The sequence below is a fragment of the Helianthus annuus genome, chromosome 2 (genome assembly GCF_002127325.2).
Source record: "Helianthus annuus cultivar XRQ/B chromosome 2, HanXRQr2.0-SUNRISE, whole genome shotgun sequence".
In the NCBI taxonomy this organism is placed as follows: domain Eukaryota; kingdom Viridiplantae; phylum Streptophyta; class Magnoliopsida; order Asterales; family Asteraceae; genus Helianthus; species Helianthus annuus.
Window position 1 is genome coordinate 48,769,253 of NC_035434.2, and position 66,969 is coordinate 48,836,221.

Sequence of the window (66,969 nt, forward strand, 5' to 3'; positions counted from 1 at the left end):
AGGCGAGTTGGATCCAAGTGATTCATCTTGTCTATCTGTTTTTATTTATTTTATTTTTATTTTCAGCATTTTAGTTTTTATTTTCTAGTTTAAAACATTTTTCCTAAATTTTTGATTTGATTAGACGTTGAGGATAAACCGGTATTAAAAGCTCTTGTGTCCTTGGATGACCTCGATATCTTTCCAACACTATACTACGCTCACGATCGGTGCACTTGCCCATATGTGTGTTTGGTGTTAGTAAATACCGTATTTTATAAATTTAAAACTTGACTAAAGTGGTTAAAAAAGGCTAAAAATATACATGAAAATATATCATTGCTGACTCAAACTACTGGGTTGAGGGTAAAGTCACCTTCAAAAGAGGGGCCTACTACAATAACTAAGATAATCTCTTAAAAAGTGCAAAAGTGCGGAAATAATCAAAGGTTACACTAAACACGAGTCGGATCCAAGTGATTCAACTTGTCTATCTGTTTTTCTTTTTATTTTATTTTTCAGCATTTTAGTTAGTTTTATTTTTCTAGTTTAAAAACCTTTTTCTAAACTTTTGATTTGATTAGACGTTGAGGATAAACCGGTATTAAAAGCTCTTGTGTCCTTGGACGACCTTGGTATCTTACCAACACGATGCGTGCACTTGCCCATATGTGTGTTTAGTGTTAGTAAATATCGTGTTTTATAAATTTAAAACTTGGCTAAATAGTGTTAAAGGGCTTAAAATATACATTAAAAACTATACGACACTTCACACGCATCAGATACTTACAACGAGGCAGGGCTTCGCTATTTAAGGGGGTATAATGCCCGAGTATAGCTTATACTATATAGAAATTCGAGAGAGAAAGAAAAGTTTGAGCGACTTGTCGACTGAACCTCTTGTTGCTATTTATAGGGCTGCTCAGGGGGTTTGTCGCGCTCCGCGAAGACCATACCAAGATCTTACGCAGCCCGTGACATAGGGTTGTAGGGCCTAGCTATGACCAGTCAGCACTTATAGACTCGACACACCGCCCGACACGTGGCAGAACCGGGTGCAGCCTGATCACCTATTTGTCGCGCCCTATGTAGGCCGAAGGCAAGGCCTTCGCGGCCCGCGAGCGACCCCAAAATCTTGATTTTTATTTTATTTTTAATTATATATGGTATTTAGGGTTAAATCTCATATATGGGGTGTATTTTAGGACGTACAGGGACATTTTAAATAATTTAGGGGTGTCAGAAATATTTTGGAGGGTTGTTATATGAGCAATCCCAGACACCACTGAACATCAGGTATCATTCTAACTAGCAATATTATGATGGAATTAGTGGGTGAATAATATTCCATGTTTTTTAGTTCAGTCAAGTGAGAATAGATCATAAACTTTTCTAAAGGTTGTAAGACTTTTATAAAATTGTAAGTAATGTTTTATAAAAAAAAAATACAAAAACCCTACCCAAAGCCCCCTAATTTCGGCCAGGGGGCCCCACCCCCACCAAAATATCCTACAAATCTTTAAAAATCTAATCATAATCTCTTACACAACCATTTACCATTTAAACCAAAATCATACATCTTTCTTTCATCATTACTTCCACATTTCCAAGAACCACTCTCTCTCGCCTCTCTCTCTCTCTCTCTCCTCCCCTTTAAAACCCTCAAACCCCCTTCACCCTCACCATTTTTCATTTCATTTTACATCTTTTCACACAACACTCTCTACACACCTCCATTCTTACACACATAAGAGTTCTCGGAGATTTCTTGAAGATCCAAGCATCCATTGAAGCATTCTTAGGAGTATTCATCTTCAAGAATCCCTCATTATCTTAAAGAAACCCCACTTGTTCATCCAAGGTAAATCCATCTCTTAAATCTTCAAGTTATGAGATTTTTGGTTTGTTTAAAGTGAAGTTGTTCACCAAACAAAGAGATTTTCTTTACGACCAAATGAAATCAGTAAATATAGGTTTTAAAAAAAGAGTTTTGGAAGGTTAGTTGTGTGTGTCCGCCATGATTGATGGGCGTGGATGTGGGTGTGTTTGTTGTTGAAAATAGTTCTTAAAAGATGTTAGATGTAACATGCAACTTGATATATTTTGGGGTTATGTTTAATCTGAGTTTATGGTGGTATTTATGGTATAAAAATGTTTGATGATGATTGTGGGTGAAAAACCCTAAGTTAGGAGGGTGTATTGATTATCTGAATATATGGTGATATTATATTAGTATTTTAGTCATAATAATCAGTTCTTTCACAAACTTGATGACATTCATAATTTGGAAGCTTATAATTATGTAAAATGTGCCTAAAATGGGGTAAAAAGAGATAATTACCATGGTAAATGAATAATTTACGTGGAAATGAAATTATGGTGATAAAAACATATTATTTTGTTTATAAAAGTCAGATGATAAGTGTTAGTTATGATCAAGATGATTTGGATTGTTTATGTGGTTATTCTAGACTTAAAAAAGCGTAAAAACGGTAATTTTCGGTATGAACAAGGCATGCATGATAAATCTGATTTCGAACAGAAAATTTAAATGTATAATATGATTTTAAAACATGTCTTAAAGTATGTGAGGTGATACTTGCATGTTTGATATGTTCTATGTTAAGTTGGGAATCAAAAACGTTAATTCTACGCTTATAAATGACCATAACTATGAATTGTTGGACTGAGTAACGTGAACTTGCTTTGAATGATAAAATGTGTAATAACATGGATCATATGATGATATGAGATGCATTTTGGCCTTGCATGATGAAAATGGGACGGTCGACACAAGAAAAGTAGCTAACAAAAATGTATGATGCATGTTGTGTTTACTATGGAGAAAATATGGAATTTCTTTGAATTATGACTATGTTATAAAGATACCTTATCTACGCTAAGTAGGGATTTTGCCAAAAGTTATGATAATTTAATGTACGTAAAAAAAAGTTAGTCCTAAAATATTCTATGTAATATGTATATATATACACATAAATATAAATGAATGATTATTGGATGAAATTGTATGACTTATATGATTTGATGAAGTATGGGATGATATATGACATGAAAATGCTTATGTGTGTTGTGATTTGTGAGTAATCGTAATTAGGGCTGTAAACGAACCGAACGAACACGAACGAGGCCTTGTTCGTGTTCGTTCGTTAAGGAAATAAATGTGTTCACGAACGGTTCATGAACACTTACCGAACGAGATTTTATGTTCGTGTTCGTTCATTAAGGAAATGAGTGTGTTCACGAACGGTTCACGAACACAAGCGAACACAAATAAATTTGGCGAACGCGATGAAGGATAAAGGTGGATGGCCCAGAGAGTAGCACTAGAACTTGAATCCTTTATTGTGGAACGGGGGTAGATCATATTCATCGATGTAAATAATGAGAAAAGAAAGGGAAATGGTGCATAAAACAAGATGAAAGAGGGTTTCCTAATTTAATTGTTAGGGTAATGATATAAATAAAAGTTTAATAGTATAAAAAGTATAGATAAAATATATGAAAGTATAAAAATCTTTAACTAAAACACGAACATAAACGAACACAAATGAACGAATGTTCATGAACACCTTACCGAACATTCACGAACACAATTGAACGAACGAGACCTTTCTTCATGTTCGTTCATTTAACTAATCGAACATAATTTCTTGTTCATGTTTGTTTGTTTATTAAACGAACGAACATAAACGAACTTCCTGCCGAACGGTTCACGAACTGTTCGCTGAACGTTCGGTTCGTTTACAGCCCTAATCGTAATGATAGAGTTTAGTGTATGTAACTATGTATTGGTGTGTGTCTCTTTAAGCTGAATTGTAACTATATTGGTCTTGAGTAATGACATTTATTTACCCTGTTAAGGGCTTATGCCGTGTTGAGGGCTTATCCATGGACTTTTCTAGCTGTCATAATCATTAACCTCCTGGAATGGATGTCACAAGATATATTGGTAGATCTATCGTGTTGTGACAAATCCCAAGCTTGTCGATCGGTCGCTCCGGTCCTTGACGAGGTATATATGTTGAAAGGAATTATATGGAAAATAGTGAATTTTTCGTTTTGATTATGGGCTCTTGGTTGCGAACATTATTTCGTATTCCTAGCTAGCTTACGAGGTTACATGTCGGTCTAGGGTTGTCATGTTTTCAAAATGGGAAATAATTTTTTGATGATTACAAGTAAAGAAAACATGTGAACTCACCAACTTTATGTTGACACTTTAAGCGTGTTTTTCAAGTACTTAGGCGGCTTCAGATTTTGAAGTGGGGTTTTAGGGCAACTTCTAAAATTGAACAATAATAACGCTAGTGTCATGGTCCACGTGGTGGAACCTTTAAAGATGAACACTTTTAAACATTACATTTTGGGTTGATTGTATTAACTTTTTAAACTATTTTCTCTATTTTATAATTATCTATGTTTGACCTATAACTATTGGTTGAAAACCTCCATCACCATCACCATCACGCATGCCTTCCGTTGAGGTTTTTGAGGTATGACACAAGGATTATATATTGGACATACAATGGAATTGTAAACCTTGATCAGATCCATAATACATCATTTTGTTCACGTGGTTAAATCTTTCTGTTAGTTGTCTCTCTTTTTTAATCCTCCAGGTTTACAATTTGTATCTAAAAGAATCAAAAATTCTAACAAATACATAAAGTAGAAGTGAATAACTACCACTATTTCTGGCAGGCGGTTTCGGACGACTCCCCCTCTTTTTTCGTTTTTTTAACCGGGCAATGTTTGTCCGTATGTTTTTTGAGAGTCGAGGTTGCCACGGCTTCCATGAACTTTCATAGTAATGCACCGAGCGATCTCGGTGTTGTCCGACATAAGACAGGGGTCGAAGTGCTTCCAAACCTCTAGGTTTCGTTTGGTTTCAAGAACTAAAACAACATTTTTGTTACTTGCCTTCGTTAGAATGTCAGAGATATAAAAAATTAAGCAGTTTTGTGTTTTTTAAAGTGTTTGAGAGTTAGAAGTGGTGTATTTAAAACTAAACATTTCTAGGCCTCTTTATACTAAGTTAAATGTTTAAAATGGTCAAAAACTGGTTCCAAACGGCTATATTACCGTTAGGAACCTATTCCCAATGATAAAATTAATAAAAACAAATTGGGTATACCCGACTTGTACCCGGTTCCGGGTAACCCGGACCCTATCCTACCCAAATCAATTCCATTGGGTTTGATTGTTTATACCTATACCCGGTTCCTGCTAAAACCCGAGTCCAAAAAAACCGATTGGGTCGTACCCGGTTCCTATCCGGTTGCGGTTCCGGCCCAAAACCCCTTTATACACCTCTAGCAACATGTATAAATGGGTATTTTTGTTTAACATGTGTACTATATTATAAGCCAAAAGCACATCCAAACAACAAAAACTCACAAATGAAATATTCTTTTTCTTTCGTAACATCAACCATACACCTCTTACGAAAGAAAAAAAAAATATTTCCTTTGCGTGGTCAAGGATATGACAATGGGACAAATATGAAAGGGTCACACCAAGGAGTCCAAACGGGATCTTTAAAAGAAAATTCAAGAGCATTTTACACTCCTTATGGTAGCCATTCACTTAACCTTACTTTATGTGATATGGCTTATAGTTATGTTAAAGGAAAGAGTTTTTTTGGGCACATCCAATGTATTTATATTATTTTTGCAAATTCTATTAATCGTTGGCAAATTTTTAAAGATAATGTGAAAACTTGGAGTGTAAAGTCATTGTCTCAAACTCGTTGGGAAAGTCGTTTTGAGAGTGTTAAGGCAATCAAATTGCAACTTGCTGATATGCGGGAAGCTTTGCTTCAAGTTGGAGAGACAGATACTGATGATGCAATTGAAGAGGAAGCATTAGCTTTAGCATAAAATCAACTTAGTGGATTTGAATTTTTGGTATCAATTGTCATCTGATATGAAGTGTTAAACAAGGTGAATATTGTGAGCAAAAAATTACAAGCAAAGGATATGCATCTTGAAATTGCTATTTAAGAAATAAACAATTTGATTGAGTACTTCAAGGATTATAGAGAAACAAGTTTTTCTAAAGCGATTGATAAAGCTACAGAGATTGCTAGTGAAATGGATGTTGATCCAATATTTATACAAAAACATAAGATTAAAAGGAAAAAAAGAAAAGATGAGACTTCTAATAGCGAAGAAGTTGCATTTACAATTGAAGAGAATTTCAGAATAAACTTTTTCTTATATATTGTGGATCAAGCTATTGCTTCTTTAGAGAAAAGATTTCACCAATTCATATGGTATGAGGGTTTATCTGGGTTTTTTTTTGTTTCCACGTACGTTGAGGATTATTAAAGAAGATGAAGATCTTAAGTCGTCTTGTCATCGTCTTGAAAATGCACTCAGGTTTAAAGAAAAATCAGATACCGATGCCAAGTCACTTTATACAAAGCTTAATTTATTTCGTGAATTACTAACCAATAAATTTCGCAACCCTGTAGATGTTTTGGAGTATATGAAAGAAGACGGTTATTCCCCAGAAGCATGCATTGCATATAGAATATTGTTGACTATTCCAGTCACTGTGGGATCTACAGAAAGAAGTTTTTCGAATTTGATGTTATTGAAATCTTAGATAAGATCTACAATGTCTTAAGAAAGAGTTAATGGGTTGGCGATGATAGCTATCGAAAACAAAGTCAGATGATATAAACTATGAAGAGTTAATTCACCAATTTGCTATCAAGAATGCAATCATTAGTTAGCTATTAGCTTATTAGTTTTTACGGTATGTTACTCATTCGAATACTATATTTTTTGTTTTGTTAATTGCATTGTTTATCGAATGCTATATTTTTGTCAACGGTTGTATGAAAAACTAGCTTAAATTATTTATTATTTATTTCGTTAAGGTCTAAGGGCACGTTTTTTTAAGCTTGAACATGTTACAAGAATTCTTAAGGCCGGCCCTTGATGCATTTTCAGAACGTGGATCTTCAGCAAGATGTCTAATGGGATAAAATACAAAATAATGCATTAGCATCAAAGTTGAAGGACAGTAAAACACATGCAGATTTGAAAGATCCATTACGAAAAAACTATGGTTGATAGAAATCAGTGTAGAAACTTTGTTTGTTGAACCTCAACTTTTCATATCAATATATATCAACAAGTTCGACAAAGCATAAGGAGATTGCTCGATTGACAGAATTACATATAGTTAAATAAGTTTTTCTAAACATTAAGTTCTTATAATACTTTCAATTCTTTTATAAATCCAATCTAATATTCATTAAACTATCAAATCTTTTATGCAAGGTGCAAGTAAACTTTTCGGTTGGTAGAACTTTCCCTATGAGAAAGTCTTAGACCATGTGTAGTGGTGAGTGAAACAAATGCCTCACTCTTGTGTATGAAGTGGCATGTGGCCGCCTAGTCAGTAAAGAGGCATTATAGGTGTCACACCCTGGCTTTGCGGTAGCGTTGGTAGCGTGGGTTTATTTGGTGTGACTTCTTAATACCATAGCTTCATCTCAACAAAGCTATATGATAGTAAAACCATGACGATCATCCATAACTTCACGTTTTAAAATAAAAATACGACAACATTGTTTTAAGAGTTGACACATGCAACGAGTTTACAACACAACAAAATAAAAACATTGTTCATAAGACGCAACCACAAACATGAAATAAACACAGTTTAAGACTTGTGACTCGTCCAGGTAAAAGCCACAACCCCTAAACTTGGATGACATCACTCCTCTTACGCAGCATGAAGACATAGCATACCACGCCAGATCCCTAATTCCCTGAAATACATGTAAGTTGAAAAATCAACAAAAGTTGAGCGAGTTCATGTAAAAGTGAGTATGTAAAACCTTTGTAATACATTTGTAAGTATGAAAAATCCCTGGTATGTAGCAAATAAGGAAAAATGAGATCACCATTGGTTTGCAAGGCCAATAATATGTGTGAAGTGTAGTAGGAAGACTCAAACCTAGCAGATTTTTGCGTCGGGCTCAAAGTCACCCCGAGGTCCGTACAGTTGGGCCTGGAGTTGGGCTCGCTACACCCAGATAGATCTACCGCTAATGACCCTCGGTCCTACAATGAGGATTAATGGCCTCCAGTTTCCGCCTACCCACTCACATGATCTAAGTAGTAACCCTCCTTACGCTAACCATACCATGTGAAAAGTATTCGTAATCATAGTAACATGTATTTCACCGCCGAAGTATAAAAACTGAAAACAGTTAAAAGAAAAGGGGGACATGAACTCACAGAAGTGCGTCTCGAAATAGTAAATCCCAATCAACCTGCTGCGTGACGACCTACACGTACTAACTTTTATTAGACGGACGGCCGTGCCTTGGCTTAAGGTTTAATGTTTTTGGGAAATAGTTAGATAATTATTTCGTATTTACACTTCTTAATTATTTTGTAAACATATTCCTTCCCAAGGATGGGTGTATTAATACATGTGCATTTTTATAATTTCCAAAAATAAATTTTTAAGTCTCACTTAAAGAATATATTTTAATTCATTTGTCTAGATTATTCTATCTCCAAAATATACATATTTTTCCAAAAATATTATATTTTATTTCATACAATTTCCAAAATAATACCTTTATCAAAATACGCATTTAAGAGTATTTTTCCGAAAATACATAAGTTACATTCTAAAGTTCGTGTGGTAATAACAATACCGGTGTAACTTAAATATTTATTTGTGAAGGCGTTGGTATTATTTTGGAGTCGTATTTTCATGATATTTCAAGTAATATTATTTTTATCCTAAAAATAATATATCTAGTTCACAAAATAATCATATAATCACACAAGCGCTTTATTATGAAATATATATTCTAAATATATATTTAACAAGTTTTCTTTACGAAAATCCACCTCCGACACTTGGTTATTTTGTAACAAAAATCATGGCGAATTTTATTTGGAAAAACAAGTTAAAAAGATTTTTATAAACACTTGTCACAAGAATACTTCTAAGTGTTATTTTCCGGAAAAATTTCGCCAGAGTTTCCTCTGTAACTGGAGGTGGCCACGCTTACTAGCGTATCATTTTCTTTTCAAAATTCAATCAGCAATTTATCAATCATCAACATACATCATTCAAACATCAAACTTGTCAAAATAAGTATAAATCCCAAATTCAAGAACTTGTATGTTGTGTAAAAATATGTAGTAACTTCCTAACATGTTTAGCGGATTTTGTCATCTTTAAAAATAAAACCGGTTTCTTGAAAACTTTTTTTTTAAAGAATATGTAGTCTTACAACTTCTAGTCAATATTTATGAAAATATTTCTTTGTTAAATCTTCTTGTTACACAAGTGTTTACACACTTGTTTATTCACTAAAATGCTTTTAGTTTATGTAAGATCCGGGTTTTAACAAGACTTGTATATTTCACTTGGTTCTTCCGAAAAACCACTTGTAGATCTTTAGATCTGCAAGTTTAGAACTCTATTTTACAAGAAAAACCACTTTTACACAAGTTCATGTTCATGAGTGGAAGGGTCCATCATCTTACAACTTTAACACTTAACATATTACTAGTTCATGTTCCATGAACATGATCTAGTATGGTTAGATGATGATCCATCCCACTACTAGCATCAAACAACATAAAATAATCACAACCAACCAAGATTTACAAGATTTACACCACTAGTTACTCTTTATCCATCCACTTCATCATTCTTTCAAGACTTTTAGTTATGATCTTTTGTGTTTTTGATTTTTGACTGTTAAATCTCTTATTAACCACTTTAAATAAGATCAAGAGGATGTTTAGAGGCACTTACTACTAGCTCGAGGCTAGGGAAGAATCAAGGCGTAAACAAGGTGGATAAAAGAAGTATAGAGAGGTTCTTGAGTTTCCGAAAGCACCGTGCCTCTTTGTATGATCTCTTGCATACTTGTATGTAAGAAAATGTCTTGAACAAGAATTGATGGTGAGTGTATGATGGGTGGTGGTGTTCGGTCGATTACATAAGGGAGGAAGAAGGAGAGAGCAAGTTTGGTTATGTTTGAAGTGAGATAATGGTGGTCTTGTATGCATTCTTATAATCTAAGTTTACTTAATATCCATCATGCAATATGTCATTAAGATATTAGACAACACTAAATAAAATAATCAAAAATGGTGGAGTGTGTCCCCACTCCTTCAACCGATCGGACTAGGGGGGTATATGGTTGGATTTTGATGATATAGTTAAGGATTAGTTAGGTTCTAAAGATCTTCGTGAGAGTATTATGTGTGTTATGTAATATAACGGGTGTTAGGGTGTTCGGGGACCCTAACTGGCTCAGGAAAGTATAAACTATGTTATTGGGTAAAGCCTGGTTGTTCGGTTGGATATTGATCCGTTAAAGTGTCAAGTAAAGCTTTAAAGTGTCTTTTATAGTGTTTTTAGTGACACATCAATTTCCCGACACTTTGGAAAGTGTCTAGTATCATTTTCCCATGTTTTTGCACTTTACTAGTTGAGTTAAATGCTGAATTTTTGCACAAAGTGCAGAATTTTGTAATTATAGCATGTTTTAGGCACATCCGGTCACTATAACTATCACCTAGTGACGCAGTTTTACAATCCTCACCTCCCTACACTCCCTACTAGTGTAGTAATCTATTCCCGGCTCATACTGGCCTCAGAGACAGTGTCTGTCTAGTGCTGGCTATGTCAGCATGTTTACTGGGTTATCCGTTCATTGTGCTAACTGTGCTTTTGTGCATCAAGTTTGTCACTATAGTTTTGTATGTAATAAATGGAGTGACAGTAATAAAGTATGATGCATGAATACGTATGTATCAGAAATCAAGTAGCAGTTTAACCACAATTGTAAGCAAGCACAGTAATTAAGTATTAATTAAATATTAATTAATTTGTACGGATACCTGTTTTGGTGAGGGTTGTCATATTCTCCCCCCGTTAAGAAAATTTCGTCCCGAAGTTTTAGGCTCTGCTTCTAGTTGCAGGGGTCTTTGGAAATAAGTGGGGTATCTTTCTTTCATTCGATCCTCCCGTTCCCAGGTGTATTCTGGACCATGTCTTGCATTCCAACGAACTTTGACGAGTTTGACACTGCTCCTGCAGGTTTTGTTTATCTTCCAATCTGTAACTTCGACTGGTTCTTCAACTAAATGGAGCGTGTCGTCAATATGAATCTCGTCTGTGGGAATGACAACAGTTTCTTGCGTTGGACTCTTTTTCAGGTTTGATACATGAAATGTATCGTGAACACCATTCAGCTCGGCAGGTAAGTCCAACTTGTATGCTACTAAACCAATTCTTTCCAGAATCTTGAATGGACCAATATATCGCAGATTCAACTTTCCACGCTTCCCGAAGCGTGCCACACCCTTCCAGGGTGATACCTTTAACAATATCATGTCTCCTACCTCAAACTCTAGAGGTTTCCTTCTTCGGTCCACATAGCATTTTTGTCGATCGCGAGCCGCCTTGATGCGATCTCGGATCTGTGCAATCTTATCAATGGTTTCCTGGACCACATCAGGACCAACCAATTGTCTATCACCTGCATCAGACCACCAAAGCGGTGATCTGCACTTGCGTCCATATAGAGCTTCAAATGGGCGGCTCCAATACTGGTGTGGTAGTTGTTGTTGTATGAAAATTCAACCAATGGTAAATGTTTATCCCAGCTACCACCCAGATCTATGACACATGCTCTCAGCATATCCTCCAATGTCTGAATAGTTCTCTCGCTCTGACCATCAGTTTGCGGATGAAAAGCTATACTCAGATTCAACTGTGAACCAAAAGCTTCTTGGAAAGACTGTCAAATCCTTGACATAAACCTTCCGTCTCTATCAGAGATTATCGAGAGAGGCACTCCATGACGTGCAACGATCTCTCTCATGTATATTTCGGCCAACTTGCTCGTGTTATCTTTCTCTCTGATGGGTAAGAAGTGCGCAGATTTCGTTAACCGGTCTACTATTACCCAAATAGTGTCATAACCTTTAGGCGTTCTTGGTAACTTCGTTATAAAATCCATTGAAATCTATTCCCATTTCCACTTGGGAATCTCAGGTTGTTGCAGAAGTCCTGAAGGCTTCTGGTATTCAGCTTTTACCTTAGCGCACGTTAAACACTTGCTAACATCGCCTTTCATCCTAGGCCACCAATAATAATCCTTAAGATCCCGGTACATCTTATCCGCTCCTGGGTGGATAGAGTACCGTGACTTGTGAGCTTCATCAAAAATAACTTTTCTCAAACCACCAAACAGAGGAACCCAAATCCGTCTCATGAAACACAATGTTCCTTCCTCGTTTGGTTCTAACTGCTTCTCCATTCCACGGAGATATTCCTTTTCAAAGTTTCTTTCTTTTAGAGCCTCTTTCTATGCGGCACGAATGCGCAGGGAAAGATCTGTCTGGATAATCATCTCTAAAGCCCTAACCCTTATGGGCTTGATCCTTTCCTTTCGACTTAGGGTATCGGCGACCACATTCGCCTTCCCTGGATGATACTTGATCTCACAGTCGTAGTCGTTTAATAATTCGACCCAGCGTCTTTGTCTCATATTTAGCTTCTTCTGGTCGAATATGTGTTGCAGGCTCTTATGATCCGTGAAGATTGTACACTTTGTACCATATAAATAATGTCTCTAGATTTTCAACGCAAATACCACTGCGCCTAGCTCTAAATCATGCGTGGTATAATTCTTCTCATGAACTTTCAATTGGCGTGACGCGTAAGCTATAACCTTCTGGCATTGCATCAACACGCAACCAAACCTTGACGCGAGGCGTCACAGTATACCACGAAATCATCTGTTCCTTCTTGTAGCGATAAGATCGGCGCATTGCAAAGCTTGTCTTTCAGTATTTGGAATGCTTCTTCCTGTTTGATTCCCCAATCAAACTTCTTATCCTTCTGCGTGAGAAAGGTCAATGGTTGAGCGATCTTTGAAAAATCCTCAATAAACCTTCGATAGTACCCAGCCAAACCTAAGAATTATCGAATCTCGGTTGGCGTTTTTGGTGTCTCCCAATTCTTTATCGCTTCGATCTTTGTGGGGTCCACATGAATCCCATCTCCATTTACCACATGTCCAAGAAATTGGACTTCACGTAGCCAAAACTCGGACTTTGAGAATTTGGCATACAACTTTTCCTTCTTCAGCAACTCCAAAATGGACCTTAAATGTTGTTCGTGTTCATTCTTCGACTTCGAATAAATCAAGATGTCGTCAATAAACACAATCACGAACTTCCCAAGATACGGTTTATAAACTCTATTCATCAAATCCATAAAAACAGCTGGCGCGTTTGTCAACCCGAACGGCATTACCAGAAACTCGTAATGTCCATAACGAGTTCTAAAAGCGGTCTTAGGAATACTTTCCTCTTATATTCTCAGTTGGTGATAACCTGATCGCAAATCGATCTTCGAGTAGTAGCTTGAACCTTGCAGCTGATCGAATAAGTCATCAATCCTTGGCAGAGGATATCTATTCTTGATAGTCAACTTGTTCAACTCCCAGTAGTCAATACACATACGAAAACTACCATCTTTCTTCTTAACAAACAGAACTGGAGCTCCCCAAGGTGAGAAGCTTGGTCTGATAAATCCCTTGTCTAGCAACTCTTGAAGTTGTGTCGACAATTCCTGCATTTCAGACGGGGCAAGTCGATACGGTGCCTTAGCCACAGGCGCGGAGCCTGGTACCAAGTCAATGTGTAACTCCACTTGCCTTTGGGGTGGCAATCCTGGCAAGTCCTCTGGAAAGACTTCAGGATACTCCTTCACAACAGGGATGTCTTCGATTTTCGGGTCAACAGCTTCCTTATCCACGATGTGCGCCAAGAAGGCAACACATCCCTTCTGCAAAAACTTTCGAGCTTTCAAACAGCTGATGATTCTTAGAGGTGTATCGCGCTTTTCTCCATGAACTACGATTGCTTCTCCATCTTCTGTTGGGATGCGAATGATCTTTTCGTGGCAGACAATCTCAGCCTTGTTGCTCGATAACCAATCCATCCCTACTACCACATCGAAGCTACCCAACTTGACTGGTAGTAGATCCAAAGTAAACTCACGCTCTCCCAACTCGATTATACAACCTCTGACAACTTCATTAGCTTCAACCAGCTTTCCATTAGCCAGTTCAATTGAGTACAGGATATCTAATTTACTAGCGGCTAACCCAAGCATATTCTTAAATTCTAATGACACGAAGCTATAATCGGCATCAGTATCAAACAAAATGGATGCAAAGCGTTGATTTATAGGGAACGTACCAGTAACAACATTGGGATCCTAGCGTGCTTCCCTCGCCTCAATGTTAAACACTCTTCCGCGTGCTTGGTTCAATCCTGGGCATTCCTTCTTAAAGTGCCCAATGTCACCACAGTTAAAACAACCCAGTTTTTTCCCATTACTACCTCCGTTCCCAGCTTAAGTGTTGTTTTGATTTCGATTCACATTCCCAGCTTGGTTTGCATTGTTCCCTCGGTTTCCATTGCCTCCATTATTCCCATGTGAACGATTTCCATTACCACCACGGTTATTGTTCCTATTACCAAAACCTCCTTGGCCACCCTGGCCAGTACTAACCCAGCAAGTATCCTTCAAGTGGCCAACTTTCCCACAAGCTTCACATATTTTTGGCCCACACCGGCCAGAATGATGACGCTGGCAGGTGTTACACTTGGGCTGTGTACCCATATAACCTTTCCCTTTCTTCTCAGTACCGGTTGCAGCTTGGACCGGTGTGCTTGGTTCTCCTTTCTTGCCAACATGGCTCGTACCCTGCTTGAAGTTTAAGAACTTCCTTTTGTTCTCGCCAGATGACTCTACGTGAGTCTCTTTCTTCTTCTGCTCAGTATTTGAAAACTTGTTTAAGCGGATGGCTTCTTTAGTAAGAGCTACGCTCAGATCGATGGCCTCTGTGATTGTCGCGGGCTTGGAAGTAGTGACCATACTCATGATCTGAGGTGCTAAACCCCAAATAAAGCGCTCGATTCGTTTGAATTCCAGTGTAACCATATAAGGCACCACATGAGACAAGTCGTGGAATCTCTGAACATACTCCGCAATTTTGGGACCTTCCATTTTCAAGTGCCAGAATTCCGTTTCCAGCTTCTGAATCTCCGCAGTGAGCAGTACTTTCTTCGCATGAGCTCCTTCAGCTCATTCCAGGTCATCGCATAAGAAGCGGCTTCACCAAGAGTTTGCACTTGTAAGTTCCACCAAGATAGGGCTCCATCCAAAAATAGCCCAGAAATGTAAGTCACTTGTTGTTCTGGAGCGCACTTGCTCATTCGAAGAACAGACTCAGTCTTTTCAGCCCATCTTACAAAAGCAACAGCACCTCCGGTGCCGTCGAAGTTCACGGGCTTGCAGTCGAGGAACTGCTTGTAAGTGCACCCTGCACATGCGTTAGAATATACAAATGGTATTAGCGGTCGTGCTATAATTATCCAAATGTATTATGTATGTCTCAAACGACTTAATATTACCATGAGGTGGATTGTTATTGTCGTTGTTGTTCGAATTGCTTCCGCTAGTTCCTCCTTGTGAGGCTGCATACTGTGCTATGGCGGCAGCAATGGTTTGTTCGAGTTCTGCCTCGTTGGTAGGCATGCGTCGACCATGTCTCGGCGGCATCTTCTAAAAGATGTGTTCACGTGGTCAGGTCATAATAGGTAAATGAATCATACGTATCCCACATAACATCTCATGTTACAAATAAATCAAAGACATAACATCTCATGTTATAAAATATAAACAATCAATCCAACATCACGTATAATGAGAATACTGTGATTGCGCTTTCATAAATCAAGACCACAATGTAAGGTTTACAAGTTCATAACTGTATCGTACATAGTGACTAAGGGCCACATCGCCCTAGTCCAGACTATCTAATCAGTGATAACAAAACACAAATCATCAAAAGTCACAACATCAAAATGCGGTCTCCAAAAAGCTGTGTAATCTGCACAATCGCGGTCCTCTCATCAAAAGTCTACCTGCGTCGAACAAAAGGCCTATGCTGATGGCGGTGGAGGAGGGGGAAAATGAGAAAAGAGTAAACGTCGCATATGAAGCCAGTCCTCCTCCATAGCGCGATGAGAGCGCATCAAGTATGCTATCTGCTGCTCAGGAGTCCAAAAACGAGCGGCAGAATCAGGTGAAAGTGGACGGGGAGGGTGTGATACTACAGGTGGGGTCTGGCAATGGCACGGTGGTCGCTGAGCTCTCTCCAGCTCCTGTACGCGACGGGTCAGCGCCTCCTGCTGTATCATGAAAGATGTGAGAATATCCTCCGTAGAATACCCCACGTGGTATGGGTGATATGGATCAGACGGTGGCATAATGGGGGGCGTGGTCCATAGGAATGGCTCGCTAGATGGTGTGAAGAATGGTACAGTAAATGGTGCAACAGTGGGAACAAAAATAGGATGAGAAATCTAAGGTACAAACTGATCTCCTACTGACACGAAAGGTGTATGACCAAAAGGCTGACGAGATGAACCCTCCCCAGGACGTGGTGGAGGTATGTCCTGAAGAAACGTGATAGGTAAGTTTGTGCAGCGAGTATCTGTGGTGTGTGTGGGAAGCAAAGGAACATCAATGGGAGCCGAAACAGGGGCTGAAACGGGGGCTACAGGTGGTGTAACTGGTATCACGAAAGGTGGGTAATCATCGTCATCATCTATCCACCCGTTGCGGGTGTGAGCGTATCATGGATCAATATGGGTCGCAAATGGTGCACGGTCGAATAGCACCGGCGCTGGATCAGGAAGTGGTGCATAACAGGATCCTCTAACAAAAGTCGAGCATCAACATGAGCATCAGCAATGTGATCATCCATCAACGGTGGAGCAACAACAGGATGATCATCAACAGGTATATCGTCAACAAAAGGAGCAACAGCAGGTGCATCGGCATGAACAGGGTCATGCTCTAATGCGGGGTCAGGAGCAACGACTGGCTCAGGGGCCACGGCAGGCTCCGGATCAACAAACTCCATGTCAAAATTAGCTGGATCAGCAAACAGGGGATCGACAGGGGCTACAGGATCCTCCAGGGGCTGGTCTAAGTGAATGAACTCAATATCCTGGTCAGGATCAAAACCAGGTGGAAAAACAGGATCTAAATCATCATCAACATCATGATCAAACTCAAAGCTATGGGTGGGAGCAGGTGCAGCCGATGACGCCATGTCAGGGTCGGTGTCGTGTGAGTGGTGCTGCACTCCCTGTGTATGCAAAGATGCGGACGCCACATACTCAAAGGAGTCTGGAACAGGTGAATGAACGGGAGCCTCCTCTGCAGGAGCATCAGCAATGAGTAGGATATCATCAGCAGCAATAGGGATCTCACCCTCAAGGTCATCCTCAAGTGGGTCCTCCTCAAACAAACCGACGTCTTCGTCGGAAACAATATCGATGGGCATATCAACAACCGGATAAGCAGCAAGGGGCACAGGAGCAGGGGTCACCGCAAGTGGTAAATCCCCAGCGAGATGGCCATCTGCAGGCTCGGCTACGACATCAGGAAGCGTAAAGGGCTAGAAGTCGTCATCGTTTGTGCTAGTAGTATCGGAAGTGTGAACCTCGTGCTCCGATGAAACTGTCATCTGATACTATAGCCATGGGATCTGTAGTGTCTGAAACTCCAGTATCCGATGAGGAAGGCATAATGTCTGTAACACAAACACACATATGCACAAACAATCAATCATATAATCAAATAAACATGTTAGTCACCAATAAGCAATCAAATAGTTCTCCTAGTCCCACTAGTCTAACCTCCCAGCCTCTCAGACTACCATCCTAGCCTCTCAGACTGAACCTCCTAGTCTCTCAGACTAACACCCTGGTCTCCCCGACCAAAACCTCCCCAATCTTAAAGATTGGCCCCTCAATCTCCCTGACTAAATCCCTGGTCACCCCGACCAACCTCCCAGTCAATAAGACTGAATCCCTGGTCTCCCTGACTAACCTCCCAGTCGATAAGACTGAATCATAAAATTGTGAAAAATGCTCATACTTTTTGTTTGTAAAAATATTTTGCATCCGGGATCTGGACGTAATGTATGCAATGTAAAAATGTTTTCGTGAGAGCCCTAGTGATCATAGTCTAGACTCGAGAAGGAATCCTAGTTCGCTATGATCAAAGCTCTGATTCCAAGCTATCACACCCTGGCTTTGCGGAAGCGTGGGTTTATTTGGTGTGACTTCTTAATACACAAGCTTAATCTCAACAAAGCTATATGATAGTAAAACCATGATGATCATCCATAACTTCATGTTTTAAAATAAAAATACGACAACATTGTTTTAAGAGTTGACACATGCAACGAGTTTACAACACAACAAAATAAAAACATTGTTCGTAAGACGCAACCACAAACATGAAATAAACACAGTTTAAGACTTGTGACTCATCCAAGTAAAAGCCACAACCCCTAAACTTGGATGACATCACTCCTCTTACGCAGCATAAAGACATAGCATACCACGCCAGATCCCTAATTCCCTGAAATACATGTAAGTTGAAAAATCAACAAAAGTTGAGCGAGTTCATGTAAAAGTGAGTATGTAAAACCTTTGTAATACATTTGTAAGTATGAAAAATCCCAGGTATGTAGCAAATAAGGAAAAATGAGATCACCATTGGTTTGCAAGGCCAATGATATGTGTGAAGTGCAGTAGGAAGACTCAAACCTAGCAGATTTTTGCGTCGGGCTCAAAGTCACCCCGAGGTCCGTACAGTTGGGCCTGGAGTTGGGCTCACTACACCCAGATAGATTTACCGCTAATGACCCTCGGTCCTACAATGAGGATTAATGGCCTCCAGTTTCTGCCTACCCACTCACATGATCTAAGTAGTAACCCTCCTTACGCTAACCATACCATGTGAAAAGTATTCGTACTCATAGTAACATGTATTTCACCCCCGAAGTATAAAAACTAAAAACAGTTAAAAGAAAAGGGGGACATGAACTCACAGAAGTGCGTCTCGAAATAGTAAATCCCAATCAACCTGCTGAGTGACGACCTACACGTACTAACTTCTATTAGACGGACGGTCGTGCCTTGGCTTAAGGTTTAATGTTTTTGGGAAATAGTTAGATAACTATTTCGTATTTACACTTCTTAATTATTTTGTAAACATATTCCTTCCCAAGGATGGGGGTATTAATACATGTGCGTTTTTATAATTTCCAAAAATATATTTTTAAGTCTCACTTAAAGAATATATTTTAATTCATTTGTCTAGATTATTCTATCTCCAAAATATACATATTTTTCCCAAAAGTATTATATTTTATTTCATACAATTTCCAAAATAATACCTTTATCAAAATACGCATTTAAGAGTATTTTTCCGAAAATACATAAGTTACATTCTAAAGTTCGTGTGGTAATAACAATACCGGTGTAACTTAAATATTTATTTATGAAGGCGTTGGTATTATTTTGGAGTCGTATTTTCATGATATTTCAAGTAATATTATTTTTATCCTAAAAATAATATATCTAGTTCACAAAATAATCATATAATCACACAAGCGTTTTATTATTAAATATATATTCTAAATATATATTTAACAAGTTTTATTTACGAAAATCCACCTCCGACACTTGGTTATTTTGTAACAAAAATCATGGCGAATTTTATTTGGAAAAACAAGTTAAAAAGATTTTTATAAACACTTGTCACAAGAATACTTCTAAGTGTTATTTTCTGGAAAAATTTCGCCAGAGTTTCCTCTGTAACTGGAGGTGGCCACGCTTACTAGCGTATCATTTTCTTTTCAAAATTCAATCAGCAATTTATCAATCATCAACATACATCATTCAAACATCAAACTTGTCAAAATAAGTATAAATCGCAAATTCATGAACTTGTATGTTGTGTAAAAATATGTAGTAACTTCCTAACATATTTAGCGGATATTGTCATCTTTAAAAATAAAACCGGTTTCTTGAAAACTTTATTTTTAAAGAATATGTAGTCTTACAACTTCTAGTCAATATTTACGAAAATATTTCTTTGTTAAATCTTCTTGTTACACAAGTGTTTACACACTTGTTTATTCACTAAAATGCTTTTAGTTTATGTAAGATCCGGGTTTTAACAAGACTTGTATATTTCACTTGGTTCTTCCGAAAAACCACTTGTAGATCTTTAGATCTACTAGTTTAGAACTCTATTTTACAAGAAAAACCACTTTTACACAAGTTCATGTTCATGAGTGGAAGGGTTCATCATCTTACAACTTTTACACTTAACATATTACTAGTTCATGTTTCATGAACGTGATCTAGTATGGTTAGATGATGATCCATCCCACTACTAGCATCAAACAACATAAAATAATCACAACTAACCAAGATTTGCAAGATTTACACCACTAGTTACTTTTTATCCATCGAGTTCATCATTCTTTCAAGACTTTTAGTTATGATCTTTTGTGTTTTTTATTTTTGACCATTAAATCTCTTATTAACCACTTTAAACAAGATCAAGAGGATGTTTAGAGGCACTTACTAATAGCTCGAGGCTAGGGAAGAATCAAGGCGTAAACAAGGTGGATAAAAGAAGTATAGAGAGGTTCTTGAGTTTCCGAAAGCACCGTGCCTCTTTGTATGATCTCTTGCACACTTGTTTGTAAGAAAATGGCTTGAACAAGAATTGATGGTGAGTGTATGATGGGTGGTGGTGTTCGACCGATTACACAAGGGAGGAAGAAGGAGAGAGCAAGTTTGGTTATGTTTGAAGTGAGATAATGGTGGTCTTGTATGCATTCTTATAATCCAAGTTTACTTAATATCCATCATGCAATATGTCATTAAGATATTAGACAACACTAAATAAAATAATCAAAAATGGTGGAGTGTGTCCCCACTCCTTCAACCAATCGGACTAGGGGGGTATATGGTTGGATTTTGATGATGTAGTTAAGGATTTGTTAGGTTCTAAAGATCTTCGTGAGAGTATTATGTGTGTTACGTAATATAACGGGTGTTAGGGTGTTCGGGGACCCTAACTGGCTCCGAAAAGTATAAACTATGTTATTGGCAATATTTTTATGTTCCGGGTAAAGTCCGGTTGTTCGGTTGGATATTGATCCGTTAAAGTGTCAAGTAAAGCTTTAAAGTGTCTTTTATAGTGTTTTTAGTGACACATCAATTTCCCGACACTTTGGAAAGTGTCTAGTATCATTTTCCCATGTTTTTGCACTTTACCAGTTGAGTTAAATGCTGAATTTTTGCACAAAGTGCAGAATTTTGTAATTATAGCATGTTTTAGGCACATCCGGTCACTATAACTATCACCTAGTGACGCAGTTTTACAATCCTCACCTCCCTACACTCCCTACTAGTGTAGTAATCTATTCCCGGCTCATACTGGCCTTAGAGACAGTGTCTATCTAGTGCTGGCTATGTCAGCATGTTTACTGGGTTATCCGTTCATTGTGCTAACTGTGCTTTTGTGCATCAAGTTTGTCACTATAGTTTTGTATGTAATAAATGGAGTGACAGTAATAAAGTATGATGCATGAATACGTATGTATCAGAAATCAAGTAGCAGTTTAACCACAATTGTAAGCAAGCACAATAATTAAGCATTACTTAAATATTAATTAATTTGTACGGATACCTGTTTTGGTGAGGGTTGTCACAATAGGGGTTGAAGTTAAAAAGGGGTGTAGTGGTATAATGCCCTTACAATGATTATATATTGAAATTGAATTAAAATAAAAAATAAAAATAAAAACCCATAAAAAATGGGTTGAAGTTAAAAAAGAGGTGTAGTGGTATAATGTCCCTTACAATGATTATATATTGAAATTGAATTAAAATAAAAAAAAAAAAAAAAAAAAACCTTCAAAAATGTTCCATTGATCATTCTCTCTTCAATCAGGTGTGTTTAAGGAAATACCCAACCAAAAAAACCATCAAAAACACTCCCAGGGGTGGTGACGCAAACGTGATGGGGCGTTTTTAAGAGAAAAACGTCCAAAAACCCCTTCCACTACGGATGTTCTTATTAACATAGTTTAAGGTTTTGACTAAAAACCCACACAACTAAATGCAATAACCGCTTGGGAAAATGATACAAGTTTTGTGAAGAGGAGCTTTGGTTCAATAAAATTGATGAATTCTCCTTAATCAAGTGGTGAGGATTTAACCCTATGTTTAATTGAATTTTAGGTCGTGTATAATAAAGAAGTATGTGTGGGTCCTCATTCTAAAAAAATTGCAATAACCTTTTGGGACAAATGACACAAGTTTGTTTTTGTTTGTATAACAAACACAAAATGATTTATTCGACTAGTAGGTTATTAAGTCAAGCTAATTTCCCCCTATATAATTTATCACTTTTAGTTTGTGAGTCAAAACTACTATTCATTTTTTTACAAGTACATAATGTAGATTAGGTTGAGTGTACAAGTTGTTAATGCATTACGATCATCACCCATCTTTACTTTTTCACTTTATCTTAGGTTTCCCTCTTTCTATCTGTATTCAACTTTCAAACACAAAAGTATCACACAAAGTACCCTACACAACCTCGCTGGAAACAAAAAACACCTGCTACCTGAGTGTGACAACCCTCACAAAACCAGGTATCCGTACGACTTAATTAGCTATTACTGTTGCCTAATTACTGTGCTTAACTGAGAATTCTGATAAACTGCTACTTGATTGTTGGTACTTGTACATATCTGCATCATACTTTGATTCCCGTCACTACATTATTTATTTACTGAACTTTAGTGACAAACATGATGCACAAAAGCACAGTAGCATTTGAACGGATAACCTATTGAACATGCTGATATAACCAGCATCAGGCAAACACTGCCTCTAAAGGCCTGTAAGAGCCAGAATTATTTTACTACACCCGTAGTGTGTGTAGGGATACAAGGGTTGTATAATTGCGCCTCTAGGAATAAGATACAGAGATTGGATGTGCCTAAAACGTACTTTAAGCACGGAACACAGCACTTTTATTTACACACTAGCTTCTAGCTAATTAATAAAGTGCCAAAATACAAGGAATTATTCCTGACACTTTGCAGAATAAATTGTGTCGCTAAAAATATTACTTACGACGCTTAAAGGATATCTTAAGCACTTTAACGGATTCCTATCCGACCGAACAACCGGACAATACCCGAAACATGAAAATATTGCCAGAATTATTATTGGTATTTTTCTGAGCCAGTTAGGGTCCCTGATTACCCTAACACCCGCAATATAACACATTAAACAACTAACGGGGTTAGACCTTAAAGTAACCGACTTTAACTTAACTGAACTATAACTGAACGATCGAGACCCAACCGGGCGACCCCACCCCCCTTGGGCCGGTTCCATTGGGATGGAACTAGAGGGTACATCCCTTTGATTATTTAATTCATTTCGTGGATATCTAGAAGCCTCAAGATCCGATGGTCGATAACGCTTGGAAATCTCTATAAATGGAGCACTCTCTCACACACACAAACACACACAAGATCACAACTCACTCCCTCTCTCCCTTGTGCCCTCCCTCTCGGCCGAACATCACCACACCCAACCACCCATCTTCGGTTTTCGTCTTGCAAGTTCCAAGTGCATACAAGTCTTGAGGATCACGTACAACGAAGCTTGGAGCAAACGGAAGCTAAAGGACCTCGTGCATTTGCTTTTATCCACGCCGTTTTCGACTAGATTCTTCCCTAGCCTCGAGCTAGAGGTATATTGTCTAAAACTCGTTTTTAATCGTGTCAAAAGTGGTTAAAAGGATTTTTATCGGTTAAATGTCGGTAACCCACTATTCGAATCTAAAAAGTCTTCTAAAACTCGAATATCGTTGGATAAAAGGTCATAACGCGTGTAAATGTCGTAGTATTTGAATATGTTGATTGTTATGGCCCGATCTACGATGTGGTGGCTCTTATCATCGTTTAACCCGACTTTGTTAAGATCCCGTATCTTAACATAAGCTTGTTTCTAGCGGTACGAGGGTTAAAAGGTGAAACTCCACCACACGGGAAACATGAACTTGTGTGAAAGTGTTTTAACATGAAAAATAGTATTTAAAACGAGCCGATCTACGTATGTACAAGTGGTATATTCGTAGGACCAGGTGTCGAGAAAATCATGTTTTACAAAAGTTGGATAAACATGTTAACAGATATGATTTTTATAAACTACAAGTGTATAAACACTTGTGAAACAAAAGATCCGACAAAATAACCATTTTTACAAAAGTTGTCGGGAAGTTGTAAAGGAAAGAACTGTTATAAAAACTGGGTTTTTACAAGATTAAGTTATTTTATACATAGATCCATTAATTATAACGAGATCTACACCGTGGTTTTTGGAAAAACTACAAGTTCATGAAACGATGCGATTTTACATACTAGTCTACAAATTTGAAGTGTTGAAACTTGTTTATTATGTTGGAAATTGATTGATTGAAATAAAAGAAGTGATTTTGTAAAAGAAAATGATACGCTTGAAAGCGTGGCCACCTCCAGTTACAGGGGAAACTCTGGCGAAATTTTTCTAAAATCTAACACTTAGAATTATTTACAAGTGTTAGAACTATTATTGGAAATATATACAAAATATATTCGCCATGACTTTATTTATTAAATAATCGGAGGTGGGATTTTCACAAAACTAAACGTGATAAATATATATTCGGTAAATATATTTTGTCACAACACTGTTTACGATTATTTTGTGAAAATGTATAAATATTATTTTTAGAGTAAAAATGATATTTACTAACTTGTCAAACCCAAAATAATACCAACGCTTATACGACAAGCATAAAAGTTACAACGGTGATTACTATTACCATCTAATCATTAAAACGTAACTTACGCTTATTACGGAAATATTCACAAACGCGTATGTTGTCAACGTATTATTTTGGAAAGTAATATGTAAAAAGAAAATATATTATTTTTGAGAAAAATAATTATATTTTGGAAAGAGAAATAAAAATATATTAAGTGGGACTTAATGAGATAGTATAAATACACATGTATTTAAATCCCCCATCCTTGGGAAGGAAAGTAAAATACCAAGTATGTACACGAAACGGTTGTCTAACCGTCTCCTAAAAATGTAAGTCATAAAGCTAAGGCACGGCCATCCGTCTAATAGAATTAGCACCTGTAGGTCGTTGCACAGCTTCGGATATTCGGATTACTTGGTAGAGATACGCATTCACTGTGAGTTCATGTCCCCCTTTTCTCTAACTGTTTTCAGTTTACTTAACTGCGGGGGTGAAATACATGTTACTATGATTTACGAGTACTTTACAACGGTATGTTTAACGTAAGGAGGTGTTATACGATCATGTGAGTGGATAGGAACAACATGGGGCCATTAGTCCTCATGGAGGGACCGAGGGACAGGAGCGGTAGATCTATCTGGGTGTAGCGAGCCCAGCCCCCGGCCAAACTAGAAACGGACCGTGGGGTGACTTTGTCCACATACTTTGCCGTGGCGAAATCTACTAGGTTTGAGTCTCCCTATTTGCACTTCACATATGTCAGTGGCCTTGCAAACCATTGGTGATCACAAGTCCTCTTACACTGCTACATACCATAACTATTTTTATACTCACAAATGTTTTACATACTCACCTACACGTGAACTCGCTCAACATTATTGTTGATTTTTCAACTCACATGTATTTCAGGAAATTAAACGGATGTGGCACGGTATGGAACGTTTTCCGCTGCACTGGTCATGAAGTCATCAGGGTTTAGGGTTGTGTCTCTTACCTGGACAAGACACAAACCCTAAATCACGTTTATGTTTTGTTATAAGTTGTAATGTTACTGAACAAGGTTATGGTTGCATGTTAAAAACACTGGTATTGTATGATGTTTTCAAAAACTTAATGGATGACTTGCATGGTTTTTAAATTCATATAGCTTTGTTATGATTAAGCTATGGTATTAAGAAGTCACACAAATTAACCACGCTTCCGCAAAGCCAGGGTGTGACAGCTTGGTATCAGAGCTCTGATCATAGCGAACTAGGATTCCTTCTCGAGTCTAGACTATGATCCCTAGGGCTCTCACGAAAACATTTTTCTGCATACCACTTAAGTCCAGATCCACAAACTTTTTACAAACGAATGTTGAGCACATTTTATTCATTATTCTAGGCTCAGTCTGGGAGGCTGAGGTTCGGACTAGTGGGACTAGGAGTGTTGGCTAGTGGGACTAGGAGTGTTGACTAGTGGGACTAGGAAGGACAGTCTGGGAGGCTGGGAGGCTAGTGGGACTAGGAGTGTTGGCTAGTGGGACTAGGAAGGACAGTCTGGGAGGCTGGGAGGCTAGTGGGACTAGGAGTGTTGGCTAGTGAGACTAGGAAGGACAGTCTGGGAGGCTGGGAGGCTAGTGGGACTAGGTGGATTATGTGATTATTATCTGGTAACTTATGTGACTAGTTGATTCACTGATTTTGTGCTTATTCTGTGTTATGTTACAGACCCATGGATTCACCAGCTACAGGTGGATCAGATACCACTGGACCTCTACCGTTAGTGTCAGACGATGTTATGTCTTCGGAGCATGAGGTGCACACCTCAGACTATACTAGCACCGACGATGACGACTTCCAGCCGTTCGCGTTACCCGACGGCGCCGATGAGCACACTGATGACTCCTTGCCCTTCGCTTTACCCGAGGGTGCCTATGAGCCTATTGATGGCGATCCTGCTGAGTACCTCCCTATTGTTGCGATTCCGGCACCGATTCCTCTTGCTTCTTACCCAGCTTACGAGCTTATGCTAGACGCCGAGGCTGACGGCGACATTGATCTCTACGAGGACGAGCCTTTTAAGGACGAGGTTCCTGATGCAGCCCCTTTACCCGCTGGCGGTCTTTTGATGATTGCTGATGCCCTAGCTGGAGACTCGCCCGTCCACTCACCAGTCCCTGACTCTTTTGAGTCTGTGGCTTCTGCTCCGTCTCACGAGGTGAGCATTCAGCATTTTGTTCATGACTCGGACCCTGACCAGGCATCTTCTGCCGCCCCTATTCCGAGTTTCGCTTTCGAGCACGATGATATTGAGGATTCCGATCCTGTTTTCCCTCCAGGATTTGATCCTGACCGTGATATTGAGTATGTTCATATGGACCAGCTTGTAGAGGACCCTGCTGATCCTGTTATTGATCCTGTCGATCCTGATATTGCACCTGTTGACCTTGTTATTGCTCCTATCGATCCTTTACCCATCGAGCCCGAGCACGCTCTTTTTGCTGAGCACATGGATCCTCCAGATGAGGAGGCACAGCACGGGTGGATACCGGCGGACGACGATGTTCCACCGTTTCCCCCACATCACACTGGCACACATCATACTGATTTCTCATTTCAGATCCCATCATTTATTCCTCCAGCGGGGCCTGGAGAGGGCTCTTCAGCCCACCCTTTCGGTCATGTACCGATGACCATGCCATTCATGCCTCAGATAGCATCTATCCCATCTTCTGTTGCACCTATCGACCTTACCAGCAGGCCATTACTTTGGTCGACCCCATCTGCCATGCCACCTACAGATCCATACCACCCATTTCATTTGGGCCATACTATTGAGGATCTTTTGATGTTGTTTGTACACCAGCACGAGTCTCATACACAGCGACTCCAGGAGCTCGAGAGAGCTCAGCTATCTTTTGGTCCATATCTTGGTCAGACATCTTCATCTTTTCAGTCTTTTCGATCATTACCTCCTGACCTCGCTGCCCGACTTACGACTATGGAGCAGCAGATTGCATCTGTTATTCGCACTCAGCAGGCGATGGAGGAGGACTGGCTTCATTTACGCCGCTTGCTCTACACTCACTTTCCCCCTCCTCCACCCCCATCCGCATAGGGCTCATTGGTACCATAGTGGTAGGCGATGGTGAGACGACCGCGATTGTGACTGCACAGATTTTTGGAGACCAGCCGACGATACAGATTTTTGTTATTATTTGTTGATGTACTGGTTGTATGTGACACTGATGTGATGCTGTTTTTGACAGGGGTGATGTAGCCCCTATTTGATTTGTGATTATATGATATAGTGACGTGCTGACACACTTGCTACACTTTATGGTCTCGATATATAACAATCGCTGTATTCTCACCATATCTGATTCACATGATTGCTTATTTATGATTTGGGACATGGGATGTTATATGTATGATATTTGCAACATGGGATGTTGGGACATGGGATATTGTGTATGATATTTGTGACATGGGATGATGGGACATGGGATGTTGTGTGTGATATATTGATAACATGAGATGTTATATGCTATTACTATTACTATATACGTATGTTTACTTTGGCCTAATCGACGTACGTATCTTTAGAAGATGGCACCAAGACGTCAACCGCAGCCGATGCCCACTACTCCTGAAGAACTACAGCAAGTTATTGCTGCCGCCATTGCTCAGTATGCTGCCTCGCAAGGAGGACCAAGCGGAAGTAGCTCGAACATTAACGGCAACCAAAACCCTCCTCATGGGTGCACCTACAAACAATTCTTGGACTGTAAGCCCATCAACTTCGACGGCACGGGTGGTGCTGTTGCTTTCGTTCGCTGGGCAGAGAAGACTGATTCCACCATCCGCATGAGCAAATGTGCGCTCGACCAGCAGGTCACTTACATCTCAGGGCTGTTTCTAGACGGAGCCCTATCTTGGTGGAACTTACAAGTGCAAACACTAGGCGAAGCTGCCGCCTACGCCCTGACTTGGGCCGAATTGAAAGAGCTTATGCGCAAGAAGTACTGTTCCCGCAGAAATTCAAAGGTTGGAGACTGAATTTTGGCACCTAAAGATGGATGGACCAAAGGTTGCAGAATACGTCCAGAGGTTTCATGACCTATCTCAAGTGGTTCCTTATATGGTCACGCCTGAATACAAGCGAATCGAGCGCTTCATTTGGGGATTAGCTCCCCAAATCATTAGCATGGTGACCTCCTCCAAACCGGCAACTATTACGGAAGCCATTGATTTGAGCGTGGCTCTCACTGAGGAGGCAATTCGTTTAAACAAGTTTGATGAAGTCAAGGCGAAGAAGACAGAGACTCACGTTGAGTCCTCAGGAGGTAACAAAAGGAAGTTTTCAAACTTCAAACAAGGCGTCAGTATGGCAGTAAAGAAAGGAAGATCAGCTGGTAGTACCAAGAAAGGGAAAGGGTACCAGGGCACCCAGCCCAAATGCAACAACTGCCAACGCCACCATACTGGCAATTGTAACGTGAAAGTTTGTGAATCTTGTGGAAAACCGGGCCACTCAAAGGAATCATGTTGGGCTAGTGCAGGCCGGGGAGGCCAGGGAGGATATATGAATAGAAACGATAATCGTGGTGGTTTGGGAAATCGCCCACAAGGGAATAACCGAGGCTACAATGCAAATCAAGCCGGAACTGCCAACCAAAACAACCCGCCAGTTGGGGACGGTGCGGGAAGTGGAAAAAGATTAGGATGTTTTCATTGCGGTGACATTGGGCACTTCAAGAAGGATTGCCCGGGATTGAACCAAGCCCGTGGAAGGGTGTTCCAGATCGGTGCACGGGAAGCACGCCAGGATCCCAACGTTGTCACTGGTACGTTCCCTGTAAATCAACGCTATGCATCTGTTCTGTTTGATACTGGTGCCGACTATAGCTTCATATCACTAGAATTTAAGAATATACTTGGGCTAGCCGCTAATAAGTTAGACATTCCCTACGCAATCGAATTGGCTAATGGAAAATTTGTAGAAGCCAATGATGTGATCAGAGGCTGTGTGATTGAATTAGGAGAGCGTGAGTTTGCTCTCGATCTACTACCAGTCCAGTTGGGAAGCTTCGACGTGGTAGTAGGGATGGATTGGTTATCGAGTAACAAGGCAGAGATAGTTTGTCACGAGAAGATTATTCGTATCCCGACAGACGATGGTGAGACCATTGTTGTTCATGGAGAAAAGCGTGAGACGCCGTTAAGGATGATTAGCTGCCTGAAAGCAAGGAAGTGTTTGAGGAAAGGATGTGTTGCTTTTCTAGCACACATTGTAGATAAGAAGGCTGCTGAGCTGAAGATCGAAGACATCCCTGTTGTGAGGGAGTATCCCGAAGTCTTCCCAGAAGACTTACCCGGACTGCCACCTCAGAGGCAAGTGGAGTTTCACATTGACTTAGTTCCAGGCGCCGCGCCTGTGGCTAAGGCACCATACAGACTTGCTCCGTCTGAGATGCAGGAATTGTCGACACAACTGCAAGAGTTGTTAGACAAGGGTTTTATCCGACCAAGCTTCTCGCCTTGGGGAGCTCCGGTCTTATTTGTCAAGAAGAAGGACGGAAGTTTCCCCATGTGCATCGACTACAGAGAGTTGAACAAGCTGACGATCAAGAATAGGTATCCTTTGCCAAGGATTGATGATCTGTTCGACCAACTTCAAGGTTCAAGTTTCTACTCAAAGATCGATCTTCGATCTGGATACCATCAGCTACGGATACAAGAGGAGAGTATTCCGAAGACAGCCTTCAGAACTCGTTATGGGCACTACGAGTTTCTGGTTATGCCGTTTGGTTTGACAAACGCACCTGCAGTGTTCATGGATTTGATGAACCGAGTTTGTAAGCCGTACTTGGATAAGTTCGTGATCGTATTCATTGATGATATCTTGATTTATTCAAAGACGAAGGCCGAGCACGAGCAGCATCTTAGAGCCATTCTGGAGCTGCTAAAGAAGGAACAGTTGTACGCCAAGTTCTCTAAGTCTGAGTTTTGGCTACGAGAAGTGCAATTCCTTGGGCACGTGGTGAACGGAGATGGAATCCACGTGGATCCAACCAAGATCGAGGCGATCAAAGATTGGGAAACGCCAAAGACGCCAACCGAGATTCGGCAATTCTTGGGTTTGGCTGGCTACTATCGAAGGTTCATCGAGGATTTCTCGAAAATCGCTCAACCTTTGACGCTCCTCACGCAGAAGGAAAGGCAGTTTGATTGGGGAATCAAACAGGATGAAGCATTTCAGATATTAAAGGATAAGCTTTGTAACGCGCCAATCTTAGCTCTACCGGAAGGTACCGACGATTTTGTGGTATACGCGACGCATCGCGTCAGGGATTGGGTTGTGTGTTGATGCAACGTCAAAAGGTCATCGCTTACGCATCACGCCAACTGAAGGTGCACGAAAGGAACTATACCACTCATGATTTGGAGCTAGGCGCAGTGGTTTTTGCACTAAAGATCTGGAGACACTACCTGTATGGTACGAAGTGCACAATCTTCACAGATCACAAAAGCCTACAGCATATATTCAACCAGAAGGAGTTGAATATGAGGCAAAGACGATGGGTTGAATTATTGAACGATTACGACTGCGAGATAAAGTATCACCCAGGGAAGGCGAATGTAGTCGCCGATGCCTTAAGTCGTAAGGAAAGGATCAAGCCCCTAAGGGTTAGGGCTATGGAAATGATAATCCAAACCGATCTCTCCTCGCGCGTTCGTGCAGCACAGAAAGAAGCTCTCAAGGAAGAGAACCTTGAGAAAGAGTATCTCCGTGGGATGGAGAAGATATTGGTGCCAAACGAGGAAGGAACGTTATGTTTTGGGAAAAGGATTTGGGTTCCTCTATTTGGTGAATTAAGGGAAGTTATTTTCGATGAAGCGCACAAGTCACGGTACTCTATCCACCCGGGATCGGATAAGATGTACCAAGATCTCAAAAATTACTATTGGTGGCCTAGGATGAAAGGCGACGTTGCTATTTACGTGAGCAAATGTTTAACGTGCGCTAAGGTCAAGGCGGAATACCAGAAGCCCTCGGGACTTCTGCAACAACCTGAGATTCCAAAGTGGAAATGGGAACAAATCTCAATGGATTTTGTTACAAAACTGCCAAGAACGCCAAGAGGCCATGATATGATTTGGGTGATTGTTGACCGCCTAACAAAGTCCGCACACTTTCTGCCAATCAAGGAGAAAGACAGTACTAGTAAACTTGCGGAAATTTACTTGAGAGAGATCGTAGCACGACATGGAGTACCCCTCTCGATCATCTCTGATAGAGACGGAAGGTTTGTGTCGAGGATATGGCAATCCTTCCAAGAAGCTTTTGGCTCACAATTGAATCTGAGCACTGCGTTCCATCCGCAAACTGACGGCCAGAGCGAGCGAACGATACAGACTTTGGAAGACATGCTGAGAGCATGTGCTATGGATTTGGGCGGTAGCTGGGATAAACACTTACCTTTGGTCGAATTCTCATACAACAACAGCTACCACACCAGTATTGGTGTCGCGCCTTTTGAAGCCCTTTACGGACGCAAGTGTCGATCACCACTATGTTGGGCTGACGCAGGTGATAGGCAGCTTGCCGGTCCCGAAATCGTCCAAGAGACGACAGACAAGATTGCGCAGATTCTTAAACGCATCGAAGCCGCTCGCCACAGACAAAAGGCCTATGCGGATCCAAACCGAAAACATATGGATTTTCAAGTTGGAGAGATGGTGTTATTGAAGGTATCACCCTGGAAAGGGGTGGCACGCTTTGGGAAGCGTGGGAAGTTAAATCCACGCTACATTGGTCCTTTCAGAATTCTAGAAAGAATTGGAACCGTAGCATACAAGTTGGACCTACCTGCTGAACTAAATGGTGTTCACGATACATTTCATGTATCCAATTTAAAGAAGAGTCCAACTCAAGTTGACGTTGCCATTCCTATCGACGAGATTCATGTTGACGACACGCTCCACTTCGTAGAAGCACCTGTCGAGGTCACAGATTGGAAAGTTAACAGGACCCGCCGGAGCAGTGTCAAACTCGTCAAGGTTCGCTGGAATGCCAGACATGGTCCTGAATACACCTGGGAGCATGAGGACCGGATGAAAGAGAAATACCCCCACTTATTTCCTAAGAACTCTGCATCTACAAGCAGAATTTAAAATTTCGGGACGAAATTTATTTAACGGGGGGAGAATGTGACAACCCTCACAAAACCAGGTATCCGTACGACTTAATTAGCTATTACTGTTGCCTAATTACTGTGCTTAACTGAGAATTCTGATAAACTGCTACTTGATTGTTGGTACTTGTACATATCTGCATCATACTTTGATTCCCGTCACTACATTATTTATTTACTGAACTTTAGTGACAAACATGATGCACAAAAGCACAGTAGCATTTGAACGGATAACCTATTGAACATGCTGATATAACCAGCATCAGGCAAACACTGCCTCTAAAGGCCTGTAAGAGCCAGAATTATTTTACTACACCCGTAGTGTGTGTAGGGATACAAGGGTTGTATAATTGCGCCTCTAGGAATAAGATACAGAGATTGGATGTGCCTAAAACGTACTTTAAGCACGGAACACAGCACTTTTATTTACACACTAGCTTCTAGCTAATTAATAAAGTGCCAAAATACAAGGAATTATTCCTGACACTTTGCAGAATAAATTGTGTCGCTAAAAATATTACTTACGACGCTTAAAGGATATCTTAAGCACTTTAACGGATTCCTATCCGACCGAACAACCGGACAATACCCGAAACATGAAAATATTGCCAGAATTATTATTGGTATTTTTCTGAGCCAGTTAGGGTCCCTGATTACCCTAACACCCGCAATATAACACATTAAACAACTAACGGGGTTAGACCTTAAAGTAACCGACTTTAACTTAACTGAACTATAACTGAACGATCGAGACCCAACCGGGCGACCCCACCCCCCTTGGGCCGGTTCCATTGGGATGGAACTAGAGGGTACATCCCTTTGATTATTTAATTCATTTCGTGGATATCTAGAAGCCTCAAGATCCGATGGTCGATAACGCTTGGAAATCTCTATAAATGGAGCACTCTCTCACACACACAAACACACACAAGATCACAACTCACTCCCTCTCTCCCTTGTGCCCTCCCTCTCGGCCGAACATCACCACACCCAACCACCCATCTTCGGTTTTCGTCTTGCAAGTTCCAAGTGCATACAAGTCTTGAGGATCACGTACAACGAAGCTTGGAGCAAACGGAAGCTAAAGGACCTCGTGCATTTGCTTTTATCCACGCCGTTTTCGACTAGATTCTTCCCTAGCCTCGAGCTAGAGGTATATTGTCTAAAACTCGTTTTTAATCGTGTCAAAAGTGGTTAAAAGGATTTTTATCGGTTAAATGTCGGTAACCCACTATTCGAATCTAAAAAGTCTTCTAAAACTCGAATATCGTTGGATAAAAGGTCATAACGCGTGTAAATGTCGTAGTATTTGAATATGTTGATTGTTATGGCCCGATCTACGATGTGGTGGCTCTTATCATCGTTTAACCCGACTTTGTTAAGATCCCGTATCTTAACATAAGCTTGTTTCTAGCGGTACGAGGGTTAAAAGGTGAAACTCCACCACACGGGAAACATGAACTTGTGTGAAAGTGTTTTAACATGAAAAATAGTATTTAAAACGAGCCGATCTACGTATGTACAAGTGGTATATTCGTAGGACCAGGTGTCGAGAAAATCATGTTTTACAAAAGTTGGATAAACATGTTAACAGATATGATTTTTATAAACTACAAGTGTATAAACACTTGTGAAACAAAAGATCCGACAAAATAACCATTTTTACAAAAGTTGTCGGGAAGTTGTAAAGGAAAGAACTGTTATAAAAACTGGGTTTTTACAAGATTAAGTTATTTTATACATAGATCCATTAATTATAACGAGATCTACACCGTGGTTTTTGGAAAAACTACAAGTTCATGAAACGATGCGATTTTACATACTAGTCTACAAATTTGAAGTGTTGAAACTTGTTTATTATGTTGGAAATTGATTGATTGAAATAAAAGAAGTGATTTTGTAAAAGAAAATGATACGCTTGAAAGCGTGGCCACCTCCAGTTACAGGGGAAACTCTGGCGAAATTTTTCTAAAATCTAACACTTAGAATTATTTACAAGTGTTAGAACTATTATTGGAAATATATACAAAATATATTCGCCATGACTTTATTTATTAAATAATCGGAGGTGGGATTTTCACAAAACTAAACGTGATAAATATATATTCGGTAAATATATTTTGTCACAACACTGTTTATGATTATTTTGTGAAAATGTATAAATATTATTTTTAGAGTAAAAATGATATTTACTAACTTGTCAAACCCAAAATAATACCAACGCTTATACAACAAGCATAAAAGTTACAACGGTGATTACTATTACCATCTAATCATTAAAACGTAACTTACGCTTATTACGGAAATATTCACAAACGCGTATGTTGTCAACGTATTATTTTGGAAAGTAATATGTAAAAAGAAAATATATTATTTTTGAGAAAAATAATTATATTTTGGAAAGAGAAATAAAAATATATTAAGTGGGACTTAATGAGATAGTATAAATACACATGTATTTAAATCCCCCATCCTTGGGAAGGAAAGTAAAATACCAAGTATGTACACGAAACGGTTGTCTAACCGTCTCCTAAAAATGTAAGTCATAAAGCTAAGGCACGGCCATCCGTCTAATAGAATTAGCACCTGTAGGTCGTTGCACAGCTTCGGATATTCGGATTACTTGGTAGAGATACGCATTCACTGTGAGTTCATGTCCCCCTTTTCTCTAACTGTTTTCAGTTTACTTAACTGCGGGGGTGAAATACATGTTACTATGATTTACGAGTACTTTACAACGGTATGTTTAACGTAAGGAGGTGTTATACGATCATGTGAGTGGATAGGAACAACATGGGGCCATTAGTCCTCATGGAGGGACCGAGGGACAGGAGCGGTAGATCTATCTGGGTGTAGCGAGCCCAGCCCCCGGCCAAACTAGAAACGGACCGTGGGGTGACTTTGTCCACATACTTTGCCGTGGCGAAATCTGCTAGGTTTGAGTCTCCCTATTTGCACTTCACATATGTCAGTGGCCTTGCAAACCATTGGTGATCACAAGTCCTCTTACACTGCTACATACCATAACTATTTTTATACTCACAAATGTTTTACATACTCACCTACACGTGAACTCGCTCAACATTATTGTTGATTTTTCAACTCACATGTATTTCAGGAAATTAAACGGATCTGGCACGGTATGGAACGTTTTCCGCTGCACTGGTCATGAAGTCATCAGGGTTTAGGGTTGTGTCTCTTACCTGGACAAGACACAAACCCTAAATCACGTTTATGTTTTGTTATAAGTTGTAATGTTACTGAACAAGGTTATGGTTGCATGTTAAAAACACTGGTATTGTATGATGTTTTCAAAAACTTAATGGATGACTTGCATGGTTTTTAAATTCATATAGCTTTGTTATGATTAAGCTATGGTATTAAGAAGTCACACAAATTAACCACGCTTCCGCAAAGCCAGGGTGTGACACTGAGTTGCTTGGTGGCGGCCTAGTGGTGGTGATGCACTTCGTTTGGATCGGAGGTGACGAAAGGTTCACCACCCGTCGGCGTATTCCGCCAAACAGATCGAACAATGCCCGGATGGTAACATTCCGACAGGTTCTGTGTTAGGGAGAATGTTTGTAGAGAGAGAAATGGGGCAATGGCGGTGTTGTAATGGTGGCAGCTAGATGGGTTATGGTGGTTGGAAGTGTTGAAGCTCAGTTTCATCTATGAGAGAGATGATGAAGTTGGTGATGGTGATAACGGTGTTGGCGGTGGTGGTAGTGTGATTGTGGTGTTGCCATGGTGGTGATGCCGAGTTGGTGGTGCTGCGGTGGTGGCTAGGTGGTTGGTGGCGGTGGTAGTTTGATGGTGGTTCTATTGTGTTGTTAGTTATGGATATATAAAGAGAAGTAAGATGTTACATCGAGTGTGTCTCATTGTTGTTATTAATGATTTATATTGGGTAAACATTGTAAATGGAAAATATTTGGCAAAATTTTAATGGCAACTATGAATTTAATATTTACAACATATTTTGTTACCAATTTCTTTATTTAACCGGAAAGAAAAATTCATAATTCAGTCAAACCCATGCTGACACCAAAAAATATTAGTGACACCCAAGAAAAAAATTGTAGGATCATCGGTAACGATATATTTAAACAACCCACAACACAACACCAAAGTTTCAACAAAATTTGAGTTGGAACTAAAAATAGGCTTAAGTGTATTACATCGCACCAAAGGTTGGTTAACAAGCCAATGTTACCATTTTGTTTGCATAATGCCATAATGGTCCATGTTATGGTGCAAGGTTAAACGTTTTAACGCCTGCTTTTTGGTTTAACATATCTGTCGTAGCGCCTGAATCCAAAAAACTCGTTCTTTTTAAGATGCTTTAAAATTCATCTGGTCATTGTGGAAAAGTTTTAAATTGACACTTAAAAGAAGAAACAAATTAAAAGTTCTTTTCTATCGCAGATCAATGTATCTTCCGTTGATGCTCTATCCAGTTTTGGTGTATGTTGCTTTATTATAACTTTAAGAGCTTTCATCACGATTGCACAAGTTCTTCTTACACAAATATATTCCATCATATACAAATGTCAAAAGCGTATGATAAAAAAATGTTTAAAAAAGTCTTGAAAAGCCTTATTCATGCATTTAGGTTTTTACGATAAGCTTTTTAATTTTCTTTACATATTTATTAATTTAAAGTAGACACACATAGACAAGACATAATGTAAAAATGATGATACTAGAAAATCATTAGAAAACACTATCAATCAAGATTTTTTAGGAAGTTAATACACACATCCCACTCCTCTATCTGTTTATTTATACATATATATATATATATAGAGAGATATTAAGTAAAAAAGGGTGTAAGAATAAAATGTGGGGACTAGGGGTGCAAACGAGCCGAGCCGAGCCGAGCCCGAGCTCGACCAGGCTCGAGCTCGAGCTCGATTAACTTATGAGAGCTCGGGCTCGAGCTCGGCTGGAGAAAAAGCTCGGGATGTAAGAGCATTCACATCCATTCCATCAAATTCTGTGTGTGAAGTTTTTATAATGTAAAGAGTATAAAAAGTGGTTGTGAGTGGAGGAGAGAGATAATGTTATTGTTCATCTGTATATTTGGGGGGACACTGTTCACCCCCTATAATTTTTTAATATATTTTGAAAGTGGTTGTGAGTGAAGAAAAGAGAAAAGTAATAATAAAGGTATAAAAAATATTATTTAATTGAAAAGGAGAGAGAAAATATAGTGTTTTTTAGTGTAATTTAGGGTGAAAATATGGTGAAATGGATGTGAATGCTCTAAGAATAGTGAGAGCCTTTATTCTTTTAAATGTTGTTGACTTTTGCAAAAACAATAATACCAATACTAATAACGAGGGAAATTGGCTTCTAATAATCCCTAGTAGACGTCATTGGCCATTGGCAGTTCTACTTTTGAATATTCCTCCTGCCAGTCCAACATTTCACCTATTTTTTCCTTCACCGGTCCCCCGTTAAAAAGACTTAACGGAGTTAAGTTTTTTTTCGAATTACAAACAGATGTTTTAGGACTTTTAATCAGAATGACGATACGAGTCCATTGATTTAAAACTTACCTCGAAACGTGCTCCAAACGACGAAAATGGTGCTTCAATTCAATTCAGGTGTTTAAACTTCCAATTAACAAAAATCAAGTCGTTTGGAGCACGTTTCGAGGTAAGTTTTACATCAATCGACTCGTATTGTCGTTCTGATCAAAAGCCCTTAAACATTTGTTTGTAATTCGGAAAAAATTTAATTTCGTTAAGTTTTTTTAACAGTGGACCGGTGAAGAAAAAATAGGTGAAAGGTTAGACTGGCAGTGGGAATATGCAAAACTAAAACTGTCAATGGCTAGTGACATCTACTAGGAATTATTATAGGCCTATTCTCCTAATAACAATAAAAATAAGTGTAGCCTTCAAAATACTATTGTGTAGCTTGCAAGCTATATATATATATATATATATATATATATATATATATATATATATATATATATATATATATATATATATATATATATATATATATATATATATATATATATATATATATATATGTATATGAGGTACATGTATGTACCTTTGAGAGCTACCTAAATATACATCACAAACTATGTAATCTTTTTTTATTTGTGCTTATTTTTACAATACTAATTTTTTAATTAAAAGAAATGAAGAAATATTAATTGGTTAAAAATGTTTTTCGGTTTCTCTTGAACCTCACCTTTAGAGTAAATTGTCATGATGGTTCGTGTGGTTTATTTTTGTTTCATCTTTAACCCTTAACTATTTTAAAATTACATGTACATTTTCCTGTGATTTATTTACAAGAAAATTAATTGTTAAGGGTTCATCTATCAAAGACTACATATCTTTGGGAAAAGTGGAACCAACAAACGACGTTTTGCTTTTGCTCTGTAGCTATTTGGCATATCTTGTAGATAGTAGATGAAGAAGTCGACAAGGGTGTTTGGTCGTCGGAAAAACAATTTCGTTAGAGAAGACAATCGACACTAGCGAAAGATTGTGGGGAGAGAGAGGGTGTGGTCAGGTTGGGGAAAACTAAAATTTGTAAATGACTAATTATATTTCTTTTAGCTTTTTTAATTATTATTTATTACTAGTAGGGTGCCCGCGCGATGCGGCGGGGGCGACACTTTGCATTGCAACACTCGTTTCTGGTAGTTTTCTTATTCGTATAATATTTATGATAACATTATTGTGGTGGATATATGTCATAAGTTTACACATATGTAAAAGTTTTGTTCTTTTATAAAAATTAATAACCAAAAGACAAAAAATATTGTTTTTTTTTTGTATAAAAATTAATAAAAGACAAAAAATAAAAGATAAGTTGTTATAAAGTATAAAGTATAATTTTATTCTTTAAAGTTCAAAACTTTTTATAAATATCCACATAGTACTCATCCAATAAACTTTAAGTTTAAAATTTTTGTTTTTATAAAAATAAAAAATAGTATTTGACTCGTAAGTACCTTTTAGAGCTTTAACTTAAATTGTTAAATTTAGGGTTTTTACAAATATAAAAAAATTATATTTTTTTATAAGATTTCATAAACTGTTTTTATAAAAAACAGGATGATAAGAGTTTATATCTTTATTAACTTTATATCATACTAAGTTCAAATTTTTAGTTCCTAACTAATCTTATCTATATGAGTCTACTTTTAACTAATAATCCCCAAAAATATGCAACACAATCTACTACTATGTATCTAGTCAAGTTGGTAAATAATTATTTTAGAACTGACTAATATTATCTATAACAATATAGTTGAACTTATAATTCCTAAAAAATTGGAACCCAGTTTAGAATTTATCTAGTAAAGATTGTAAATTTCTGGAGTATTTTATTTATATTACTTGTTATAAAAATGTTTATAAAATAATTATTTTTTTATTAACTTTATATCATAGTAAGTTCAGTTTTTTAGTTTAGCTTTAAAGTTTATTACTTTATTACTTTTTAATTAAAAAATGCAAATTATTATATTAATATCCAAGAATAACTACAATAATTATTTTTTTATTAGTTGACTTATAATTCCTAAAATTTTGGGACATAGTTTACTATTTATCTACTAAATATCGTAAATTAGTATTAAATAATTCCTAAAATTTTGGGATATAGTTTACTATCTATCTACTAATCCGTAAATTAGTATTAAATAATTCCTAAAATTTTGGAACATAGTTTATCTTCTATCTACTAAATATCAAAGTTTTGTTTTGTTATAAAAATTAATAATAAATAAAGTATAGAAAAACTGTTTTAAACATGTAAAGATTCGTTTGTTAATAAAAAATACTAAACAAATGACAAAAAAATAAAAAATAAGTTGCTATCTTTTAGAGTAAGTTTATTTTGTTGGTGAAATGATAAAGTTTATAATTTTATTGTTTAAAGTCCATAACTTTTTTAAATATCCACATCATACTCATCCAATAAACTTTAATTTTAAAATTTTCGTTTTTGAAAAAGTAAAAAGTAAAAAATAGTAGGTGACTTGTAGGTACATTTTAAACACCTTTAACTAATGTTAAATTTCATTTTTATAAATATTTAAAAAATCATATTTTTATAAAACAGTTTTTATAAAAAAATAGGATGTAAAAGTTTATATCTTTATTAACTTTATCTTTTTATTTAAGAAATACAAATTATTCGAAAAATCTATAATATTATATAATTATTTTTTCATATCTCGTGTCGTCCAATAGTTTTTTTTATAGAAGGCACTAATGGATATATATGAAATCCTCGTGGAACATGACTGTTAAATTGAATAAGTTTAGTGTGCTTTGTAAATACAATCTTGAATTTACTCCAAACCAAGAGGTAGTTTTCATGTTTTGGCCATTCTTGGTAATCGAATTTATCTCTTTGGAAATGATCAAGTACGAACATGTAAATTATATAATACGAACATGATTAAGTACTAAAGTATATTAGTTCAATCTAGATGTAAATTATAAGTGCAATAAAATAACACAAAACATAAACTTCAAATATAAAATAAACTTTATTATTCATGAGATAGTCTATATCAAACAAAAACAACTGAAAATGAAAAAAACATAAAAACACTTGATATATTTCATCTAAAATGTCTTCTTTTTTGATCCGTTTTTCTTGTTTGTGCTCGAATCAGCAGTATCATTCATCTTCTTTCTCATCGTCCTCAGAATCATCTAAATTTATAACCTCGACCCATTTCCATTCAGAGAGTCTCTTAGATCTTTTCTTTTGATTCTCATACTTCCGATCCTTTAAAAAAATTAATAAAAAAGTTAAAAAATGATTAAATAAAAAAAAGAACAAATATTCAATAAAAAAGTTTAAAAAAGATTAAATAAATTTTAAAATTACCTCTTCACTAAATTGACACTGAAGCTTAGACTTGTATGGACTGAACATTGCACCATAAGAAATAATTTCAACACTATTATCACCATCATCCTACAATAAAACACTAAATAATAACATAACGAACTTATTAATATGAAAGATTATAAGCGAAAATATTACTTAAAAACTAACAAAAGCTTGTTCGACAAATGGGGTGTTTAAATTGGTGTGTTGAATATGAAATATCAAATAAGTTAGTATTCACATAAAAGTAAATAAAAGAAAACTATTATTCATTATTGCGAAATAACAAAACTTATCATAGAACCGACCTTAGATTTTTCAATATCGCATGCTTGTTTTTTCGCATCAAGTGAATTCAGAACTGGCTCCATATTTTAAATCTGTTTAGCAATAGAAATGTAGAATTGTGAGTGTTTGTTATGTATTTATAGTAGTCCATTAGGGTTTAGCTTTAGATTGGTCATCCATTTATTTAGGAAGTTTGTTGTGAGTTTTAAGTTTTTAAAATAAGATGCACATATCCTGTTTAGTTTGTTGTGGCATGTTTAATAGGAAGTTCGTTGTGAGTTTTATCTATACTTACTATATTAAACATGCAACAACAAACTGACTCTGTACAAGTAAAATTAGGGAATATTTTAGTTTATTAATGCCGTTCAAAATAAAAAAACTTGGGTAAAAAACAAATGTTAATGTACGGTAGCTAGGTAATGGTCAAAGCTAGCTTGGGTAAAAAATAAATGTTGGCTTTAATCAATTGTACATTTACGCATCGGCTATTTGTACTTTATGAACGCACGGCGAAACTAAAAAAGACAACTATCGAAACGTTTAAAAAAATGTGCCGATCGTCATGGTACCTTCGGATTTTTTTAAAACATTACGGGTTGTAAGATATCGCAGGAATACATTAAAGAGTTAAAGGGGGAGGCGAGTGTAACTAATTACCCATAATTATGTTAAATGTCAAGGATTTAAATGTAATAGATTGAGGGACTAAAAAATAATTATGGTTTAAAAGACCACTTTACCCTAATTCTAGGGGTTTATTTATAAATAATGGGAAAAGAAGTTCTTAACTTTTGGGAATCCTTCCCTCATGTATTATAATATAGTATAGATGGTAAGGGTAGTTTAGTCATTTTACTTAGACTTAACCGAGAAAACCAATGTTCATCTACTTTAGGGACTACCCGGGTAAAAAATAAGCAAACCACAAGTAACAGACATATTATTTTTAAAAGGAGAGGATTAAAGGTGAAAACATGGCAAACCATAAGGACCATCCAGACAGTTAGTATGGTGCCAACATAATGGGACGATGAATATAGACACATGTGATCACGTAAGATGTTAGTTTTCTTTAAACGAAAAAAGAAACTAAAGAGGACTTTATGGTTGTTTTTATGGTGTAATTTAAAAAACAAAAAATATTATCACATGAAAAAATTATGGATTTTTTAAAAAACAACAGAGAGAAGTTGATTTAAAAGTCAACATTATTTTTTAAAGAGTAAACTTCCATTTTGGTCCCTGAGGTTGGCCAGTTTTATCACTTTAGTCCAAATTTCAAACCTTTTGCCATTTTGGTCCCTGTGGTTTTGTTTTTGTTGCCATTTTAGTCCAAATTTCAAATTTGGCCAGATTCCCCAATTTAAACCCCACTGTTTTGTCCTTTTGCTCAGAGGTATTTTCATCATTTTGGTCATTAAAAAAATATATAAATAAAATCCCAAACACCAGATCTGCACTCTCTCTCAACACCCCCTTTCTCTCTTCCTCCCCCCCCCCCCTTCTCAGCACCACCACCACCTCCCCCCTCTATTAACACCACCACTGCACCGCCACCACCCCCACCGGACCACCACTACACCACTTCATCTTCCCCAAACAACCTTAAAGGCGACTAAAGAAGGGTTTCAACTATATAAGAACTATAAACACGAAACCTTCAAAAAACCGATACAAACCCTATCTTTCAAGATTCTTTTGAATTTTGATTCTACTGGTTCTATCGCCGATTCGACCATATGGGTGTTGTTGGATTTGTTCAAGAAGTGTAAAGATTGAGGTATGAAGGTTGATCAGACATTGTTGAGTTTGAGACCTGGTGGCGGAAACAGAGGAAGAACTTCTGGCTCTCGTTTTGATTCGTTGGCTTTTGGTTCATCTGATCTTCCTCCCAACAGTGGTTCTGGTGGTGGTTTTTTTTAGCCGCCTTTAAGGTTGTTAATTTGTGTTAAGTGTTAACCCTAATTAGGGTTTGGATTAGGGTTTTCTGGTGAAATTGGGTGAAATGAGAAAGTCAAGGGTGGTGGTGGTGCAGTGGTGGTCCGGTGGGAGTGGTGGTGGTGCAGTGGTGGTGTTAAAGGACGGGGGAAGGAGGTGGCGGTGCTGAGAAGGGGGGAGAGAGAGAAGAGAGAGAAAGGGGGTGTGGTGTTTTACCGGCGCTGATGGTGGTTGTGGTGTTTTACCGGCATCTCCGGCACCGTCGCGCCCGGCACTAGTGGGATGGAGGTGGTAGGGGTGGTGGTGGTGTGGTGGTAGTTCAGAGACAGAGAGCGGAGTCTGTATGTGTGTGTGTATATATATATATATTAATTGTTTTAGGGTATTATATATAGATAATTGAGTTATAATAATTCTAAAATGACTAAAATACCCCTGAGGATAAAGACAAAATATCAGGTTTTAAGCTGGGCCAAATTTCACTTTTAGACCAAAATGGTAACAAAAACAAAACCACAGGGACCCAAATGGCAAAAGGTTTAAAATTTGGACTAAAGTGGCAAACTGGCCAAACCTCAGGAACCAAAATGACAGTTTACTCTGTTTTAAAAGATTATACCATATGTTTTAAAAGTTGTAGTTATTTAAAGTATTCATTTTTTTTTGTAAAATTATCTTTTTGCATTCATAAATATATTATAATATAGTGTGTACAGAGAAGGGAAAAATGGAAACTCACATGGGTTGAGAAACCTGTAAAAACTCAATGTAACAATTTTTTATTTTTTTTGTTACAATTTCTTTTTTTTTTTTTTGTGTTACGCATGCGACGATAACAAAGTGTTACACATCTAAATAGCGGAATTTTCATGTATATTGTAGATTGTGTTTTGTATATTGAGTTTGTACACACAATACGCAACTTTGTATCTTGTTTAAGGCCAGTGTTGTAGAGATCGCTAGGCGCTAGTCGAACGGTGGAGTACTAACTATGGATTAATCGGGATTAATCAGGAATAATCGGATCGGAATATTTATATATAATTTTTAAATTTATATATATACACGTAAATTAATATCAATATAATACTTCAAAATAGTTAAAAATTCAAAAAACTAATTTTAAAACATAGCAAATCAAGTATTTAAACAATCAATACACACATTAATATCAATATAATACTTAAAAATAGTTCAAAATTCAAACAACGAAGTTTAAAACATAGCAATTTAAGTATTCAAACATTCAAAGATTAACATATCAGTTATGGCCTCATGAAATATATTTTAATGGGTTAGAAACATGTTATTTTTGAGCCCGATTGGAACTAAACAACTTGGGCCATGTACTTAATGGTTAATAACATTTGTTTGGACCAGATTTAAACTAAAAAAGTGTGAGCCGACTAGAAACGATTTGGCCGACTCAGGCCGATTTGGGCCGCCTTGCACCGACTAGGACTGACTACCGACTAATAGTCCGACTAGCTCAAAACTAATCAGCCAACGCCCGCCTAGGCGCCGATTAATACCGACTTTTACAACACTGGTTACAAGTATGTTTGATGTCCTGCTCGTGATTGCTCTGCATTATCAGAAATTACGACCGTTGGGAATTGTAGTGTTTCATCACAGCATCACATAATGGCTAATTATTTTGGTAATGAGTTAATTAATAATTGATAATTATTATTATCTTAATTGTTATAGTAACTAGTTGATTTTCTGTTCGCGCGCTGCAGCGGGACCCAATGACTGCAAAACGCGTGTCAGCAACGGTAAGTAAATACCGAATATTAAAACATAAATAAAAATGGTGCGGTAAGGATACTCACTCCGTCCTAAAAAAGATATTTAAATAACCTAATATATAATAATAGGACCCACACGTCCTACACGTTAGAAATTCGGTTGTTTTCAGTTTAGTTATTACGGTACGAACACGTTAAAATATGGATGAGCTCGGTACGATAACGGCACCAAAAGTACCGATCAGGAAAATCATCGAAATTAGGTACCGGCACAGAAAATGCTTGGTACAATACGGTATGGTGTTTGAAGGTAAAAATCAATAAATACAGGTATGGTGCTAGACCGGTGTCGAACCGAAAGTAACGATTCTGAAAACGTCAAAAGGTGGGTACCAAATTGGTACCGAAAATAATTTGGTATAGTAAATTTGGTACCGATACGATACCGATTTGATTATATGATTTGATACGATTTGCTCATCAATAATCTAAATATTCAAGTTAATTTCATATGCTACAATTCATTCATTACAGAAAAAAAACAAAAAAAAGAAAGCAAAATAAGTTGTTGTGTATATAAAACCTCATTCAAACGAAATACAGTTTACTTACTGTGTGTATGAAAAAGTAATCTAAACGGTGCAATTACTTGCATTGCTATGTTGCTACAGGATTTGATGAGCTCGGTACCAACCGGTACCAAAAATACCGTTACGGAAATCCCCAAAAGTGGGTACCGGTACCGAATATACCTGGTACGGTACGGTTTGGCACCGGGCGGTACTGGTACGTCACCGGTATTTAAGGGTAAAAATTGGTGAATACCGGTGCCGAACCGGTACCGAAAATACACCCGGTTTGGTAAATTTGATATCGGTACGGTTTGGCACCGGTCGGTACTGGTACGGCACCGGTATTTAAGGGTAAAAATTGGTGAATACCGGTGCCGAAACGGTACCGAAAATACACCCGTTTTGGTAAATTTGATACCGGTACTGATATCCGATATATTTCCTCCACTTAGTGATTTCTAATTTTAATATATAGGTTACTGTTCATTCAGTTCTAATTTTAATATATAGGAGAATAGATAATATTTTAATATCCTGTTTCTGTATAAATTTATAATTGAACTCAAAAACTAACAATGACTTATAATTGAACTCAAGAACTAACAATGATTGGTGGAAGACCTGCATTTTTCTTGAGAGATGCAGGTTCAACTCTCATTTGATGCAGGTTCAACCCTGAAAAGATGAAGCGCTCTATTGATTATTAACCATCTAGTTTCGATAATGTGGTTCATACAATTTCATGTTTGTGGTATTAAGTAATATTGTAAAGCCAAATACTTAACCCTTGACTGGGAAACACCAACTATACTTGTGATCGGACTGGGATACCTTTTAAACTTCATTTATAGTTTAGTACAAGTTTCTTGATTGTTTATAAACAATTAACATTATCATTTTTTTTTCAGTATTTTAGAAAATATTACTTATCTTCCTATTATAATAAATCAAAGGCTTCAAATCCTATGTGTCACTCCCACAGCCATCCTCCATTACTTGTATCCTACTTGTCACTCCCTCCTTCCTTTGATCCACGTGTCTTCTTTTCCTTATGCCGTTCATTTCTTCCTTTGCTAAATGTCAAAGCCCATTAATATGACAGAGACATCCTTCTCTCTCTTCTGCAAGTCAATGCAACCCTCCAAATTCCAAATCCCTAATTCTTTCCCTTTCCTCGCCGTGTTCTTCTTCTCTCCCCCTTTCCTTCTCTTCATCATACTGATGAATACCCTTTCGAGTTTGGATTCAAAACTTGACCATCAAACCTACTGTCTACCTGTTGTTCAACGAATTCAGGTTTTTCAGTCCCCTCTTCGTATAAAAGTCCAAGTTTGTTGAAGAAACACAGATCCTACGGCTGTGTTTGAATTTGTAAGCTATTCGGACGGTGTAGATCATCATTCACACGGATTGAGGTTTGAAATTGTGTTTCTCTTCTTTGCCCTCATCCTCCGATGAAGTCTTTAAAGGCAAACCATTTCTCCTTCCCTCTCCCTTGTGCATCTTCGTTGTTCTTCCGGTATTGTCTCATCTTTTGTTAAATCTTTTCTTAAATTGTGTTTAATTTTTAATTTTTTTGGTGTTTTCTGAACTAAATTTTTGTACAGGGTATTAGTTATTAAAGAAACGTTTGCTGTTGTTTCAATAGATCCGGTATGTCAAATTCCCCTTTGAAGTTAAGTTTCTTTTTATGTTAATGTTTAGTGAACCGATTGTTGGTATTCATGTTGTTACTAATTCATGTTGTTACTTCTAAAAATTGTTTTAGGGCATGTTTAAGGCTCTGTTTTAGAGATATTTTTGATTTAGGTCATGTTTTATGATATTTTTATTCATGTTGTTAATAATTCATGTTGTCACTGCTAAAAAATGTTGTTTATGGCATGTTTTTACGGACTGTTTTATAATTCTTTATGATTTATTTGTGAATTATAGTGGACTTATTGCTGTTTTAGGTACTGATTTAGATATCCATGTGTTTTAGCTATTGATATACATGTTATTTTAGGGAAGGACTGTTAATTATGTTCTTAATTTGGTGTTTAAAGAGATTTATGATGTCTTATGGGACAGATTTAGATAGTTTTCCCCTTTTAGACTGCTAAAATGTTGTTTAGGGCATGTTTTAAGGACTGTTTTTTAATTCCTTATGATTTATTTGTGAATTATAGTGGACTTATTGCTATTTTATGTTGTTTTTTGGACTGTTTTAGGGACAGATTTAGATATGAATTTGTTTTAACTACTGTTTTAGTGTATTATTTAGATTTTCCAATATATACATGTTATTTTGTTACAGTTTTTCAAATTTATTATAGTTTTATGATGTTTTAGGTACTGATTTAGATATCCATGTGTTTTAGCTCTTGATATACATGTTATTTAGGGAAGGACTGTTTTAGAAATTTAATAACTTTTTTGTTAATTATGTTCTTAATTTGGTGTTTAAAGAGATTTATTATGTCTTATGGGACAGATTTATATAGTTTTCCCCTTTTTGACTGCTAAAATGTTGTTTAGGGCATGTTTTAAGGACTGTTTTATAATTCCTTTTGATTTATTTGTGAATTATAGTGGACTTATTGCTGTTTTAGGTACTGATTTAGATATCCATGTGTTTTAGCTATTGATATACATGTTATTTAGGGAACGACTGTTTTTGAAATTTAATAACATTTTTGTTAATTATGTTCTTAATTTGGTGTTTAAAGAGATTTATGATGTCTTATGGGACAGATTTAGATAGTTTTCCCCTTTTTGACTGCTAAAATGTTGTTTATGGCATGTTTTAAGTACTGTTTTATAATTCCTTAGGATTTATTTGTGAATTATTGTGGACTTATTGCTGTTTTATGGTGTTTTATGGACTGTTTTAGGGCCAGATTTAGATATCAATTTGTTTTAACGACTGTTTTACTGTATGTTTTAGATTTTCCAATATATACATGTTATTTTGTTACAGTTTTTCAAATTTATTATAGTTTTATGATGTTTTAGGTACTGATTTAGATATCCATGTGTTTTAGCTATTGATATACATGTTATTTAGGGAAGGACTGTTTTAGAAATTTAATAACATTTTTGTTAATTATGTTCTTAATTTGGTGTTTAAAGAGATTTATGATGTCTTATGGGACAGATTTAGATAGTTTTCCCCTTTTTGACTGCTAAAATGTTGTTTAGGGCATGTTTTAAGGACTGTTTTATAATTCCTTTTGATTTATTTGTGAATTATAGTGGACTTATTGCTGTTTTAGGTACTGATTTAGATATCCATGTGTTTTAGCTATTGATATACATGTTATTTAGGGAAGGACTGTTTTAGAAATTTAATAACATTTTTGTTAATTATGTTCTTAATTTGGTGTTTAAAGAGATTTATGATGTCTTATGGGACAGATTTAGATAGTTTTCCCCTTTTTGACTGCTAAAATGTTGTTTAGGGCATGTTTTAAGTACTGTTTTATAATTCCTTATGATTTATTTGTGAATTATAGTGGACTTATTGCTGTTTTATGGTGTTTTATGGACTGTTTTTGATATAAATGTGTTATTAGGGACTGTATTAAGTTTTTGAATAGATTTTGTGTGAATTAAATACATTTTATGATGTTTTTGTGACTCCTAAAATGTGTTTTTGGGACTGTTTTATGGACTGGCATGAAGATGTTTATGTTTTTTTGTGAAATTTATCTTTTAAGTTAATTTTCCTCACAAATATACATGTTTTTTTACCTTTATTGGACCTGATATACATGTTTTTTAATATTGTATATTCTTATTATTTTATTATTTTTATCAGTAATAATAATCAATACCCCATTTTTGTATTTCAAAGGATGATGTCTAACTAACATGATCTATGCATCCGTAAATATTTCCCCTTACATAATTGATACAGTGTTTTAAAATAGAGAGATATGTCCAATATTAACAAAAACTCCTTGAATGTTTCATAACAATTGTTCATTTAAAGACCCTCAGACAATTGATATAGTCTTTTTAAAACTAAAGTTTGTTTATGAATAATAGATTTTCTTTTCTAAAATTAATTTTTAACTATAAAGGTCAATGGAGAACCCTCCCATCACTTCTCTTAATGAATTGGATGTAACCAAGACAGACGTGACTATTAAAGTTCGCATACTTAAGCTTTGGAAGCTACTATCATTTAAAGTCAAGAATGCTATTCATGCGGTCGAACTGATCCTAATGGATGAGGAGGTAGTTTATCAGTTTATTTAATTTTTTTTTATCCTATGTTTCATCTTAAAAGGTTATATTTGTTTGATAGGGTACCAAAATTCAAGCAAGTGTTGGTGGTAATTATCTTGTAAAGTATGGAAGATTTCTGGTAGAAAAGAGTTGTGTCATGGTTACCAAGTTTGATGTTGGTGACAACGTATCTCCGTACCGCCCAACAAACCACAAACATAAACTGTTTTTCAATTTCTCTACCGACATCCGAAGCATTGATGACTTTGGTGGTTCAATTGATGGATTCTCTTTTACATCATTCGATGTTCTTCGTAATCGTCGTATTCCCCAAGACTCTCCTGTTGGTAAGTCCGTTTTATTTTAAAAAGTGTTATTTTGATCTTTATTTACTTATATTACGCCATTGTTATTGTTCTAAAACAATTTTTTGTTTGTTTATAGATATCATTGGTTATGTGGATGGTTGGTTTCCTATGGTTGATCATACCAGCAGTAATGGGAGAGTGAACAAGAAAATGAGCTTACAACTTCGAGACTTAGAGTTAGAATTTATTTATTTCTTTGATTTCCTTTATATATTCATCAATTACTCTTTTTTTTATTAATTTTATATTCATAGGTTCCTTAATGTTTATTTGACTTTGTGGGGAGAATATGCGGTCCAAATGTCGAAGTTTTTGGAACAGAAACCGGGTGATGTGTTTGTGATATTGCAGTTTGGACGATATAGCTTTCATGAAGGTTTTATACTTATTTAATTACTTTAATTTTTGTCATAAAAATTCTATATATTTTTTACATTCTATTGTTGAACTTATTAATGCTCAACTTTTTTTAATAGAATTTTTTGTCTAATATGTAGGTAAGGCTTATGTGTCCAGTTCTTTTCAGAACAGCAATTTGTATCTGAATGAAGGTATTGATGAGCTAATTGATTTCCAAAAGAGGTAAGAAGTATATATTTTGCGAATTAACTGTTTTATTATTTTATAAATGTGTTTTAGGGACTGGTTAAAGTTTTTGAACAGATTTTGTGTGAAGTATACAATACCTCTTAGTGTCGGTGTTATTGATTTCTGATGTTTTAGGTACAGATTTAGATATCAATTTGTTTTAGGGACTGTTTCAGTGTATGATTTAGATTTTTCCATGATATAAATGTTAATTTGTTACAGTTTTTCAAATTTTATTATAGTTTTATGATGTTTTAGATAAAGATTTTGATAGTTTTTCATTTTGTGACTGCTAAAATTGTGTTTTAGGGCCTGTTTTATGCAATGTTTTAGAGATTTATGATGTTTTATGGACAGATTTAGATATCAATGTGTTTTATTATTTTTCAATTTAACCTTTTTATTATATGTCATAATGTTAAAATGTTTTATAATTTATAGACTAATAGACTTATTATATTTATAATAATTTGAAGGTTACTTGAAAGAAGACCGGATGTTGGTTCTTCTAGCCGTCCTTTTGGTTCATCTCAAACTGGCCGAACTGTTCATGAAGATTTTTTGGTTGGAACTGCTTTCAAGACGATAGACGAGCTTAATAAAATTCAGGAGACAATGAATGTGATCGTGCTTGGTACCGTGATAAGCTTCCCTCCTGGTGTTGAGTGGTATTACAATTCTTGTAAGGATTGTATGAAGAAGGTTAGTGTGCTGTATTTTGTAAATGATGGAGAGGATGGCTTAGATTTGAGTGATGAGAAGCAGACAGTTCGATGCATAAATGATGTTTGCAATGAAAAAGGTGTTTCTGTGGTTCCCCGGTAAAGTTCTAACTTTATGATAACTTTAAATTTAAAATTTTATATGTCAATAGTATACTAATATCAATTTTATTATTCTTTGACAGGTTGAAACTTCAACTTAAGTTACAAGATTCTACTGGTATTGCATCTTTAACTTGCTTAGATCATGTTGCTCGAAAATTACTTGGAAAGACTGCTGAAGAGTTGGTTGATAAGTTTCTTGATGTATCTCTTTTGACTTTATTATTTTCCCAGATTATATAATTTATACATTCTCATATTTTACCACTGTTTTAATATCTTAAATTATTATGTAGGGTGAAACGGATAAATTGCTACCGGATGAAATTAGCAATTTGGTTGGAAAAAAGATGGCGTTTAAGGTTGAGATTTCTCACTTTAATGTGAACAATCACTACAAGTCATTCACTGTCAAAAGATTTTCTGGTGATCCTGAAATCATTTCTCAGCTTGAATCAAAGATAGGGATTGACCATGTAAGTATCTTATTATATTCATGTTAATTTATATCAGTTATAATATATTTTATGTACATTCTTTATTCATGAATTTAACATAGCCTTCTTTGTTTTTTATGTAGGTTGCTCTTTCAAACTCTATGAATCTGTCATCTGGTGATTTTGCAAGTGTTGATACTGTTGATTTGAAGGTATTTTTTTTAAACCCAGTATATGACAAAATCTGTCTATTCATTTATTCTTATTCATCACTATTATTGTTTATAATAATATATTATTTTCATTTCAATTCATTTCCATATTAAGGATGATTCTCCAATGTCAATGATTGGTTCAAGTGCTGGATCAATATCTTTGGTTACCAAAAATGCTGAGAAGATAAGTCAACATTGCGAGTTGAAGCGTAATCTTGGGGAGTCTCTTGATCATGAGGAGTCAGCAACCAAAGTGGCTTTAGGTTGCAATGAAGGTCCCCATTTTATTTCTAATTGTTTTTTCAATCTTTTGGATTTTGTAATTTTATATTTCTAATCCTTAATTTTTATTTAAATTAGAATTGAACACTTATAACAAAGACAAGCGCAAGACCAGAAAATATAGTGCTAACCAGAAGGTACTATCTAATTTTTTGTAAAACACATTCCTATTTCTAAATACAAACCTTTTTGTATTTTAACAAATCTATTTACTTGAATTTGAAGGATTCTATACCATTCAACAATGCTTTTGAGACTCCGGTTTCGTTGATTGATTCAAGTGCTGGTGGTATGGCTTTACGTAACAAGATGACAGGAAAGATGAAGGCACAACCTGAGCTGAAGCGTGTTCTTGCCGAAGATTTTGATCGTGATGAAACTGGAAGTAAAGATCCTTTATCTTTGAATGAAGGCTCTAAGTCACTTTTGATTCCCAAGAAGGAAAAATGATCACATCTGTTCATTGTTAAGACAATTATTATTCCATGTTTAGGATATCTATTATTTGTTTTTTAAAACTTATGTTGATTAAGTAAGTTGATGTAGGTATGATGGTTGTGCCTTATGGATTTGGTTATTTAAATTTATCCTTGGTTTTAAATTTCTAAATTTGATTTGGTTATTTAAATTAATTTTTTTTAAATATGTTTTAAAATTAGTTTTATTATTAACATGTAATTATTATTTTCAATTTCATTTGTCTTTTAAATAAAGATTTTGTATTTATTTTTCTATTAACTTTTTGACGTTTTAAAATCAAATGAATTGAAACAAGTTTGTAATATTAAAAAAGTATGATTTAACTTTAATCATTAGTATAATTTCTTTTCCTCCAAGTTAGGATATAATTTTTGACTTTATTTTTATTATTATCTAAGAAATTATGTCAACATAATTAAAACACCATTGTCGAATGTTTCACGAATATTTTTTATATATTATTTATTATCTGAGAATTTTTTTTGTTTAATTATTTAATAATTTTTTTTCAAAGAATTTCCTACATCAATTTTTTTTTACAGTTTCAAACACAAACTCTACCGATATTGAGAGTCATCAGAGGAGAAAGTTACGAAAGCTATATTTGGATACAAGAAAGCTTAACAACCGTGTTAAAGAGAATGTTTTTAATAACCAAGAGAATGTCATTAAAGACAATCTTCGATGTAATTCAAAATCTTTTACTAATTCTCCCAATGAAAGTATTAGAAGCCCTTTGTCTGACATTACAACAGGTACTGTATTAAAAATCTTTTATTATAAAAAATCTACAATTATACCTCTTGCGGTTTTCATTTTCATTATCATATATTCATTTTGTTAATATATTTATTTATTTTTTTAATCATGATTCTTTTCTATTTAATTTTATTACAGGTATAAATAATTGCACAAATACAACACCAGTTTCAAATTTTACACCAATATCTATTAATCCTCCCAGTAAGTATTTTGTTTCATGTTTTATTTTTTTTTTCTAATAAATTTCCGTATGTTATATATTATATTTTTGTATTTGTATAGTTTTAAACACAAACTCTAGCAATATTGAGAGTCAACATAGGAGAAAGTTACGAAAATTATATTTGGATACAAGAAAGGCTAAGAAGAAAGATAATGTCATCAAAGAGAATCGTTTATGTAATTCACTCTCTCTTACCAATTGTACCAATGGAAATACTAGAAAGCCTGTCTCTGTCTCTGACATCACAGCAGAATACTTAAATGGTAACACCATAATATTTTTTAGTTTTTTATAAATATTTTTGAATCATTAATTTTTAAAATATTTTTTTTGTTACAGGTTTAAATAATTCCATGGACAAGTTTAACAGTCAACAAAGGCGAAATTTAAGAAAGTCTATTTTGGATAAAAGACGATTGAATGAAAGTGATACTAAAAAAGACGAATTTGTTGGCATCTCAAAAGGTACATTTTACATAAATATACAATATACAAAAAAATTATTTTAATTGAATTTCCTTCCAATTTTAGAATTGCTTATTACAATATTACAATTTTACAAATACTATTTAAATATTTTTCAACAGATTACGTTGATCACTTAGATCAAAATGTCACTTGCCAAATATGTCAAGCAAAATTATGGGATGTTGAAGCTCGTAGAGGGAGTACAAAAATTCAATTTAGTTCAAGTTATTCAATTTGTTGTGCATATGGTAAAGTTCAACTTCCTAATATGAAGGAAGCACCACCAAGTTATCAGTCTCTTTTTAATGGATTGGACTCAAAAAGCAAGTCATTCATCAAGAACATCCGTCGATACAATTCGATGTTTTCATTTACTTCCATTGGTGGAAAAGTTGATAAATCCATTAACAAAGGCAATGCTCCTTATATATTCCGATTGGGTGGTCAGAATTACCATAGAATGGGAAGTCTTCTTCCAGAGGACGGATCTAAACCGAAATTCTCCCAGCTTTATATATATGATACTGACAATGAACTTTCAAATAGACATTCTGCTTTTGGGTATGTATTCATTGTTACTATTTTATTTTTTAAGAATATTTTTTAAATTTAAATTAATATTATATGTTTTGATTTTCTTTAGTGAATCTAATAGAGCTTCTTCAACAAATTCTTTGGATCTTGATCTTCAAGTTATACAACATATACAGAATATGTTAGACTCTGAGAATGTTTTGGTGAAAACATATCGCATGGTAAGAGATTTTTTTAAAGATAATTGTAATGCTGAGCTAAAGTTGCGGCTAATTGGAAGAAGGCAACAAGATGGAAGAACATACAACTTACCAACTGCTTCTGAAGTGGCAGCTTTAATTGTTGGTGATATTGGCGATTCCTTAGAAAACAGAGATATTATTGTAGAAACGAAATCTGGTGGTCTACAACGTATTAGTGAGTTACATCCATCTTATCTTGCTCTCCAGTATCCACTTTTGTTTCCTTATGGTGATGATTGCTACAGAATTGATATTCCTCATAGAGGTGTTACTCCTTCTACATCAACCAAACGAACATATGTCACTATGAGAGAATTCTTTGCATACAGGATACAAGATAGGCATGGTGTTTTTTCATTAATTCTAAATTCACGTCGCCTATTTCAACAATTCTTAGTTGATGCGTATACCATGATTGAAACTGAGCGACTAAATTACATACGTTTTCAACAGAAGGTTCTAAGATGTGATACTTTTGAGAACCTCTCGAATTTACGTAACCATGGTAATATAAATGTATCCAACACTGGAAAGCGTGTCATATTGCCTTCGTCATTCACTGGAGGTGCTCGCTATATGATGCAGAACTATTTGGATGCAATGTCTCTGTGTAAGTGGTATGGATATCCCGATGTTTTTATTACCGTGACATGCAATCCTAAATGGCCGGAAATTAAAAGATTCCTTAATAACACCAATTTAAGTCCTGAAGACAGGCCTGATATCCTCTCTAGATTGTTTAAAATCAAGCTCAATGCTTTGATTAAAGACTTGAAGGATAACTCAATATTTGGCAAAGTTTCAGCAGGTATTTTTTACAAATTTACTATCAAGCTTCATTTGTTCTTAATATTTAATAATTGAATACAAACATTTAATATTTTATTTTCTTTACTTTTTGTAGTTGTTTATACGGTGGAGTTTCAGAAGCGTGGGTTGCCGCATGCGCATATATGTTTATTTATGCATCCCGATCACAAGTTTCCAACTGTTGAACACATTGATCCCCTCATTTCTGCTGAAATTCCTGACCGAAACGATGATCCAGAGTTGTATACTCTTGTCAGTGATTTCATGATTCATGGTCCTTGTGGTCCTCACAACGTCAACTGCCCATGCATGGTAGATAATAAGTGTTCTAAGGGCTTTCCAAAGAGATTCCGTGATCATACGTCTGTCGACATTGATGGTTTTCCTCTCTATAGAAGAAGAGATTCAGGAATGTTTGTTGAAAAATCTGGAGTTAAGCTAGATAACAGATTTGTTGTTCCCTACAACAAAACACTGTTGAAGAGATATCAGTCCCACATCAATGTTGAATGGTGCAATCAAGCTGGATCTATAAAGTATTTGTTTAAGTATATCAACAAAGGTCCTGATCGTGTTACTGTTTCTATTGTTGAAAGTAACACATCAAACGAACCTGACCCGCCGGTTGATGAGATTAAAAAATACTATGATTGTCGTTATTTGTCTGCATGTGAGGCATCATGGCGTATATTCGCATTTGATGTTCACTATAGGTACCCAGCTGTTATTCGTCTCCCGTTTCATCTTCCGAACCAACAAAATGTTGTATACGGTGAAGACGATGATATTGACGTAGTCCTCAATCGGCCGTCAATGAATTGTTCAATGTTTTCAGCTTGGATGGATTGTAACCAAAGAGATGAAGTTGCCCGAGCGCTTACTTATGTTGAATTCCCTACTAAGTTTGTGTTTAAAAAGGATGAACGTTGTTGGAAACGTCGGAAACCGGGTGGTTTTGCAATTGGAAGAATTCATGCTGTTTCTCCTACTCTTGGTGAGGCATATTTTTTGAGGATTCTTTTAAACAAAGTTAAAGGTCCTCGATCCTTTGATGATATCCTCACTGTAAATGGTCGTAAATTTAATACCTTTAGAGAAGCATGTTATGCTCACGGTCTACTAGATGATGACATGGAATATATAGAAGCTATCCAAGAAGCAAGTCATTCAGGATCCGGTTATTATCTTCGCACACTCTTTGCTACGATGTTGACGTGCCAGACTCTGTCTTTGCCGGAACGTGTATGGCAAAAAACATGGGAATTATTATCAGATGGCATCCTCTATAAACAACGACAGATTTTAAAGTCTCCAGGTAGTACTACTTTATGACAATTACTCATTTTTATGTAATTCACATTCACATATATTTTATATATATAATCATGGTAAAATGTTTTATTGGTGAACAATTATTCCTTTTAGTTTTCGACAAATATTTGGTTCTTATAGTTTGGATTATATTAATCTAATAAATATATCTTTAATGTGTTTTTTTTTCAGATTTATGCCTCACTGATGATGAAGTTAAAAATCTTACTTTGTACGAGATTGAGAAGATTTTAATTCGTAATAATTCCAGCTTACGAAATTTTAATACAATGCCTTATCCTGATCATGAGTTGATTTCTACTTCAAATAATCGTTTGATTACTGAAGAGTTGGATTATGATAGAATTGATCTTCAAGAGCAGTTTGAGAACCTTTTAGTTTCATTAACCGATGAACAAAGATTGATTTATGATGATATCATGAAAGCGGTTGAAGACAATAAAGGTGGTGTTTTTTTTGTTTATGGTTATGGAGGTACCGGTAAAACATTTCTTTGGAAAACGTTATCTGCATCTCTAAGATCAAAAGGCGAAATTGTTTTAAATGTTGCCTCAAGTGGAATTGCATCTTTGCTTCTTACAGGAGGTAGGACAGCTCACTCTCGATTTCTCATTCCGATTAATCTGAACGAAGACTCAATGTGTACTATAATCCCTAATAGTGATGTTGCAAATCTATTAAAGAAAACATCATTGATTATATGGGATGAAGCGCCCATGGTACACCGACATGGTTTTGAAGCTTTGGATAGAACTCTAAAAGACATATTGAAATGTGATGGTTCTCATAATTCCCAAAGTCCATTTGGAGGTAAAACAATTGTATTTGGTGGAGATTTCCGACAAACTCTTCCTGTCATTCAAGGTGGTACTAGACAAGACATTGTTAATGCTTCGTTGACTTCTTCGTACATATGGGACCACTGCAAAGTACTCACTTTAACTAAGAACATGAGGTTGACTGCAGGAAGTGGAATGCATGATGTTGAGCAAATACAAATGTTTGGTCAGTGGTTGTTGGATTTGGGTGAAGGGAAACTAGGCGGATCTAATGATGGTGATGCGATTATAGATATACCCGATGATCTTTTAATCATGGATTCTGTTGATCCTATTTCAAGTCTTATAGAGTTTGTTTATCCTTCTCTTATTGAAAATTACCAAAGTTCTGGCTTTTATCAAGAAAGAGCGATTCTTGCACCGACGAATGAAGTTGTTGATGAAATTAATTCTCAGATGTTGATGATGTTCCCCGGCGATTCCAAGGAATACCTAAGTTCCGATAGTATTTGTGAGACAGAAAATCTACATGATGGTTTTGATCAAAGTTTATATTCTCCCGACGTACTAAATGGTCTTAAAATCTCCGGTGTTCCAAATCACAAATTAGTACTAAAGGTTGGTGTTCCCATCATGCTCCTCAGAAATATTGATCAAAAAAATGGTCTGTGCAACGGAACTCGCTTAAAGGTAATATCACTTGGAAGTCGCGTTATTGAAGCAGAAGTGATATCTGGAAGCAATATTGGTGCTCGCATTTTTCTTCCTAGAATTGGTATAATACCGTCGGATAAGAAGGTTCCTTTTAGATTTCAAAGAAGACAGTTTCCTGTTGCTTTATGTTTCGCTATGACAATTAATAAAAGTCAAGGCCAGTCATTATCCAGAGTTGGTTTGTATTTGAAAAATCCAGTATTTTCTCATGGTCAACTTTATGTTGCTTTGTCTAGAGTCAAGAGCAGAGATGGACTCAAATTATCAATTCTTGATAATGATGGTAACCTTACTAATAGGACATCTAATGTTGTATACAAAGAAGTTTTTAGTTACTTGTAATTTGTATTTTGTATATGTAATTTGTTTTGTAATCAAACATTTAGTTTTTATATATTATTGTTTCATAGCATAACACATGTTACTATAGTTGATTAGTGTTTCATAGTATAACACATAAATGTTTACAAACATATCTATAATAATTATCAATCATCTATTACCATTAAGCATAACACATAATATCCAAATTAGTCAAGCTATTTTACCAAAAAAGAACAAACAACCATGCAATTACCTGTTAAGGTTGATTTACATAAAGCCCAACCCAAAAAAACCAAAAAGTTTCTAATTTAGGCACAATTTGTTCTACACCAACTAGGACTCTAAAGCCCAACAAAAGAAACTACCATATATTGTTTAAAAAAACTACCACAACCACAAGCACACTTCCCACTCATGCACGCAATTTCTTCTTTTTAACACAATGCTTTTCCACAACCTTTGTCAATCTCAATAGCTTACTTGAGTTGTTGAACTCAAAAAACAGTTCCGCTCCCATTTTGATCTTCCAAGTTTTCAAGCAAGTCGACCATCCAACAAATCCATACCGGAACCCTTTGCCATGTTTTTCCGATCTGGTCATGATGTTCTTGACTTCACCTTTCATGTTTTGAACTCTCACTTCTTTGAGATGATCAGGAGATAGGTCCAACACAGATGACATTTTTGCTGGTATTCGCTGAAAAGCATAACATATTCCAGTCATTAGTAAATATAGGCTTTGGATAAAAAGTTGAACTAGGAAACAATAAAAAATCTATAAAGTCTTACAATTCTGGTTTCCGCAAATCTTGTGAAGTTCAAAACCCCTGATTGTGGGTTAACTTTTTGAACTGTCTTCCTTCGCTTCGTCTGAACATAATTGAATTAATTAGAACATATTATCACAAAAGGAACATGAGACTATATTATCACTAAAAACAATATTATCACAAAAGGAACATGAGACTATATTATCATGCAAAACAATATTATCACCTATATTATTACGAAACAAAAAACTCCTAAGTTATCATTAAACCCAATGAGCAAATGAGTATTTTATCATGAAGCGAATAACACCTATATTATGATGAAACCAAATGAATAAATGTTAAAAAAAAACTTACAATTTTGTTTTGTACCAGATCTGTGGATTTCAAGACCGGAGAAGCAGTGATTGGCGCTGCATCAACCAATTTAAACCTGCTTCGAAGATTTCGTTGCGACTGTACCAAAATTAACAGAAATAATTAATAAGTTTTATAAAATCTGTTTCTATGAAATATAAACTGTAAATGTCCAAAAAATTTACAATTTGGTTTTCTACCAGGTCTGTGGATTTCAAGACCGGAGAACCAGTGATTGGCGCTGCATCTACCATTTTAAACCTGCTTCGTAGATTTCGTTGCGACTGTACAAAAATTAACACAAATAATTAATAAGTTTTATAAAATCTGTTTCTATGAAATATAAACTGTAAATGTCCAAAAAATTTACAATTTGGTTTTCTACCAGATCTGTGGTATTCAAGAGCGGAGAACCAGTGCTTGCCGCTGCATCAACCCTTTTAACTCTGCTTCGAAGATTTCGTTGTGTCTGTACCACATTTAACACAAATAAGTAATAAATTTTAAATAAAACTTTTACTCTAAATATAAAACGGTAAATGACTTGAGCGATATTCATTTTTTGTTTTAAATACCTGAGCTTCATATATCTTGGACTTGCCTTTAACCTTCACAAAAAAAAAAGAATGAAGTAGGAATATGTAAAAGAACCCCTCAACCTTTATTATAAAAACTTTCAGAAAGAACAATTTGAATACTTACATCTTTTTTATTTCCTTGTCGATCATCTTGACACACCTCATCCGGCAAGTTTGATTCATGTATCATATCATCATCCGTAGTAGACTTGCCTTTAACCTTCACAAAAAAAAAAATTAAGTATGAATATGTAAAAGAACCCCTCAACCTTTATTATAAAAACTTTCAGAAAGAACAATTTCAAAACTTACATCTTTTTTACTTCCTTCTCGATCATCTTGACACACCTCATCCGGCAAGTTTGATTCAACTATCATATCATCATCCGTAGTAGACTAGAAATTTTAACGAGAAAAAATTAGTATAATTATAAACAGTTTTAATTACTGTTTTTCGATATATACTTTTAAAAGAACCCCTCAACCTTTATTATAAAAACTTCTGTTCCGGTGTCAGGATCGAATACCGAAACATCAAAGGTCATTGAATCCAGTCTGGTAAAAACTAAGAAATACTCGGTGTCTAGAGGGACCTCTTCCACCACCTTACTCCATCCAGCCTTGAAATAACCAGCCTCCGTCTCCGAGCTTCTTTCAAGTCTTACATTCCAAAATCTTTGTCCAAAATATACCTTGGTCATTCCACCTTTGAAATTTTGGCCGTAAAACTCATTAAAAAATTTATCTGCCATTAACTATAAAAGAAATTCAACAAATTATTACTATAGAATTTCAATCCATTAAAGATTTGTTTAAAATTATTACTGAACTAATATAAATTAACTTACACACATTCCAAGTTCTGATTCAATAGCCGCTGTAATAAACGAGTTCTGACATACCAAATCTTTATAACACAAGACTTCAAATTTCAACTGCCCAACTGCCTTGATCAATATCCCATCTTTGTATTTCAATTGATTATGTCTAACTAACATTATCCATCCATCTGTAAATACTGGCCGATTATTTTTTTCGTAATACGCACCTTTCTCAAATTTTCACCGTCCCGTATGTCAACTGTTTTATAATATGGGATGTTATCGCCCCACAGATTATAAGCAAAAGCATTTGGTATCTCCTAATAAAGCAATATCAAACATGTCAAATGATAACTTCAAATATTCATATAACAGTCCAACGAACAAAAAAAATTACCATTAAAAAAGGCTATTCTTTATCAATAAACGCTATGAATGAAAGAGCGTTTTTTCGTGAATCCATATCTGTACAGAATGAAATAGGTACTTACAATTAGGAAGGTAAATACACTAGCATATGCATAACTTGAATATAAGGATTTTTTACAAGGATTTTGATAGTATTCATATAAAAACCATATGAAATCCTGTGGGTATCTAATGAATGCAATAACAGTTAAAGTAAATGAGTACCTTGAACTATGAACATCAAAACAACATGAAAACAACTTTAAGAATAGCCTGTTACATTAGCAAAGTTTCACCAGCACCATTTTAATCCAAAAAAGTCCATCATTTGAACTCAAATTCATCATCTATGCAATTTGTTTAAGTACAAACAGTGTAGATTTTTTACCGAAAACAGTGTAAAAACAAGCATATACAGTTTGTGCAATCTAATTCACAATGATCAGTCGTAAGAATTTCCAATTACTACACTAAAACAGTACTTAAAGAGTTGAAAGAACGTATATCAAAATTTCCATTTTAGGGTTTGAAGTAAAGTAAATCAACAACCACCAACAAGATATTTACTATTTATATTATGTAATCTGAAGATAAGTGTTTGATCATTATCACAGATTTAGGGTTTCATGAAAAAATGAAATATACAGTAAACATTATTCAGATCGGCAAACAAGTCAAGAAATCAAACTAAAACACAAACGATTGAAGTTCCGTTCATCATGATTTTGTTTTCAGAAACTTAGATTCTGATTATTTAACTTATAAACTAGAAAATTTTCAAAAAATCAAGAAATGAGATCAAAAAACATATACCGGATTTTGAACTTGAGGTTGAACTTGGATGTAGAACGGCGGAGTGATCGGAACGTCAGGCGAAACCACCGCGTTTTTTTGGAAAAAGTCTGCTTTAGGGTTTGTTAGGGGTAGAGAGCAATGGTTAAAGAAGATAATGAAAGAGTTGGTGTGTTAATCTTTTTGTCCAGAAATTAATCCTTTTCTATCGCTAATTGTTAATTTAATTTAAGATAAATGAATTAGATTTTCTTTTTTATTTTTTTGCAAAGTTTCTTTTTTTTTTCAAATATAAAAAAATTATGTTTTTTTTTACTTTTACTTTTCAAATCATATGGTTAGAGTTTCACTCAACCATACGTTGGAAACTTGCAATCTCATTTCCCAACATAGGGTTGAGTGAAGCTCTAGCCATATGATTTGAAAAGTAAAGGTAAAAAATTTTATGTGTCATGAGTCTGTCCGATTAAAGAGAGGAAAAATACAATAAACATATTCGAATCCTAGCCATGAACCATCTTTTATAAATATTGATTTTTTTTTAACACAACCCATAACCTGTTAAAGTCACGGGTATAAAACATTAAGTGAAGCAGGGTATAAATAGAAGACATTAAGAGTGACGTAGCAGTCACGTTAGCAAGACCGCATGTTAAGAAAAACTCATGTTAGAAAGGACGTTAAAGTGGTGTTAGTATGAATAGGTTATCCAATTATAAGAAATCAAATATATAAAATTATTATGTAAATAGAAATTTTTATAAAACAACCCATAACCCGTGAAATCACGGGTATATAACCTAGTTTAAGAATAAAGAAAGTTAAAGTGAACAAAGGAAAGTGGTGATGTTTTGCAAATAGTAAGATAATTATTAGTGATGGGTCCTAAAGCACGTGGTTGATTTCTAGGGGTTCGATGTCACGTTTAGAACAGTCCAAATGATTATGCTTTTAAAAGGAACATATGATAGAGACATTGTACACTTGAGGATGATCCGTCACGTAAGTGTCTATGTTAGCGGGTGTGAAGGATGAGTCTAAAGGGATTGACTTAGGGTGTGAGATTGAGCCCTTTATATAATATAAATATGTACGTATGAGGCATTGGGAGGACGATGATGACGATGACAGGCCCAAGGGGGTGGTTTTGCTGGTCCAAGCTGCGCCTGACACCCTATAGTCTTAGATATTATCTTCAAGAGCTAATCAAAATCGTATTTAATCACGTAATTTTTTTTTTTTGTTGTAAATTTAGCTACATATTAAACATCAAAAAAAGTTGTTTTGAATACGAGTGATTTCTGAAAAGGAAGAATCCGTCAATTCAAACAGGCTCATGTTGAACATCTTATGATATTCATTTAAGAGATAAGTCAAACTTATTGAGAAGGTAGTACTCCAACCAAATTAATATATCAGAACACATGAAACTCTTATGATAAATCATGTCCTGGGTAATGCTAGATTTGAACGCAAGCCACCTTCTCAAATCTAGGGTTGTTCACGAGTTGATCTGAGCCGAGCATGGGCATGGGCAAGCTCAGGCTTAGCTCGATTATAAACTGAGCCAGCTCGGCTCAATTCGAATTTGAAATCGAGCTGAAATTCTTAGCTCGAGCTCGGCTTGGTTTTTAACCTAGCCGGCTCAGTTAGGCTCGAATTTAAAGATAAATATCAGTTCAACCTACTAAATTACAAGCCATATTCAAGTTCAATCATATACAAGATAAGTTTCAAATCTCAGCAAATACAATATAAGTTTATTAACATCCTAATTAAACCCAAAATATGTCATAGATATTTAACTACACTTCTTAATACTTGCAAATAATAACCAACTTTCTATAATATATCATATGTATATTAAACTAAGGCATACTAAAAGTAAAATAATCCGAACCAAGTCGAGCTGAGCAAACAAGCGAGCCAAATCGAGCCAATTTGGCTCTTTACGAACAGAGCCGAGCTAGGCTCGCTTTCTAATCGAGTCGAGCCAGCTCGGCTCAGTTCCAAACTAAGCCATATCGAGCAAGCTTTTTCGAAGCTAAATCTGAGTGAGCTTCGTACCACTAGCTTTTTGGACAGCCTTACTCAAATCTGTCATCTTTCTAAACAACTCAACTACACGATTGGGGTTAGATAAGTAGAGTTCAGAACTTACACCATTAACTAGTTCTAATCTTCTCATTGATAACTTTGTTCTAGAATGTCAAAAGTGTTATAAAAAATAATATCCTGCATACTATACCTAAGTCTTGGTGTGTGTCGAGTACGATATATTTTTATTAATATTTTAAACCCATTTTATGCATTAGTCAAGTTTTAAATTTATCAAACACGATATAGTACTAACACTAAACACACACTTGGGCAAGTGCACCTATCGTGAGCGTAGTATAGCGTTGGTAAGATATCGAGCTCGTCCAAGGACACAAGAGCTTTTAATACCGCTTTATCCTCAACGTCTAATCAATCTAAATTTTTTAGAAAAGTTTTGGAACGTAAAAATAAAAACTAAAAATGCAAAGATAAATAAAAGGGTAAATTACAGTTTTCGTCCTTTATGTTTGTAACGGGTTGCAATAAATGACCTTTAACTTCAATAATTACAGTCACAGTCCTTTATTTGCGAAACCCGTTACATCTTACGTCCTTTGACCCTAACCTGGTTAAAACTTCCAGTTAAGTGAGATCATGTACAACCCATGTGAGGGCAAAACTGTTATTTAATACATAAAAAATATCAAAATTAAAAATATCTATAAACCTAAACCATCATCATTCATCACCCACCCCTGTACTCTATCTCTCTCTCCATCTAGATGAAGCAGTTCACCTTTGGGACGACAGACTTACACCATTTGAAAGGAGTCTGCTGCACCTACGCCTGGCCTGTTTAACTGAAAGGGCTACCTTCCCATTGATTGCCTTGATAAATGACAAGAGGTCCCGAAGCTGTTGCAAAACGGCTATTGAGACTGCTGGTGATGTCAATCAGATGTCGATTTGGGTCGAGTTGGTGGGTACCCAGTTTGGAGTCGGGTCGCCCGATGTAATGCCCATAAATTTAAAATCATTTTTATAGAAATAAAAAGAATAATAGTAATTATTTATTAAGGAAACCCTAAATGAGACACCCAAGTAAATTGGCATGAACCCTAAAAAATTTTTAGAACAATAGGAATCAGGATCAGGGCCCCTAAAACTCAGGGGGGGGGCAAAACCCTAGTTACG

General features: G+C 36.0%; 2 protein-coding genes across 2 annotated transcripts; both read left to right on the plus strand.

The window, feature by feature from the left end:
* Positions 1 to 47,560: 47,560 nt before the first annotated feature.
* LOC110889087 (replication protein A 70 kDa DNA-binding subunit E-like) lies at positions 47,561 to 53,867 on the plus strand. The gene is made up of 14 exons (XM_035986167.1): positions 47,561 to 47,931; positions 48,020 to 48,065; positions 50,480 to 50,636; positions 50,707 to 50,974; positions 51,072 to 51,171; positions 51,250 to 51,371; positions 51,493 to 51,577; positions 52,060 to 52,404; positions 52,491 to 52,611; positions 52,704 to 52,883; positions 52,988 to 53,056; positions 53,172 to 53,334; positions 53,420 to 53,478; positions 53,567 to 53,867. Exons 3-14 carry the CDS (start codon positions 50,484 to 50,486, stop codon positions 53,789 to 53,791), a joined length of 1,890 nt encoding a protein of 629 aa, XP_035842060.1. The 5' UTR covers positions 47,561 to 47,931; positions 48,020 to 48,065; positions 50,480 to 50,483; the 3' UTR covers positions 53,792 to 53,867.
* Positions 53,868 to 53,892: 25 nt separating this feature from the next.
* On the plus strand, positions 53,893 to 60,027 carry LOC110889094. The gene is made up of 9 exons (XM_022136601.1): positions 53,893 to 53,914; positions 54,364 to 54,576; positions 54,719 to 54,784; positions 54,866 to 55,069; positions 55,146 to 55,271; positions 55,394 to 55,835; positions 55,918 to 56,858; positions 56,955 to 58,175; positions 58,364 to 60,027. Exons 1-9 carry the CDS (start codon positions 53,893 to 53,895, stop codon positions 60,025 to 60,027), a joined length of 4,899 nt encoding a protein of 1,632 aa, XP_021992293.1.
* The last annotated feature ends 6,942 nt before the right edge of the window (positions 60,028 to 66,969 follow it).

What these genes read in the sequence shown, in the direction of transcription:
- LOC110889087 (XM_035986167.1), top strand. Translation starts at nt 50,484, where the DNA reads ATGGAGAACCCTCCCATCACTTCTCTTAATGAATTGGATGTAACCAAG. An exon ending in CTAATTGATTTCCAAAAGAG is followed by an intron (nt 51,578 to 52,059) that starts GTAAGAAGTATA and finishes AATAATTTGAAG; the next exon opens with GTTACTTGAAAGAAGACCGG. An exon ending in GGCTTTAGGTTGCAATGAAG is followed by an intron (nt 53,335 to 53,419) that starts GTCCCCATTTTA and finishes TATTTAAATTAG; the next exon opens with AATTGAACACTTATAACAAA.
- LOC110889094 (XM_022136601.1), top strand. Translation starts at nt 53,893, where the DNA reads ATGGTTGTGCCTTATGGATTTG. An exon ending in CACAGCAGAATACTTAAATG is followed by an intron (nt 55,070 to 55,145) that starts GTAACACCATAA and finishes TTTTTGTTACAG; the next exon opens with GTTTAAATAATTCCATGGAC. An exon ending in ATTTGTTGGCATCTCAAAAG is followed by an intron (nt 55,272 to 55,393) that starts GTACATTTTACA and finishes ATTTTTCAACAG; the next exon opens with ATTACGTTGATCACTTAGAT.